General features: G+C 43.2%; 1 protein-coding gene across 1 annotated transcript; it reads right to left on the reverse strand.

The window, feature by feature from the left end:
• Positions 1 to 2,305: 2,305 nt before the first annotated feature.
• LOC310646929 (amine sulfotransferase-like) lies at positions 2,306 to 34,608 on the reverse strand (the record flags this gene model as incomplete). Its single annotated transcript, XM_083373760.1, is given in 7 exon segments — positions 2,306 to 2,331; positions 2,334 to 2,465; positions 11,945 to 12,125; positions 13,004 to 13,098; positions 14,236 to 14,362; positions 33,734 to 33,942; positions 34,467 to 34,608. Coding segments are annotated over 7 exon segments (912 nt in total).
• Between the last annotated feature and the right edge of the window lie 25,452 nt (positions 34,609 to 60,060).

Below are 60,060 nucleotides of genomic sequence, written 5' to 3' on the forward strand. Positions count from 1 at the left end.
AAATACAAACTGTCATAGACAAATAAAACCTTGCAAGACTCAGCTATAATAATGAAAATGGAAAACACACTTTACCCCCTAGGTCTGCAAAATACACTTGAGGACAAGAAAGAAGATTTTAAAAAATGGACTATAGAGATGTTAGGGGAAATGTCAAAAATGGGGAGACAAAAAATGAGAAGCTGAGGGAGAAGAGAAGTGGGAGGAATTCCTCCTCAAAAATATCTTAGATAAATTGTCTTCCTCATTCCAAGCAATTCTCAGAAAAATAGAGGAAAAATTCTTTGGCGATTTAATTGCCTTGGCCTGGAAAGCTACTTGGCAAAGGAAGAAAGCTAGAGTTACACTTAAAAATAGAAGATTTGACCTACCAGAGGGGACATTATATGATTAAATATTTGTTTGAATATGATTAAAAGAATGGATAACCCTTAGATCTAATTAGACTTTTATAATAAGAAAGATATGATTTATAATTAGAATAGCACTTTTTTGATAAGGGAAATATAAAAATATGAGGATGGCATCTTTCAATGAAACTCTTAGCTACCTAAATGTAACTAATCTTGAGAAAACCATAATTGACAAAGATATTCTGAATGTTGATGGGAAATTAAACTTAAATAACATGAAAAACAGGATATTGATTTAATAAGGAGATTTTAATTGCAAATACATTTGAAATATAAATTGGTTAGAAAAGAGGTTATAAACTGATATTATTGTTATTTGTATAACTAGAAAATATGCTGAGGATGTTTATATTCAATTTTGTATGTATTAATAGTAGCAAGAATGTTATTTGTATAGTGTTGGGAAAATGTAAACAATTTGGGAAGAAAGGAGGATCAGGGAAAAAAAACTGGATTGTGCAGTATTGAACAGATTTATATTGAAGAAGTTAATGTTAAAAATGTGAACCCAGACAACACGTTGTTTACTAAGCACTAAAGATTGTAATTGTTAAAAATCAATAAAATATTTAAAAAAAAAGAAATAGGTCGTGGTCATGGGCAGAGGGCCTGTCTGCAATTATGAGTTGTACGCCAGTTGCACCCTTTCCTGGACCAACATGCCCTCTTCACAGTCCCCATGCCATAGATGTATCCAGTTTGGAGTACTCTTACACATTGTACATGGGGCTTCTGGAATCTTATCCAGCAGATTCAATTAGTTCAAAATGCAGGACTTGCATAGTTCCGCACAAATTGAAATCTGTTGTGATTGAAGGCAAAAGGAGAAGGGGACAGCAGGGAATGAGATGGTTAGATAGTGTCATCAGTGTAATGGGTATGAATTTGGGCAGACTCAAGGAGACAGTGGATGCCAGGAAGCTATGGCTATGGTCCATGGGTCACAAAGAGTCAGACATGACCTAGCAACTGAACAACACCATCTCTTCTGGGAGCTGCATTGATTACTGATCTGCTTCTGGAGGCAGTTCAAAATGCCGGCTATCATCTTTAAACCTCTACATGGCTTGATACCAGGATGTTTGAAAGGCCGCCTGCCCTAACCCACCAGAGCGTGAAGACAAGGTATGTTACAGATCCCATCTGTTATGGAGGTACACCTTGTGGGACTGAGGGAAAGGGCCTTCTCTGTGGTGACTCCCTCCCTTTGGAATAATATTCCCTGGAGATAAGATTGGCCTCACCTTGTTACCTTTCTAGAAGGTCCTGAAGACATGATTTTGTCAATGAGTGGGGACTCCCAACTGATGAGCCAATCATGGTGTAACTGTATGGTCACTGTTGCTGGGGTGGGTAGAGGAGCTATGGGTTTTTACACTGATATTTTAATGTTATAAGCCGCCTATAGACAATGTATATGAGTTAGGTGGTTATATGAACTTGTTTAAATAAGAAATAATATCATTGGATGAGACCCAGGAGATACGCCTTTTCTGTTTCAGTGGCTTCCCCACCCTATCCACAGAGTGCCAAGATTTGTAGGGCCGTGTGGGTCTGTTCGCCTTCAAAAAGAAAAAAGAAAAAAAGCTTTAAAAATGTGAGTTTTCCCTTAGGAGTTGGGCTAAGATGATATATAAGCAACATATATCTTCAGGGAGGCGGAAAGTATAATAAATGGGTCTGGCTGTTGTGGCTATAACGGGTTTGGATTTTTTTGTTGTCAGGCAGTAATGGAAATCTAAATCAGTAAGAAAATGCCGTGCAATATTTAATAATGACATAGAATTTGATGTTGCTCTGTTCTATGATCTCTGCAGAATTAAACATTGCAAGGTTACAGAAAGACAGTTCTTGGAAGGTCATCTCTGATTCCAGCCATTTGAAGTTGTGCATCACACATTATTTTCCTCCACTGAGTGGAAATAGGCTCAGGATCCCCCTGAATATCCCAGCAGAACCTGAAGGGCAGCTTTTCCATCCTCTCCTTAAAGACACGGTCAAACTTTTCACTCTGGGCAACAGTCATGATGTTCTTCCAGTCCCCAACAGTGCCTGGGAAACAGTGGTTTAAAAAATGTCAACAGTTTTTGTATTCAATTAAACTAGAGGCTATTTATGTCATCCTGTCACCAAAATGTTCATTCTTACATTTTCTTGACTAAATTTGTGTATGAATCAGTCATGTGAAAAAGAAAGTACATCCTGTTTAAGTTCTATGGTTTTATGTATGAGGACATAGTAAAAATCTGTTTCTTAGCTGTTCTTAAAAGTAAGTAAATACAACCTTAGAAGAACAACATGACATTACACCATGTCATCATTTATTTTATACAAAGAAAGCCAAAGTGGAGAAGCCGTGTGTGAAAAATTTATGATTTAATAGCTTGTAGAACCACCTTTAGCTGCAATAACTTGAAGTAATCGTTTTCTGTGTCACTTAATCAGTCTCTCACATTGCTGTGGAGGAATTTTGGCTCATTCTTCTTTACAATTTTGCTTCAATTGACTGAAGTTTGTGAGCATTTGTTTATGTACAGCTTTCTTGAAGTCCCACCACACCATTTCAATCAGGTTGAGGTCTGGACTTTGGGCCATTGCAACACCTTGAGTCTTTTCTTTTTCAGCCATTCTGTTGTAGATTTGCTGGTGTGTTTGGGATCATTGTCCTGTTGCATAGCCCAATGTTGGCCAACCTTTCACTGCCAGACAGATGGCCTCACATGTAATTCTAGAATACTTTGGTATACAGAGGAGTTCATGGTCAACTCAATGGCTGCAAGATGCCCAGATCCTGTAGCTGCAAAACAAGCCCAAATCATCAATCTTCCACTACTGTGCTTGATGGTTCGTATGAGATGTTTGTGTTGACATGCGGTGTTTAGTTTTTGCCAAATGTGGTACTGTGTATTGTGGCCAAACATTTCTACTTTGGTCTCATCTGTCCAAAGATATCTGTTCCAGAAGACTTGTGATTTGTTCAAATACAACTTTGCAAATCAAAGCTGTGCTGCAATGTTCTTTTCAGAGAGAAGAGGGGTTTTTTTCCTTCTGGCAACATTTCCAAACAACCATACTTGTTCAGTTTTTTCCTAATTGTACTGTCATGAAGTTTAACGTAACATGCTAATAGAGGCCAGTAAGGTTTGAGATGTGATTCTTGGATTTTTTGCAATTTCTCTGAGCATTGCATGGTCTGACCTTGGGGTGAATTTGCTGGGACGTCCACTCTTAGGAGGATTGGCCACTGTCTTGATTGTTTTCCACTTGTGAATGATCTTCTTCACCATAAAATGATGTATTTTAAATTGTTTGCAAATAACCATTCCCAGACTGATAGGCAACAACAATGGGTTATCTAAGATTATTACTGATGTCCTTCCTCAATGTTGGAGACCAGCAAACTCCTAAAACTTCAGGTTTTATAGACCACTGGATTAAGGGCATTTGATTAGCAGCACTGATCATTGAAAACATCAGATTATATCCATGCCCAAAATTTGTCGGTGAAAAGAAGAACACTACTTCAACATTGGCACAGCTAAGAAAGGCTTATGGTTGCCTCAAATGCAGGCTACTGATGAGACAAAGACAACATCATGGCGAGACAGCAGAAAGAGAGGTTGTTGGGACATGTCCATACCACTTTAGAAAGTGCCTTTCAGGTGAAGGTAGTAATCCTGGTTTCATGGTTCCTATAGATGAGACCAGAAAAAAGAACTCCAAGGCAAAAAAAAGATTTCCTTAAAAGAACATATTTATTTCGCTACATAGTATCGGCACGATCAAAAGTGAAACCAAAACTGAAGCTTTCCCCCCACAGGTTACACTGTTACAAAGTTGAACTTCCCACCTCAATGGTGTGTCATAAATCACATTCCCCAATTAACTACTTGCACGGGCTTTCTAACGGAAGCCTTAGCCCACCAAAATGCAATCAGCAATGACCTTGGTTCCTATAGAACAATTTATTGTTTTGACTAAGCTAGAAAATACTCATCCTTCCTCCCAAATCTGTGGCAACTGAAAATGAAAATGGCTTCAGCCAAATTCGTTCGTAGTGTTCACAGATAACCTAAAAGAAAGAGAAATTCTGCAAATGAAGAAGAGTTAAAATTTAGGAATCTCCTCGGGTTTTTTTTGGATGTCTGTTAAAAAAAAATCTACATATCAATCTTTCAGCTTTTACATCAGTATTTTTCACCCAGGTGGCCTCTGATAAAGGGTACCCTTTCCACTGTACTAAATACTGTAAATTGTCTTTATATAATTGAGAATCAAGAATTTGTTTTATTTCATAATGAGTCTCTCCCTCTACCACCAGAGAACCAGGTGCTTGATTGCTGGTAATCCACATAGCATCTAAATGTATTATTCCACCATTGCATTCACTTTTTCAACTGCTCCATTCATAGACAGATGAAAAGCTGACGATAGTCCTTGTGTGGATCCAATCAGTTTTAGGAAGTCCCTCCAAAATCTAGCAGTAAACTGAACCTTCCTTGTCCAAAATAATCCATTTTGGAGCTCTGTGGATCCAGTAGATATGTTTGAGAAACATTTTGGCTAACTTCTGGGCAGAGGGGACACCAGAACAGGCTATGAAATGAGCTTGCTTCAAGAAAAGGTCAATCATAGTCCATATTACTGTATTACCCCTACTTTCTGGTAATTCCACAATAAAGTCCATGACAATCTCTTCCCAGGGTTGGGAAGGGTGCAACTTGTTGCAATAGTCCAGGGGGGTTTCCAGGGTGTTTCTTCATTGTTGCACATGTTGCACAGCTTTTCACATAGCTTTCAACATCTTTTTTCAAACCTGGCCAACAAAACTGCCTCTGGACTAAATGTAAAGTCTCTATATATCCAAAGTAGCCAGCTTGTTTGATATCGTGGCAACGCTAGAGTGCTTGGACTCTTAAGTGATTCAGGAAAATATAGTTTAGACCCCTTCCAAGCTAACTCATCTTGATAGGTCAGTATGGTCTGATTTTATTTATTTATTTATTTATTTTATTATATTTATATACCGCCCTTTCCCGAAGGACTCAGGGCGGTTTACAAGGTGATTAAAATGAAAAATACAAAAGTTAAAAACAATTTAAAAAATTATATCAATCCCTGAACAAATAAAAACCCCAGTTAAAATTAAAATTAAAATTCTCAGCCTGGGCCAGAGAGCTCGAAGAGCCAGGTCTTCAGGTCCCAGCGGAATGAACGGAGGTCGGGGGCAGTCCTAAGCTCCACTGGCAGCTGGTTCCAAAGGGCAGGTGCACCCACTGAGAAGGCCCTCCCCCTGGGTGTTATCCGCCGGCAATCTTTTACCGGTGGCACCCTGAGAAGACCCTCCCTGTGGGAGCGCACTGCACGAAGGGAGCTTGATGCCGGCAGCAGGTGTTCCCTCAGATATCCCGGACCCTCGCCATTTAGGGCTTTATAGGTCTTTCTTTGAACCATGAATCAGTTTTCAATTCCTCTTTTAGTTTTTTTCATTAACAAGCTATTGGGATCAGGTGATTTTGCTTGCTGTTGTCCCCCTGGGGTTATTTGAAAGATTGTCTGTGGTAGCGAGATGATGGAGTTCACAATCTCTTCATGATGGTTTTTATACTGGGGCAACCTAGAGAAGGCATCTGCCAAGAGGTTTTTCCCCCTGGGATGTATTTCAGTGTGAAGTTCAAATGGTTAAAATACTGTGCCCACTGAACTTGATTTGGGGAGAGTTTATGGGGTGTTTTCAGTGCCTCTAAATTTTTGTGATCAGTCCATACTTCGAAAGGCACCTTGCTCCCCTTGAGGAAATGGCGCCAAGTAAGGGCCCATCTCACCGCAAAGGCTTCCTTCTCCCATACAGTTCACCTTCGGTCAGCATCTGTTAGTTTTTTTAGAAGTGTAGGCACAGGGTTGCAAGTCTCCCTTTTGGTTTCTTTGCAGGAGAACTGCCCCAACAGCTACATCACTAGTGTCAGCTTGGATTATGAACTATTCTTCAGGGTTAGGGTGTTTGAGAACAGGTTCGGCAGCAAACATTCTCTTTAAATTCTCAAATGCTGTTTGGCTTTCCATAGACCATGGCAGGGGCTGACAAGATCATGGCTTACCTCCATTTCCCCCCATCTTTAATAATTCAGTAATTGGCAAAGCAATCTCAGCAAAAGAGGGGATAAATTGCCAATAGAAATGGGCAAATCCCAAAAAACTTTGGAGTTGTTTACAGGTACGTGGGGGCTTCCATTTGATCACCACTTTAACCTTGGCTGGGTCCATTTCAATGTCTTCATTGGAAATCCTGTACCCAAGGTAGTCTATGTATGTTTGATGAAATTCACATTTGGAGAGTTTTGCATAAAGTTTAGCATTCAGCAGTTTTTTGAGTACCGGTACTTCACACACTAGTTTAGTATGTTCTGCCATGATTTCTGTATAAATGAGGATATCATCAAGATAGACTAAGACCCCCTTGTATAGGCGATCATGTAGCACTTGATGGATCAATTGCATAAACACTGCAGGGGCTCCCTGCATCCCAAAAGGCATAACATTGAACTGAAAGCTTCCCAGGGGGCTGTTAAACGCTGTTTTCCACTTGCCTCCTTTTTAAACTCTCACTCGATAGTATGCTCTCTTAGATCTAGCTTGGTAAAAAAGCTTTCCTTTTGCCAAATGGGCTAACATATCCTTCATTAAGGGGAGGGGATACATATTTTCCATGATGACCCTGTTTAACCCTTTAAAATCCACACACAGTCTCAGCGATCCAACTTTTTTCTCTTTAAAAAGTACAGGGGCAGCTACTCGGGAATTTGCTGCTAAATGAACCCTCTAGCCAAGTACTTGTCAATGTATTCCCTGAGTTCTTTCAACTCATGGGGGGAGGGGTGGGGGAGGGGTCATTGAATACATCTTCGGCTTGGGCAGTTTGCCTCCCAGCAAAATCTCAATAGCACAATCAGTTGCTCTGTGGGGAGGCAGGATGTCACACACTGTTTCGCTGAATACCTCAGCTAAGTCTCAGTATTTGCTTGGGACGAGCAGTATTCCAGGAGGGGAGTTTACAGCCGTTCTCAGGGTTTCAAGAGATTGTCTCTGGGCTTCACCTGTGTCGCTGGTGGGGTTAGGGGGGTGAAGGTCCTGTGGCTAGCCTTAAGGTCCTCATTCTGTTGCCCACCAGGTCATGGGCTGCCATTTATCCAGCCAGGCTAATCCCAAAATTTCTCAGTCATTTTTGGCACCATCACAAAACAGATAAACTCCCAATGCTCCCCTAGCTCTAGGTATACTGGTTCAGACAAGTGAGTGGCTGGAGCTTTGCCTTTCAGGGATCTGTCTGCCTGTTCAAACCTCATAGGTGTGGGCAATAATTTGGCACAAATGCCTAGTTTGAGCACCATGGGGAGGTTGATCAGACACCAGAGTCAATTAAAACATGTAAATCCATTTGCGCTCCTGAATAGGGACCAAGAGCCTCGCAGAGAAGGCAAAAGGTGGGACAGGCTGACTCACCATCAGGTCATCTTCTCCTTCATCGTCAGAGCAGGCGGAGGCAAATTATCAGTTGGGGTCTTGGGTTTCCCTTGGGGAGGACTTGTGTGACTTCTCTTGGCTGGCCCAATTCAATTTCTCAAGTATTCGTTGGGATCCTCTCTTAGGTTTTGCAGAGGCAGCAGGTGCGCGGAAAGGGGACTGAACAATTGGCTGCTTGGTGCCCTGGTTGACCGCATCTGAAGCATTTGATCAGAGGTCCCGCAGGCACTCTAGTGATTTTGGTGGTCATGGCAGTTGAGGGATGTTGAGGAGCTTGACATCTCACTTGGTCTTGCTTTGGTCTGGATCCTGGTGCAGAAGGTTTTTGGTAACAGTTCAGCTCAATGTCTAAGTTTATTGCTAGACGGTACCATTCATGCAGCTGTTTGGGTATTCCCTTGTAGGTGCAAGGCTGGAACAAATCATGATCCAACCCGGATTTAAAATGGTGAACCAGTGACCATTCAGGCCACTGCCTGATCCAGCCAGCTACCTCTTTCATGTACTCTTTCACCGACCGGCCCATATGCTTCAATTCGTGGATATCTTTCTTGGCCTGCAGAGATTGGGATTCATCTTCAAACCAGGTTCTCAGTCCACGTATCAACAGATTGAAATCCCACAGCTCTGGTGATTGCTCATCCTGCAGGCAATTCATTGATTCCACTGCCTTCCCTTCTAGGTTTGCTGCTACCACATCAACCATACTGGCAGGGTCTGGGTAAGTGCAGGCATTATGATTCATGTGGATGAATACCTGGTTCAGGCAGAAAGATAGTTTTTCAGGATCTCCGTCAAAGGTGGGCTTGATGGGAGGGGGGTCGACTGGGCGCTGATCCAAGATGGCTTGTATTAGGCCAGGTGGCTGACCTAATACAAGCCATTGGTAAATCTTAGGCTGGGTTTGGTACTGGCAGGATGTTGGTAATGGTCTGGCCTGGTGTTGGTTACTACTGGCACTGGTAATGATCAGGTCTGGCAAGGAGCTGGTAACAAGCAGGACTGTTCCGACGTTGGTATCGGTAAGGACTGGCCTGGCATTGCAAGCCATCAGGGCTGGCATGGTGTCTGTGGTGGTCAGGGCTGACAGGACGTTGGCTGTGCTCAGGACTGGCATATTGCTGTTTATGGTCAGGGCTGGTACAACATCGATGATGGCCAGGACACTGCTGACACACTGGGCTCAAAGTTAAAGCTGGTCTAGTCAGCGGGGAGGCAGTCCGAGCCATCAATAAGGGACTAGGGCTTCACTGTGGTGGTGGACAGTCATGAGGATGTCTGTCCTCTCACTCAGTGGAGAGCATCTGACAGGTGATTGGCTCCCTTTCTCACATCTCCAGACCCTCAAACTTCTCTCTTAAATGTTCCACGGAATGACTGTGGATGGTGGTCAGGTACTTCCAATCCCCTGTTTCATTCCAGGCGGCTAACTGCTTTGCCCTCCTCCGTTCTAGCGAGTGGGATCCATGGGATGAGATCAATCGGAACTCAACTTTGGCAGCTTTCACGGTGCTTTTTCTTGGCTGAGCCGCTTCTGAATGCCAAGTCCACCTGATGGGTATGGTTCCCTCTTGTTGCACCAATGACTCCAATTGGGTCTTCCGGGCTTTTGGCCTTGCTCCAGCCACCAGAGCTGCACTTTCCACTTGGATAGTAGCCTGCACTCTGTCTACTGGTGTAGCACTGAGGCTCATGGCTGATTCTCCTTTTTTTCCATCTTGGTGTCTTCCCTGAGTCTTCACTGTCCTCCCAAAGGTTCTGGGTAGGCAACTGGGGCTCAGGGCCCCATGTTTTAAACTAAAAATGATTCTTGGTTTAATGTCATGGTTTCCGATAGATGAGACCAGTAAAAAGAACTCCAAGGCAAAAAAGATTTCCTTAAAGAACATATTTATTTGGCTACATACAGTAGTGGCCAAAAATGTGGAAACCTTTTGGGAAAAGTGTACATTTGAGGTTTGATGGCTAATAACACCACTTTTTTTGGAGTAGTACAACAAAATTATATATTAATGGAAAGATAATTTAATCAAGATTGTAATGCAATAACTTTTATGAAGGATTTGCTATTAGAATAGCAGTTATAAAGAAGAAAAGTAAAACATGTAGAAAAAACAAGATATACAAAAATTATCACCATGTCAGTTAGTTGGGTAACCTTTAGCATGAATTATGGCCTTACAACATCTTCCCATGGAGTGAACCAAGTCCTTTAGTTCTGCAGCTGTTATAATGTGAAACCAAGATTGAATGATTGCTTCTATTAACTGGGTTTTATTGCTGGGTCACTTCTGACTAACAAGTTTCTTTAGTTGGCTCCATAGATTTTCAATTGTGTTAAGGTCTGGGCTATTCCCAGGCTATTCCAGCAGTGGAATATGATTATCTTGAAAACAGTTTTTGTACACAGCAGCAACATGACATGGAGCTGAATCCTGTTGAAATATAAATGCTTCATTGTCTTGGAAAAGATCATGTGCGGAAGGCTTCAGTTTGGGCTCAAGTACTGTATTTCATTAATGTATTTTTGGCCATTTATATTCTCATTAATCACACAAATTCTGCCTGCACCTTTTGATGTCATACAACCCCAGATCATAACACTGACTGGGTGTTTCACGATACAAGTAATGCAATCAGGATGCAAATCTTCTCTGATTCTTCTCCTTATGTATTTTATGCCATCACTACCAAACAGGGAGATCTTGGTCTCATCACTCTAAATAACACTGTCCCATTGTTCCTCTGTCCAGGTAACATGGGTTTTAGCCCAGTTTAGTCTTTTCAACCTTTGTTCGAGAGATAAAAGTGGCTTTTTCATGGAATTCTAGATTTTAGGCCAAATTTCTGCAGTCAGCACCGAACAGTCCTTGCACTCAACTTCACATTGCATTGTGCCATTTCATCTTGTATACATCCAGATGGTTTTCTTCTGTCACATAGGCACAGTCTCTTAATTCTTCTATCATCACCTACTGTTGTGCACCTTTTCCTACCTTTACCAGTGTGGTTTTGTAGTGACTGAGTCTCCTTATACCTCTTCAAAAACTTAGAAATGCCAACTTTGGTTAAGTTTCCACCAATTTTTCTTCTAATTTCTTTATAACTGTAGCCTTGTTCACTTAATAATACTATTTTACATTACTTTCTGGGCGACCAGTCAACTCTTTGCACATTACTTTAATTTTATTATGTTTTACAAGCTCACTAAATGAAAGAACACAAAACCCCCAACCAACTTGATAGTGATCACATAACACACTGACAAATGTCCTCTCAGCTTCAATACATGACATCAGTAACTGAATCCTACTGTGATCTGATTGGCTCATTGCCAAAACAAGATGACACCTGATTGGCTCTCTAAGCACTCATGCTCATTGGCTACAGTCAGATGAAGGAAAGCTGCCTGATATCAACCTAAGCAAGTTGTGCTTCCTTTTTCTGGCTATTTGGTTATAATTTTTCATAGAATACAGATAATTAAACAAACTTTGGTGTATTACATTCTTGGTTAAATTATCTTTCCATTGATATAATTTTATGGTATTATTCCAAAATAAAGTGGTGTTATTAGTCATCAGACCTCAAATGTACACTTTTTTCCCAAAAGGTTTCCACAATTTTGGCCACTACTGTAGTATTAGCATGATCAAAAGTGAAACCAAGACTGAAGCTTCCCCCCCCGACAGATTACAATGTTACAAAGTTGAACTTCCCAATCCAATAAAGTGTCATTAATCACATTTCCTGATTAACTACTTGCGCAGGGTTCCTAACAGAAGCCTTAGCCCGCCAAAATGCAATCAGCAATGGCCTTGGTTCCCATAGAACAATTTCTTGTTTTGACTAAGCTAGAAAGTACTCCTCCCTCCTCCCAAATCCGTGGCAACTGAAAACAAAGGGAAAATGGCTTCAGCCAAATTTGTTTGTAGTGTTGATACATGGTTTCAAATGGAGCTGGACATTCCTAAAGCATAGTCCCAGAATATTAATTATTACTGATCTACCTTTGCGAAGAAAGTTTCCTTTGCTGAAATCGAAGATATCAGAAGGCAGGAATGTGTAGTTTGCTCTAGAATCCACTTTCATGTTATCAAATGTAGCTTTATTCACCACATCATCCACCTCCTTTTCAGTTAGTTTTTTTCCTAGGAAGTTGCATATTTTCAGGACAGACCTTCTCAGATCCTGCAATTTGATCGAGCTTTATATTAGGTCATCCAGAACAATGGAGAAAAGGTGGAAAGGTTTGTTGAGAACTCACATATCATTGCTATCACTCATTCCCCCTATCTTTAATTCTTTCTTTTCTTACTGAAAAAATTACCCTGATTAAATCACTTGTGTTTATTCTTTTTAATGAAAACTATACATAGATCTAGGAAGCAATATCAATGAATTAAACAAATAAATGCTGCTTTAGGACTTCCGGTAAATGTTTACAAAGGTACGTTTGGAGAAATGTTTTTAGTTCACAATATATTGATGGGACATAATTTCCCTAAGATTCAGAGTCTTAAGTTCTTAGCAATCTTGGCTGCATCAGAGGCTGGCCAGTTCCCAGGCCAGGCTAAAAAAAAAAGGCTTTTCTTAAAAATGCAGTTGATTTGAGTCAATCTCTTCTGAGCCAAAACAGGAAAATATTATGATAAGCTTTTGCTAATTACAGATACTTTGTGTTAATTGGATTTCCCTTATCTACTAAGTAAGTCTATCAAAAATTAGATCAACTTTGTTTTGCCAGACTTGTTTACAACACATGCACCCTGTGAATTCTAGCATGACAAGCCAATTGCTCAAAAACCCATCTTTTATTAACCTTTTTTGATATCAAGGTGACAGCACTCTAGTTTCCCAGATCGTCTTCCTTTTGAAGAGACAGAAACTTACTTTTCTTCAGAAACCTCACCACTCCTACAGGAGTTCATAGAAATAACCTAGAGTGGTTCTGTGATCACCTCTGTTACTCCCTATTGGAATAGGTTATTCACACTTCACATCATTTCTAAAGCTTTCTGTGTTTAATGGTTGTTCATATTGCACTTCACAACACAAACACATCTTACCTTTTTCATTTCTTCATAAGAAAGGAAGAGAATATTGAAATCATCCTTATGAGCATACCAGCCTTCTACATGGTCTAGCCACGAACTACAAAACACTGGTAGGAGAGAAATGGATTTAGGATAAATATGAGGGCAGTCTTGAAATCACTGACTTTAGTTGTTCAGCTCAGTGCTGCAATGATCCAGCTGACCATCTGTCTCATGATACATTCTTAACGCTTGTATTTCCTCCATTTATCCTTATGATCCTATGGGCCTACAGATCAAAGCATGATAACTCAAGTAGGGGCTATCCTAATATCACCGAATGTGGAGAGGAGAGAGAAGACCCATAACTATGGGACCCATAACTAATACGGTTGTGTACTCCAAGTTGTTAAGGGTGTTTTTTTTTGTCAACGTGCTGCTATATTGTTTCATTTCTTTGCTTCTTCTTATTTGAAACTTTGGGGCAATCTGCTTTAATTTTTGTTATACTTCTTCAAATATCAGTCTTACTCCGGTTAGCTATTTTTGTTTCCAACCCTTAAAACACTTTCTATGTGATTTCATGTGAGTATTTGGTTCTTTAACTCAGAGTTACCTAAGTTTTCTGGCTTTGCCAAGTGGCAGGGGAGGAGAAGAGATACTTCCGTGTGAGCAACCAGCAAGCACTAGTGTGCGTGCAGCTCCATTTGCACAAGCGGTGTGCATGCGTGCCAGCTGCTTGCACAAGTGGGGATGCGCACACGTGTGTGCTTGCCTGCCATTTCCACGCCCCGGTTGCAAACAATTCATGGCTAGTGGGGCACGGCCTAGAGGTTGGGGTCCTCTGCTTTAATTAATTTATATTGATTTAAAAACAAAACTTTAGATTTTCTCCATCCATTCTAACCCATTCACATCCTGATTTTAAACCACCAAATAATTTCCTTCCATTTTCTCCTCCATATTAAATATATCTTAGTTTTGCTCTTCCCTCTCCTGTAATAAGCTCCCCTCGCTTGCCTCTTCTACCCACTTTTACATCATGAGTTGTCCTAGGCATCCTGCATTCTTGTTCTCTCATCCATCGCATTATAAACTGTTTTCTTAGAGTTTACACAAATTACTGCATGAGTAATTATTTGCTACTTATGTTAGGAAAGTGGGTGGATTGTTTGTTCTTTGTGGGAAGCAGATGGAAATATATTCATAATCTCTTATCCAAAACAAAAACTGACATTCCGTTTTCACGATCAAGGTCTTCTTACCTTTGCCAGCCAAAAACTTTTCAAAGAAAGTACTGAAGTCTTTTGGGGTTTCTATTTTGACTGATAATTTGTGAAAATGATAGTTAGAAACCATGACGTCCTTTGGATTTCTAAGCACATAAATAATCTGTAAGAGAAAGATGATAATAACTTGGGGAGAATGATATTCTCTTTTTAAAATAATATTTTATTAATTATCCAATTTTAAGTATTTAAAAAGCAATGTGGTGACTAGGTTAATCAATAATTTGATAACAAAATCTTTACTACAAATCTCAAATTACAACATCAAATATTTCTTCTCTCTTTCCCTTAACATTTACTGTCTCATATTCAAGCTAGTATAGTTCTTATTATGTCAACTCAGTAAAACATCATTATTACATTTATCAATACATTTTAGCTTATACGTAATTACATTCAAACTTCATAAACAATCCATATCCTGTTATTAATTTTTACCCAATTTTTAGTTTCTCATCAATATTCCAATTTAATCTTTGATATTTATAATTTTCAGGCTTTAGGTAACCAAGATTTCCCTTGTCTCAATTCATAACAAATCTAATATCCAAAATACACATTTTATCTATTTGAATATAATCTTGTACTATTTCCTAACAGTTTTCTATTTCCCACCATATTACATCATCTACTTAATAATACAATATCTCCTCTAATAAATCAAAACCATTACATATATTACCTGGGTTAATCAATAAATCAAACATATTCATAATAATTAATTTTCTTTTTCCTTTTAGGTCTAATTTTTAGATACTTTATTTTCAACTAATTTCCAAGTATTTTAAATCTAATGACCAGAATTCCCCTTATCTCAACTTCTCTCTTTAACCCTCTAATTAATAATATGAAGTCCCCTCTAATAGGTTGAGACCCCAATTGTCTTCAACCTTATTCTGGCTTTCTTCCTTTGCCAACTAGGCTTCCATATTAGTGCTTTTAAATCATCAAATAGATTTTCCTCAATTATTATATATGTTATTTGAAATAAAGAAGACCATTTGATTGCCATTTTGGGGGGAGGACTAGCCCATTTGTATTCATTAAGTTGTCTCCCTCTTATTCCAATTCCCCATGCTGATGTTTGTCTTCCATTCAATCTGTTCTTCCTTCTCAAATTTCTTCTGGATTAATATAAAAAGTCATTTTCATTTTCAGTGTTGTCACTTTGTTTTCTGGATTTTCCATCAGCTGCATTTGTTGGTCAGTGGAGTCCTCTGTCTTAATATTGAATTGTCCCACTTATCTTCTGCATTGTTGGTTCTTTGGTTGTAATCGAAGTTTGGGTTTGTGTATCTCTAAGCTGGCGTCTTGCTCTTTTATGTTAGGTCTTATTTTATCACAAGCTGAAAGAATGGTGTCATATATTGCTTTCAACATGGAAAGGATCTTTTCTGGTCTTCATCCATCTCTTTCACGTATTTATAAATAGACTTTCCAGTAGAAGTCATTTGTCAAGCAAGATTTTATAGTCAAAGGTATTTCAACATCTCATATAGTGACCAATATTCCTCAAATAAAGAGATAGGAAAGCAATTTGCCACATATAACTCTGAGACTCAGTAAAGGTTTACAGTTATGCCACCCAGTGGTTCTCTTACAGCTAAGTCTCTCACACATAGTGCCAAGGTCAAAAAAGTCTTATCTAAGGTCTGGGCTTCAAGCCAAGTCTCTTTTAGGAAATACTTTGTAATACCAAACTTCGCCACAAGATGTCACCAATGCCATTTAAGGTTTTTTAAGTCCAAAATTTTTATAATCCTTTTTCCAATTTTATTTATTTTTTGTAGATAAAAACAAGAGTCTCCAATAAAAATAGGAAAAAAATTGGTCCCCAAGTTTCAGGAACATATAAATCCAATTAGATTAAAGTTGTTCTTTTAATGCTTTAATTCCCCTAGGTAGTCAGACGCCGCGATTCTTAGAGTGTGGGATAGAAATTCCCTTCCCTCTCTCCTCACAGGGGAAAAAAATACTTCAAGCAGCTTTTACAGGAAGAGAAAGTACTTAGGGTAAAGAGAAGATCAGATCTCACCCAGTCTCATCCGGGTTTCTTTCAAAGTGCTTGGTAGTTAGTTTGACTTCGGCTGTCTGCAGCCTAATGACAGGCCATATTACTATTATAATGCCACTTGGGGGGGGACGAAAGCTCTAATAAGCAGGCATATACATAGAATGAAAGCTATTGCTAAGCACATTGATTTGTGCTTTAGATTGTAAGCCACCCTGAGTCTTTGGAGAAGAGCGGGATATAAATGGGATTAAAAAAAATTACTATGGCTGGTCTTTTGTCCACCGGTTTGGAGGGCTGCCCCAGATCAAGTGGGAAGGTAGCAGTGGGGGTCCCCTCCTTGCTTGGTGCCCCTACAGGGCAACTTTCGACCCTTTCCAGGGTCCCCCAGTGGAGCAAAATTGGACAAAGAAGACAGAGCTCACCTTCCAACGTTTGCGGCGGCTGTGATGGCAAACTGGAAGTTGGGAGAATGATTTTCCACATGGCAGAGACCACAGAATAAAAGCCTTTCCTCCTAAATCCTGTCTGACAAATCTCCCTAGCTGTTGGGACCCCAACATGCCTTTCCTTTTGGACTTGATGGGATGTGTAGCTGCAACTAGGGAGGGAAGGTCCTTCAAACAACATGTTCCCAACTCATAATGGGGTTTAAAGGTCATCACCAGCATCTTGAATCCTGAACCAAACTGGTAGTCACTGCAGTTTCCAAAGCAGAAGTGTAATGTATGACGTTATTAGAGATCACAGAAGTGCTCATGCTGCTGCATTTTGCATCAGCTGAAACGTCTGGTGACTAGAGCGTGAGTGACTGAGAGTAGGGATTGTGGGAAGGGATTTGAGGGCTAGAGATAGCAACCCTCAACTTGACATCGTTCAGATATGTTAAGATAGCAAATGGCCATGGAACACAAAGTGTTGCAATCCATCTGGAAATGTTATGTCCAGAATGACGAGCGTGGACAGCGAGGTTGAACAAGAGAACGTTTATTGAATTCACATGGGTCAACTCCTTGCAGCCGTTGAACCCTTCCTTATATACTAAGGTGCCTTTAAACATAACCAATCACCGGCCCAGAATCTCCCGCCGGAATTGCAACACCCAATAACTGCACCAGGGTTTCCCGCCGAAGGAAAACCACTCCCATAACTATGGACACAACACCCCTTCCCCCCCAGATAAGGTTATTTATTTGACATAGTCTTTCAGGTAACTAGGAGGCTTGTGATTCCTAGTTGGGTATCTGTTAGCCATACTAGCTACTGGGGTGTCTCTAGTTCCGCTATTAGTTACTGCCTCGGGCCCTGTTGTGTGTGGCCCTATCTCAGGCAATACCTCACTTGTGTGTTGTTGTTGTTGGTGGTGTTCACTGGACTGACTAAAGGACTCTGGTGGGCTGCCAGGGGAAGCTGGTTCAATTTCTGCCGTGCTGTTCTGGGGACTTGCCTCAACTGCCCTGAGTTGTACTCCCCTCCCTTCACCCCCTGGTGCTGTGCCAGACTGGGCATAAGTGGAGACAGTGTCAGATATCGTGATTCCCCTCTCCTTGTTAGCTAGTACGCATTCAGGGGCCCTTTTCCTTAACTGATCGATGTGTCTCCTGATCAGCTGATTCCCTTCTCCCTCAATTAAATATGATAAAGGTCCAGTTTTGTCAATGACTACCCCTTGTGACCACTTGTCCCCCTGTCCGTAGTTCCTCGCCCAGACTGAGTCACCTATGTTCAGAGACCGGGTCGGAATGTCCAGTTCAGGTTCCACAGGTAGCCTATCAGGGTGAAGTCTGTCCAATTTGGTTATTAAACGTCTGCCCCACCTCATTTCAGCTGGGCTTTTCCCTGTAGCCGTGCACTGTGTCGTATGTTGGGCCAACAGGAACTGAGCCAGTCTCTGATGCCAGTTGCCGTGGATGATTCTTCTTAGGGCATCTTTAGTTGTCCTGACGTTTCGTTCTGCCAATCCGTTGGAGGAGGGGTGGAAGGGTGCCGATGTCGCGTGCCTAATCCAGTTGGCCTTGAGGAAGTCCTGAAATTCATTGGATGTGAATTGGGGCCCATTGTCAGAAACAATTACGTCAGGTAACCCATGAGTGGCAAAGAGTCCCCACAAGACCTGTATGGTTTTGGCAGAAGTCATGGACTTAACAGGCACAACCTCCAACCACCGGGAGTAGCTATCCACAACAACTAGGAATGTGAGGCCCTGGAATGGGCCAGCAAAATCTATATGAATTCGAGACCAAGGGTTCCTTGCCACTTCCCACTTATGTACAGGTGTGTGTGCTTGCTCTGGTCTGGATCGCTGACACTGGTAGCACCCTGCTACTCTGTCCTCGATTGCTGTGTCTAACCCCGGCCCCCATAAGTGACTCCTTGCTAGGGCTTTCATACGAACAATCCCAGGGTGCCCTTCGTGTAGTTCCCCCATCACTGCGTTCCTATGACCCTCTGGAATGACAACCCTGCTTCCCCACAGGATACATCCCATGTGTGATGACAATTCATCCTTCCTTCTAAAGTAGGGCGAGAATTTGGGGTCAGGATTTTTGCTAGGCCACCCCCCTTGTACCCACGCTGCTATTCTGCTAAGGATATGGTCCTTTTTGGTGGCTGTTGCAATATCCTTGGCTGTCAGAGGCCACTCAGAGAGTTCCTGTAGAGACAAGATTTGTCCCGCAGGTGCTGGGTCCGTGCCAGTATCAGCTAGGGGTAATCTGCTAAGGGCATCAGCATGCCCCATCTCTTTGCCAGGTCTGTGTTTGATGGAGAATGTGTATGCAGAAAGGAAAATAGACCATCTCAGCATCCTAGGGGACATGATTTGGGGTGTCTGCTTGTCAGTAGTGAATAACCCTAGCAGGGGTTTATGGTCAGTGTAAATTGTAAAGTCCCTACCGTACAAGTAATCGTGGAACTTTTTTATGCCAGCCACGATGGCCAACGCTTCCCGGTCAATTTGTGCATAATTCCGTTCTGCCTTAGTTAAGGTCCTGGAATAATATGCTATAGGCCTCTGTTGACCCTGATCATCCATGTGGCTTATGACTGCTCCTACTCCATAAGGGGAGGCGTCACATGCTACGAAGATTGGTTTGTCTTCGATGAAGTGAGTGACTGTGGAGTTACTGGACAAGATGTCCTTTAGTGTTTGAAAACTGACTTTGTGTTTTTCCTGCCACTGCCAAGGGGTCTTCCTATCTAAGAGCCTATGTAAGGGCTCAGCAATAGCTGCTTTGTGAGGCAGAAAAGTGTGATAGAAATTAATTAAACCTAGAAAGGCTTGTAGTTCCACCTTGCTAGTTTAATTGCCCTAATTTTTCCTTCTGTAGGATGAATGCCTTGTGCATCAATTCTAAATCCTAAAAATTCAGTTGATTTTATACCTATGCAGCACTTGTCCTTTTTTAATTTAAGCCCTGCATCCCTGAATTTCCCCAATACCTATTCCAGCCTGTCTGCTAAGATGTCCTCAGTTTTTCCAGCGATTAGGACATCATCGAAGTAAGGGCATACACCTGGAATGCCCTTCAAGGTCCTCTCCATCACCTCCTGGAAGATGCCTGGAGCTGCTGCTATACCGAACTGAAGTCTGTGAACGCGGAACGCCCCCTTGTGGGTAACTATCGTTTGAGCCTCGGTGGCTTCCTTAGACACTGTAAGTTGCAAGTACGCCTGCGCCAAGTCGAGCTTGGCGAAAATGGCACCGTCCTGGATCGTCGCGAGGACCTGCTTCACCGTCGGGACCGGGTAAGCATGTTTTTTCATCGCTAAGTTCAGGGTGGCCTTATAGTCGGCACAAATCCTCACATCCCCATTCGGTTTAAGGGGTGTGATGATTGGTGTCTCCCAAAGGCCTCCCTCTACTGGTTCTAAGACGCCCTGGCCTACTAGCTTATCTAGTTCGGCCTCGATTTTTTGTTTAAGGGCGAAAGGCACCCTCCGGGCCTTAAGCCTAATGGGCCTAATAGCGGGGTCTAGATTAAAGGTAATGGGGGGTCCCTTGTACCTTCCTAATGACCCATCGAACACATCTGCGAAGTTATCGCAGACAGCCTTCAGGGTCTTACTTTGTATTGTGTTAATTCCCCCTACCCAGATTCCCAGGGCCGAGAACCAATTGAGGCCTACAAGGCTGGGTCTCTGGCCCTCAGTAACTAAGACGGTTAAAAATCCGCTAAACCCCTTGTATTTTACTTTAATGGTAGCCTCGCCTTCTAATTCTATAGGTGTTTTTTGGAAATCGGCTAACTGTAGTTTAGTGGGTTTTAGGGGAATTCTATGGCCGCTTTTGTTCTCTATGTACCTAAGGGTGTCCCTGGAAATTATAGATACTGAGGCCCCCGAGTCCACTTCCATCTTGCAGGGAATGCCCTGTAGTTGGACTTCTATTTTTAATTTAGGCCTCAGAATGTGGTTGATTCTAGGGGTGCGATTTAATCTAGGGGTCTCCACGTGGTTGACCCCCACCCCCACCCCATGGTTGGAAGTGCGTGCCTTAGGTCTAGGGGTCTCTCCGCCACTCCGTTCGGGGGTTACCTCACCTGAGGCCCATGCGTCAAGCTCGTGGAGATGGTTGTCGCGCGGTTGGTTTCGGCAGATGGCCTGGATGTGGCCCGTTTTTCTGCACCCTTGGCATTTCGCGTTTCTGAATCTGCACGTTGCTCGGGGATGGTTTCCGCTGCAGCTGCCGCACTTCGCTTCTGGGTCACGAGGCCTGGTTGTGTTGTCCCTCCGGGGTCGTTGGAGCGCAGGAGGTTGTTGTCTTCTCCCTTGGTCTGATCCATCGGAGCGTGGGGGTCGCGCCGCCAATTTTCAGAACCTCCGGGCAATTTCTGCAACGTCGGCTTCCCACTGGTAGTCCACCTCCCCACGGTCCACATGGCTCTCGAGGTTGACTTCAGCTGAGGCAGCCATGCTGTTGTAAAGGGGGTCGCGTCTACCTGTAGACTCGTACGTGAGTAGCTCGTCTAAGACATCTTGCAGTGTCCCCGTAGGCTTTGCGATTATCCGATTCTGTAAGTGTTCGTCTCGCAGGCCCAAAACTACTCGGTCCCTTATTCGGATTTCGAGGTTGTCGTATTTGCAATGCAAAGCCACTTCTCTGACTGCCGCCACAAACTGAGTGATTGATTCGCCTGGTCGTTGGTTTCGTTTCTCGAATATCCTCCGCCAGAACAGTTCAGACCGTTTTGGGGTGAAATGGACCTTTAGCTTGGCCAACAGGTCAGCGTATGACACGCTGGAGACCGGCAATGGCTGGCACAGGCCGACGGCCACCCGGTAAACCAGCGTGCCACTGATGGTTAGGAGAGCCGCCGCTTTCTTCCGGTCCTCCGTTATCCCGTTGACCAGCATGAACCCCTCAACTTGTCCAACATACTCCTCCCAGTCTTCAGGGTAGTTCGGGTCGAACTCCTTCAGGGATCCGACTTGCGCCATCCTGTGAGTTCGGTTTTTTGATAGCTGGTCGGTTGACTGTGATTCAAATTTCCCGCTTTTCGCTCCACTGGCTACCGCGGCACCTTCGCTGTTCCGCCGTCGATCCCATCCTCGTCGCCACTGTTATGTCCGGAATGACGAGCGTGGACAGCGAGGTTGAACAAGAGAACATTTATTGAATTCACATGGGTCAACTCCTTGCAGCCATTGAACCCTTCCTTATATACTAAGGTGCCTTTAAACATAACCAATCACTGGCCCAGAATCTCCCGCCGGAATTGCAACACCCAATAACTGCACCAGGGTTTCCCACTGAAGGAAAACCACTCCCATAACTATGGACACAACAGGAAATATAAGCTTAAGCTGGTCGATATTCAATTCGGTTCTTAGCTATTTATCCTGGACATGATGTTCTGACATTAACATGGTTTTGTTTGTCACTGCACGTTTTTTTTTGTTCGTCAGAAAGTTCATTTCTAACTCTACATTTCCCCTGCTCTCTGCACCTGTTCTGATAACTTATCTGGTAACCATAGTGAATCCCATATGACTAGTTATGTTATGTTTTCAGTCTGTTTAGTGCGCATGTCTAGAAAAAGTTCTCACAGTGTTTTCTTTATTGTTTTTTCACTTTGCTGTTACTGTCTGTTACGTTAAGATGTAGTGAGCTAGCTCTCTTTATAATATATCTTTAGTTTTTATATTTTTGTAAGTAAATGGTATTTAGTAAGATTATGTGTCGTGTTTTTATTGCCTTCCTGCATGCACATCATGCATTCTCTGAAGCACGGTCCTTCGCCCTCTACAAAGGTGATTTTTACCTTGACATTTTGGTATCGAGGATGGTTTGATTTATGTTTTGGAGATGCATGTTTCTGCGGCTGTTATCAGTTAGTGCTAGCGAGGCAGCGGTGATTAACTGCTGAAACATGTCAGGAAGGAAGCCATGGCTGAAAAGGAGTCTGTCTGTTGGGCATCTCCCTTCAACTTTAAGAACTCCGATAGCTTCAGCCACACGCCTTGGAGAAGACGCACCTGCTCCTGTTGCCGATGCAAGGTCAGTCACTCCTTTTTTCTACTTATCCAAGCTCCCTGGCAGCTGCTTTTTTTTTATTGAAAAGTTTTAACATACAATTTTTCTTTAAGAATCCCCCCTCCCCCTCCCTCCTCCCTCCCCCCCTACCCCTCCCCCCTCCCCCCCTCCCCCCGACTTCCCAGAGCTAAATACAAGGTATATATAAAAAAAACAATCATAAACAACCATATACTAACAACCATAAACTCTAAAATCCATCACTCTCTAGCTTATATAGGATAAGACAAACCTTAGTAATATTAAATATATATAGAAAAACTAAAATAGAAAAAGAAAAAAAGAAAGAAGACTCATTCAAATGCTACATGAAACTTCTTAACCCTATACTTGTTCTGGATAAACTCAATCCATTTTCTCCATTCCATAATATAACGTTCTTGCGAGTGATCTTTCAAATAGGCCGAAATCTTCGCCATCTCTGCCAGGTCGGAGACCTTTAAAGTCCACTCTTCTATGGTCGGCAGTTCCTCTTTCTTCCAATACTGACCTATCAAAAGTCTTGCTGCCGTAATTAAATTTAACATCAACTTAGTGTCCACAACCTTAGCATCCGTAATTATTCCCAACCAAAAAAGTTGCGGACAAAACTTTATCCTTTGCTTAAAAATCTTCTGCATATTCCACCAAATTTTTATCCAAAAAACCTTGATCTTTTTACAAGTCCACCATACATGAAAATATGTTGCATCTTCATCTCCACATCTCCAGCATTTTGGCTGATAATTCGGATACATACTTGCAAGCTTTTTAGGATCTAAATGCCATCTATAAAACATTTTATAAAAGTTCTCTCTTAAGTTTTGAGCTTGTGTAAATTTTACGTTCCTCACCCAAATCTTTTCCCACGTGTCCATTGTGATAACTTCCTGGATGTTTTGGGCCCATTTTATCATACAATACTTAACAAGTTCTGTTTCTGAATCAATCTCTATCAATGCAAGGTATATCCGTTTAATATGTGCTGGTCCCTGATTTCTAATTTGCTTCATCAGATTTTCATCAGTCATTGTAAAACCATTTTTCTGATCTTCTTTCCACCTGGCCCGTAGCTGAGTATATTGAAACCAATTTTGAACAATCTTCTCGTCTAGCAAGACACTATATGGCTTCAAAAACCAAACATTTCTTTCCAAACTTAAAATCTCCTTGTACGTAGTCACATCATGTTTGAAACCAGCATGTATATTTTCTATTGCGTGTTTTGGAATTGCCCACAATGGTATCTTACAATCTAACTTATGTCTGTACTTCTTCAAAACTCTCAGCAAAGCCTGTCTTAAAATATGCACTCTAAACACATTATCTACCTTCTTGTCATACAACAAATATGCATGCCAGCCAAACAACAAGTCGTGGCCCTCAAGATTTAATAATCTCTCTTGTGTCAAATTAATCCAATCACTTATACCTGCTAACGCAGCAGCTTCATAATATAATTTAGGCATTTTAAGACCACCTCTTTCACGAGTATCCTGCATAATCTTAAGTTTAACTTGTGGCCTTTTCCCTGCCCAAACAAATTTATTGATACCTCGCTGCCATTCCTCCAGATTAGAATCTTTCTTAAGAATCGGTATCATTTGAAATAAAAATAGGAATTTAGGCAGGACGTTCATTTTCACTGCTGTGATCCGTCCCAACAAGGACAATTGCAATTTTCCCCAACTCTCCAATTCTTTTTGAATTTTCCCTCATAGTTTTTCATAATTATTTTTATATAACTTTGTATTAGAGGGCGACAAAAGCACCCCCAAATATTTAACCCTTTTAACAATCTCAAATCCAGTTAATCCTTCTAAGAGAGCCTTTTGCGAAACTGTCATATTTTTGGCCAGAATTTTGGTTTTCTGTATATTAACTTTAAATCCAGAAACCCTCCCGTATTGTGTTATTATCTCCATCAGGTCCACAACAGAGTTCTCTGGCTGGGTCACTGTAACAACCAGATCATCTGCGAATGCTCTCAATCTATAATCCTGATCTCTAATTTGTATACCCTTAATTTTTTCCGAATTCCGTATTTTAACCAATAATATCTCTAATGTTAACACATATAACAAGGGCGATAACGGACACCCTTGCCTTGTGCCCTTCTCAATATTACATGCTTCTGTCAGACTATTATTAACTATAATTCGGGCAGTTTGTTTTTGATATAATGCCCTAATCGGTTGTAAAAAATTTTCCCAAAAATCCATTTTGTCTAAAACTTTCATCAAAAATTGCCAATTCAATTGATCAAAAGCTTTTTCAGCATCTAGAAAGATTAGCGCCGCAGGGATCTGGTTGTTCCTTTCCAAAAACTCTAACACATCAACTATATGCCTCACATTATTTTTCATTTGCCTACCACTAATAAACCCCGTTTGGTCCCCATGAATCACCTGTTGCAGAACCCTCATCAGTCTATTAGCCAACACCTTAGCAAATATCTTGTAATCTGTATTTAAAAGCGATATCGGTCTGTAATTTTTAACTTGAGTAGCATCTTGGTCTTCCTTCGGAATCAAGGAAATAAAAGCTGTTCTCCAAGACGGTGGCACCTTTCCCCCCCTCTGGATTGTCTGGAACAGTTCCTTTAATGGTTTCATCATCTCTAATTGTAAATTTTTATAATAAGCCGCAGACAAACCATCCGTACCTGGTGCTTTATCCATCTTCAATTCCTTAATTGCTGTAAAAATTTCTTCTTCTGTAATTAATTGATTAATCCCTTCTTTTTGTGCTTGCGTAAGAACCGGGATGCTAGCATTCTCCAAATATATATCAATGTCTTTTTCATTAATCTTCTCCTTAGCATATAATTTAGAATAAAAATCCACAAAAGCATCCTTAATAAGGTCCTGTTGAAACACAACCCTTCCTTTGTGCTCAATTTTGTCTATATTAGAAGCCCTTTGCTTTTTCCTCAATCTATAAGCTAACCATCTACCTGGTTTGTTGGCGTTGCAAAAGGTATTATGCCTGGCAAACCGCAAATTGGTTGCCACTTGGTCAGCCATTAATTTATCAAATTGTCCTCTTAACAGTTTAATAGCCTCCTTAATCTTCACATCCTCCGAATTCAAAATCAAAGCCTTTTCTTTTTCCTTTATTTCATTCTCCAGTTCTTTCCTCCTAGCTTCCACAGCACGTCTATGTTTATTATTCATATATATCAACACCCCTCTCATATAGGCCTTACTAGCATCCCAAACCATGTCCATAGAGGTGCCCTTATTCATATTAATTTCAAAAAAAATCCTTCATCCGCTGTTTGCATTCTTCCACATTTCTCTGATTTCTAAACAAATTCTCATTTACGCGCCACGAGCGCCTATCTCTATTCTCCTTATCAATCTCTAGCCAAACTAGGCTGTGATCAGAAATAGTTCTTGCACAAATCTTCACCTTCTTAGTCCTTAAAAAAATCATTAGTCAACAAAATAAAATCGATCCTGGAAAAAGATTGATGTCTGTCAGAAAAAAAAGTATAATCCTTTTCCTGCAAATGTCTCTCACGCCAAATATCTCGCAATTCCAAGTCATCCTTCATTTCAAAAAAGGATTTAGGCAGTCTAGCATGACTTGGGACGCGCTTAAAAGCTCCAGCCTTGTCCATCTGTACATCCAAAACACCATTCCAATCCCCCATAAAAATAAAAGATTTATAATCCAACTGGGTAAGCTTTGTATGAAGTAAACTAAAAAAGTCAGCTTGTTGTTGATTAGGAGCATATAATCCAACTAAAAGCGTCTTTTTACCTTCTAACAGCAGCTCTATCATAACGTATCTTCCATGCTTATCTGTTTCAATTAAGTCTGCTGTTAAAGCACTTTTAACATAAACAACCACTCCATTTTTCTTATTCATTGCAGAAGCAACAAATTGCGTACCCAACCCTGAGTTCGATAAATACTTTTGATCCACAACCCTAATATGCGTTTCTTGCAAACATATAACATCTATCTTGAATTGTTTTAAATATTGAAAAACTTTCTTCCTCTTCTGTGGTGAATTTAGTCCATTAACGTTCCAAGTTAAAAATTTAGTTGCCATGCATATCATCCCAAAGCTCTTGGAGCACTGCTTTGATAGGACTATCTTTTTTAGGCCGTGCTCCTCCCACTGCTTGGCTGTAAGTACGTTGTGGAAGTTCCATAGACTTCTGCTGGTCTTGTTCTTTTATTTTTTTTTATCGTTTTAAAGCAGCACGCGTCACCCTCTGCTCTCTAGGATCATCCAAAGAAGTTGTAGCTTGATCTCCTCCAGCACCGTTCTCCTCTGTCTGTCCATCTTCAGCCTCTTGATGTTCTCCTTCTCCAGATCCCTTTGCAGCTTCCAGAAGTGATAATGGGGTTGCTTTTAAAACGTTATTGTAAAAATCACGCGCCTGCATCACAGTAACCAGACGGTACCTTTTACCTTCATGCATCACCATCAACCCAACTGGAATCTCCCATCTGAACCTTATATCTCGTTGCTTGAGCTCTTGCACAAGAAATGTAAAGTCCTTCCTTCTCCTTAAAATCTTTGGAGGAATTTCTTTTAGAACCAAAACTTCTTTTTTTTTATTTAAAAAGTTTTACAATACATTTTGACTTTAATCCCCCCCTCCCCCACCCCTATCCCTCTCCCCCACTCCCTCCTCCCCCCCCGACTTCCCAGAGCTAAATACAGGGCATAAAATCAAAAAACAAACATAAACACCCCTATATTATCAACAATAAGAACCAAAACTTCTTGATCAGCAATCACAACTTTAGAATCATAGGCAGCTTGTATAACTTCATCTCTAATTTCCCTCTTAGCAAAATAAACCACCACATCTCTAGGCAGCTTTCTCTGTCTAGCAATCCATGAATTCACACGAAACACTTTATCCATGCCTCCCTTTATTTCAGATGCTGGCTGATTCAATACCACTTCCAGAGCCTCAGAAATCAGCTGCTTTAGATCTTCCTTAATATTCTCTTTTAAGCCTCTGATTCTAACAGCAAACTGCATCTGGTAATATTGAGCAAGACTCAATTCTCTGTCCATTTTGTCTCTTAAATCTTCATTCTCCAATACTTTTGCTTCTAATATGGCATTCTTTTGAGTCAAATCTTCCACTTTTTCATCCAGATCTTCCACACATTCAGCCACTTTATGCACTGAAGACAAAATGTCTACCTTCATCACACTGAACTTCTGTTCCATCCTCTCTTCCATTCTCTCCTCCAATTTCTCCAATTTCTCCTCCATCTGTGCAAATTTATCACCCATTGATTCCAGAATTACCTGGGCATGTTTTTCAAGAGCATCTTGTAAATCCTTCGGTGTCAATACATCAGGAGGATGCAACGCCTGCAATGATGATTGTTGCACCGGAGAAGTTCCAGCACTCTGAAGAGTTTTTGGGGGAGGTTTAGCCGCCATCTTTTACTTTCACTTATGACACACTTTCACTTTAAGTTTAGAAAGTCCATCAAGCTCGAGAGTAAAATATAATAATCCTCTTCACCTTTTCCTCTTGTACCGCTCTGCCTGCTCCTTTTATTCCATAGTCCTTCCTTCAGGCAGGGGTGGTCGCAAACGCCTGGCTCTGCTACAAGCTCAGGCGGCCCCGGAGAACTCGACCCCTACCTGGGGCCTCACCCCCTCCTCTTCTCCCGAGGAGGGGGCTTCGAATTCACCCGAACAGCTGATCGGCGCTGTTTCGGGTGAAAATTACTCAGCTGAGCCGCGGGCAGCCCGGGAAGGCTGTCTCCGGCGCCGCGCAGCCACCGGAAGTCCCTGGCAGCTGCTTTTGAAAATGTTCACACTCCAGGGGCTCAAGATGAATTTCAAAGGCTTGGAGCGAAACCTAAAGTTCAGCCAAAGAAAGTTTCTTCTGCTCCTTCAAGCCCCAAGCAAACTATGCGAGATAGGGCTATGCAAGGCTACTGTGAACAAATTGGGGGTTTTGAAAAGCGTTTGCAGCAGGCAAAGGAATATGTGTCAATGGTTCAGCAATATGAGAGGTGTTATGAGCATGAACCGGCCATATTGCCACACCCACAAGGAGAAGCCATATTGCCTCCTTCTTCCCCAAAGCCAAAGTCACGCCCATCATTGAGTGTCATGCAAGACGAATGGGAACCGGAGGCTCCTATGTCACATGATTATGGGCTGTCCCAAAAGCCATACAGAGCCACAGTGATGCCTGAAGCAAATGTTATAGCATCATCTACCGGTGAAGCTGCATTAAGACATGAATTGGAGCTCTCACTCTCGCAACTGTCCATGGAGGAGTTTTTGCTCAGAGATACAAGATTTCTGCCGTTATCTGAGGCTCCAGCCCCTGATGGTGCTAGGATTCCTGTTACTATTGCTTCTCCTGTTAGTATTGCTTCTATGCAAGTCCCTCTACCTGGCAGAACACAGCCATATTTAACCCACATGCAATTGCCACCGGGTTCTTATATGTGAACGCCAGTGTCATCTGCAGGTTATGCTACTGCACCAGCCCCAGCGCCAGCACCTCCTGCTGGCCAGGGTAGAATAGCAGCTCAAAGACAGTCACAGCCAGCACCAATACTACCGGCAGCTTCAATGCAACTGCCGCATGTCCAGGCACAGATGCCACTGGTGCCCCCTGCAGGTTATGGTCGGATTGCACAACCTGCACAGCCAGTACCTCAACTGTATATTCCTCATCAAACACCTTCCATTGTACCACTGGCTGGTGACTCAAAATTAAAGAAGTCAGGACAGAATTACAGGGTTATAGGTCAGTGAGGTTGGACTTTTGCTACGCAGAGAAGGTACTCACATGATGGTGTTTAATCCTCCTGCCCAGCCATGGACTCCTGACATATGGGACTTGGATAATAGAGCATGCACAACATTATTGATGTCAATGGACACTGAATTGCAGTTCACGTTTTCAAAAGATGCAACTGCCCAACAAATTTGGACTCAGTTAGAGACATGTTATCGGCCTACATCAATTGAGTCTACATGTTTACTTTTGTCTAAGTTCCATGGTTCCAGATTAAAACCTGGTGAACATATTGGAGCACATTTGACTAAAATGAAAGGTATTAGAAAAGAACTGGGTGAAAAAGGCTATCCTATTGATGATTTTCAAATGATCAGCATTATCATCAATTCTTTGAATCATGAGTGGAAAGATGCTATTTCCAAGATCAATCAAGTGCCTATTGCTCAACGCACAGTGGATCATGTATGCAGGATTTTAGCCGAAGAAGAGGCACTTATGCAAGCTGTGCCACATTTAAGGGAACCACCTGCATCAAGAGCTTCAGCGAGGCGTGCCTTCCGTGGAAGGACCTACGTTCCAAGGATGCCAAGATGCTACATCTGCAATCGTGTGGGACACGCCACCCGGGATTGTCCCCAACGAGTTCCAGCGCCCGTCACGTACCAGCCCAGAGGAACAGATTCCAGAGGAGGCAGAGGTAGAGGTGGACGACAAGGTCGTGGTCGTGGTTCCAAGCGTGATCCACAAGCTCCACTTGTCACATTGGTTGTGGCCAACGATCCACAGCCTCAACCAGAGTACGACAGATGACTTCTTTGGACTTTGGACAGCGGAGCAACATTACATGTTACCTACAGAAAAGAGCTTTACACAGAGATGCACGAGCCTGAACCTGAACTTTGTGAACTTTACTCTTTTTCCAATCATCCTGTTCAGGTCATGGGAAAAGGAACTGTTTATATTGAAGAGCTCGGTGCTCTCATTCCAAATGTTTACTATGTTCCGTCTGCCAGTAGTAATTTGCTTAGTCAGAGTCATTTGTCTAGGTTTTCTCATTTTCAGGTCCACCATCTTGAAAAAGCAAGTTATATAGTCAAAGATGGAGATATTGTTGCTGAAACCATGTTGATTGGTGGTGTTTATTACTTAAAACCAAAGCCTAAGCAGCAAGAGCAGGCAAGTATACACGTTCCAAAAAGCACAGGCCCAGAGAGAGATCCTGTTGCTACTCCAAAGGTTCCTAATAAAAATGCTAATGTTGAGAATTCACTAACAGGTAAACCTTTGCATTCCAGGTGTATCCATAAGTGGCACAGAAGATTGGGTCATGCCAGTTTCCGTGTTCTGAAGAAGATGCCAGAGTTCGCAAGAGGTTTGGATCTAAAGGGGTGTAAGGTGTTCTTGGACTGTGCTGTCTGCAAGAAAGCCAAATCCAAGGCAGCAGCAATTCCAAAACGCGCTACACGCCTGTCAACACGCATTTTTGATTTGGTACACACTGACATAGTTGGTCCTTTTGCACCAACACTTGGTGGTAAAAGATATTTCTTGACAATCGTTGATAATTATTCTAGATATGGATATGTATATCCTATGAAAGAAAAATCTGAGACCTTTCAGATCTTTAAAGACTTTGCTAGTCTTGTCTATACCCAATTCAATGTCAACATTGCCAGAATCCAGAGTGATCGTGGTGCTGAATTCATGTCTCAGCGTTTCCAGGACTGGATGCGTGAGAATGGGATAGTACATCAGACATCTGCTCCTTATACTCCAGCTGAAAATGGAGTGGCAGAATGCAGAAATGGAGTTTTGCAAACCATGATGCGTTGCCTTCTTGAAGATGCTAACCTCAGTCTTCCATACTGGGGTGAAGCTATCAAATATGCTAACCATATCATCAACCGTACTTGGAGTAGTGTGATAAATCAGACCCCTTATTTCATGTTGTATGGACACAAGCCTGATCTCTCACATCTCCATGTTTTTGGTTCATATGCTATGGTGAATATTCCTTTAGCCCAAAGAAAGAAAGGGGGTCCTGCAGCAAAAAGGATGAGATTTATGGGTATTGACGATAATTCAAAATGGAGCAAATACATTGACTCTCATCATGTTATTGTGGTTTCACAATCTGCTACTTTTGAGGAAGATGCTGACTGGTCCAGGATTCATTCTAACGATCCTGGAGTTTATTTTCCTAGAGATGATGTTGCTGATGCCACACAACCTGATGATCAAGATTCACAGGATAATGTTCCTTCCACGAGTTCTTCTCAACCTACTGTTCCGTCTTCGCAAGCCGCCGATGTTGCTGCTGGCGACAATGATGAAGACGAGGACGACACGGAAGAAGAATGGACGGTTGGCCCGAGACGTTCCAAGAGGTCCACAAAGGGAATCCCTCCAAAACGTTATTCGTGGCAAGTAACAAAAACACCTGTACCTTTGATTTGTAATGTTACACTTCCACCTGAGAAGTTCACACAGATCAAACATCTTCCTGAATCAGAACAAGATAAATGGTTTGAGGCAATGCAGGCTGAAATGGACAGTCTAAAGAAACTCCAAGTGTTTACGCCTGCAAGCCCTCCAGCAAACAAGAAAGTTATTGGTACTCGATGGGTCTACAGGATCAAAAAGAAGCCGAATGGTGAGTCGTTGTACAAGGCCAGACTCGTACCCCAGGGTTTCGCTCAACGTTATCCTGAGGACTATACAAATACATACTCACCTACAGTGCGGACTGAAAGTGTGAAAATTGCTTTAGCCACTGCAACTATCCTTGGCCTGGAAGTTTTCCAGTTCGACGTTGAAACGGCTTATCTACACGCTGATCTTGACGAGGACATCTACGTGAAAGGTCCTCCAGGTTTCAGACAGCAAGAAGGGGATACCTGGTTTCTACACAAAAGTCTTTATGGTCTGAAACAGTCTCCTTTCATGTGGTACTTATGTCTTTCTGAGAAACTAAATTCAATGGGCTTTATTAAGTCCGAAACAGATGAATGCGTGTTTACTAAAAGATCCGGTAATAGGTATGAGATAATTCTTGTTTATGTCGATGATATTGTTTATATTGGTCCAAATAAGCAGATGAGTGAGGTTTTTGCTAAAGCTTTACAAAAGTTTTTCACATTGAAGTCTTTAGGATGTATTAACACTTATTTAGGTGTTGCCAAAACTCAGAAGGGGTTCAGTCTTACACAAGAAGAGAAGATTGAACAACTGTTACATCACTGTAACATGGAGGACGCTAAGCCTAAGCTGAGTATGCTTGTGTGTCTGATGCATGCAATTCTTTAACCTGGTTTGATGCTTTAGTCACAGATATCTGGACACATCCGATTCGACCGATCACAGTGATGGAAGATAATGAATCTGTGGTTTATATTTCTGAAACATGTTTTACAGGTTCAAGGTCCAGACACATTGACATCCGATATAAAAACATAAGGCAACTGGTTAAACAAGGTTTTGTGACATTACAGTATGTGCCTACACGTGATCAAATTGCTGATATGCTGAACAAACCACTTCCTACAGCCCAGCATGAGTATCTGCGTGAGAAGATGTGCCTTACTTGAGTATTCACTTTGCTGACGAAAGAAGGGGAATGTCACTGCATGTTTTTTTTTTGTTCGTCAGAAAGTTCATTTCTAACTGTACATTTCCCCTGCTCTCTGCACCTGTTCTGATAACTTATCTGGTAACCATAGTGAATCCCATATGACTAGTAATGTTATGGTTTCAGTCTGTTTAATGCGCATGTCTAGAAAAGGTTCACACAGTGTTTATCTTTATTGTTTTATTCACTTTACTGTTACTGTCTGTTACGTTAGGATGTAGTGAGCTAGCTCTCTTTATAATATATCTTTAGTTTTTATATTTTTGTAAGTAAATGGTATTTAGTAAGATTATGCGTCGTGTTTTTATTGCCTTCATGCATGCACATCATGCATTCTCTGAAGCACGGTCCTTCGCCCTCTACAAAGGTGATTTTTACCTTGACATTGTTTGTGTTTATTTTCCTCATCGTTCAAAACTTTTAGTGTCCACCAAACATATTGGAACAATGTAATATGTGTTTGTGTGCTCTTTGCCTAATTAATAATAAAACATTCAGGGACAGAGCTAATAGAACAGAAGACAGACAGTTCCCCACACCACCTCACAAGTTAGCAAAATATGTCTTACTTTCGCTCTTCTACTTCGTAATCCTTTGGGTACCAAATAGTAGGGCAGATGGGAAGTAAAGAGACGAGGCGATGGGCGACTGGGAAAATCCACATGCAAAATATTATACTCCAGCCATGGTGCTCTGTCATTCAGGGTAATATTTTCAGTTTCATCTCGATGACCTTCATGAAGAATCAGGCTCACTATATTCTGAGTCCATATTGAGCCTGCAAATAAGGAATAATTAATTAATTCATCCATTATCATTTGGGGAACTTTGAACTTATGCAAAGCCAACCTTCCTATCAGGAGAAATAGTAAACATTTCAGAGATGTCTGAACACAATGAAGTCTTCTAAAATTGATAGATTAAACTGATGGATGGATGAGAAAAAACTAGCTATTTGCACATTTATTTCTATCCTGCTTTTATTAGTTTTAGAATTAACTCAAGGTGGCAAGCATACCTAATAATCCTTCCTCATCCTATTTTCCTCACAACTCTCCTGGGTGAGCTGAGGCAGTGTGACTGGCCAACGTCACCCATCCAGCAATGTATGGGTAAAATAAAAATGACGAAAGTACAGGTTTAGCAGCTTTATTTCCCCTACATTTCCAGTTTCTTATAAAATGATAAATTTTAAAATCTGGTTATAGCAAGACACAGTTACTGCAACCAAAATACTGAGGAACTGAATAACAGCATTGGATACAAGATTATCTCTTTCTTGGAAGACATCTTTGAACTTACCAGATTTAGGATATGAGATTATGAATATATCATCATCTCGGGTTTCAAAACTGTCCAGTGAATCTATACATTCGGGTGAAGACAAGGCAGTTATGAAATAGAATCCTTTGTATTTATACAGGAAATCTTCCTCCAGCTCCATTACTTCGGCTGTTGATATAATAATTTAGCAATTAACAATACTTCCTACATTGATGGTCAGTATTAATTTCCTTCTTTAAAAATCATGAATCCTGCTAACATAAAGAAAAACAATGTATATATTATTAAATTACTTTCTCTAATTAATTAGTTTCATGAACTCAATTTTCATCCACAAAAGTTTCCATTACAAACAATAAATTTGGTGTTCTTCTTGGAGTTCTGTGTAGAAGAGAAAGTTTTAATTACATTATTATTATTTTTTTTATTGAAAAGTTTTACAATACATTTTATCTTTAACAATCCCTCCCCCCTCCCTCCACCCAACCCCTCTTAACCCTCCCTAACCCTCCCCCCACCCCTTCCCCCCTCCCTAACTTCCCAGAGCTAAATACAAGGTATAAAGATAAAAACAATCATAAACAACCATATGTTAACAACAATAAACTATTAAGTCTATCGCACTCTAGCTCATATAAAATGACTACAAGCAGTACTAATATCACATAAAAAACTTATACAAATGCTAAATGAAACTTTTTAGTCCCATATTTGTTCTGGATATAATCAATCCACTTTTTCCACTCCATAATATAACGTTGTTGCGAATGGTCTTTCAAATAAGCCGAAATCTTTGCCATTTCCGCCAGGTCAGAAACTTTTAAAGTCCATTCTTCTATAGTCGGCAGTTCCTCCTTTTTCCAATATTGACCTACTAAAAGTCTTGCTGCCATAATTAAGTTCAACATCAACTTAGTGTCCACAACAGTAGTATCCGTAATTATGCCCAATAAAAACAATTGCGGACAAAACTTTATCCTTTGTTTAAATATCTTCTGCATATTCCCCCATATTTTAATCCAAAAAGCTTTAACCTTTTTACAGGTCCACCATATATGAAAATACGTTGCGTCTTCGCCACCACATCTCCAGCATTTAGGTTGATAGTTCGGATACATACTTGCAAGCTTTTTAGGATCTAAATGCCACCTATAAAACATTTTGTAAAAGTTCTCTCTTAAGTTTTGAGCTTGCGTAAATTTTACGTTCCTCACCCAAATCTTTTCCCACGTGTCCATTGTGATAACTTCTTGAATATTCTGAGCCCACTTTATCATACAATCTTTAACAAGTTCTGTTTCTGAGTCAATTTCTATCAATGCAAGATATATCCGTTTGATATGTGCTGGACCCTGATTTCTAATTTGCTTTACCAGATTTTCATCAGTCATTGAGAAACCAATTTTCTGGTCTTCTTTCCACCTGGCCCGTAATTGACCATATTGAAACCAGGTTTGAACAATCTTCTCTTCTCGTAAAAAATTGTACGGCTTCAAACTCCATACGTTCCTCTCCAAACTTAGGATTTCCTTGTATGTAATCACATCATGTTTGAAGCCAACATTTATGTTTTCTATTGCATGTTTCTATTGCATGTTTCGGTATTGTAGTTTAGCTTATGTCTATACTTTTTCCAAACTCTCAACAATGCCTGTCTTAAAATATGCACTTTAAACACATTATCTACCTTCTTATCATACAATAAATATGCATGCCAGCCAAATAACAAGTCGTGGCCTTCGACATTTAATAATCTCCCTTGTGTTAAATTAATCCAATCACTTATCGCTGACAACGCAGCAGCTTCATAATATAATTTAAAGTTGGGCATTTTAAGACCAACTCTTTCACGCGTATCCTGCATAATCTTAAATTTAACTCGTGGCCTTTTCCCTGCCCATACAAATTTATTGATACCCTTTTGCCATTCCTCCAAATTGGAGTCTTTTTTAAGAATAGGTATCATTTGAAATAAAAATAGAAATTTAGGCAAAACATTCATTTTCACTGCTGCAATTCTTCCCAGTAGAGACAATTGCAATTTTTTCCAACTCTCCAATTCTTTTTGAATTTTTCCCCATAACTTTTCATAATTATTTTTATATAACTTTGCATTTAAGGGTGACAAATACACCCCCAGATATTTGACCCTTTTAACAATCTCAAATCCAGTTAACCCTTCTAGAAGGGCCTTTTGCGATACTGTCATATTTTTGGCTAATATTTTAGTTTTTTGTATATTAACCTTAAATCCAGAAACCTTTCCATATTGCATTATTGTCTCCATCAGGTCCACAACAGAATTTTTTGGCTGGGTCACCGTAACAACCAGATCGTCTGCGAACGCCCTCAGTCTATAATCCTGATCTCTAATTTAATTCCCTTAATTTTTTCCGAATTCCGTATTTTAATCAATAATATCTCCAATGTTAAAATAAATAATAAAGGTGATAATGGACACCCTTGTCTTGTGCCCTTTTCAATATTACATACTTCAGTCAAACTATTATTTACTATTATTCGAGCTGTTTGTTTTTGATATAATGCCCTAATTAGTTGTAAGAATTTATCCCCAAAATTCATTTTATCTAAAACTTTCATCAAAAATTGCCAATCCAGTTGATCAAAGGCTTTTTCGGTGTCTATAAAGATCAGCGCCGCAGGGATCTGGTTGTTCCGTTCCAAAAATTCCAACAAGTCTACTATATGCCTCACATTATTTTTCATTTGTCTACCACTAATAAACCCAGTTTGGTCCCCATGAATTATCTGTTGCAAAACCCTCATCAATCTGTTAGCTAAAACCTTAGCAAATATCTTGTAGTCCGTATTCAAAAGTGATATTGGTCTGTAATTTCTTACTTGAGTGATGTCCTGATTTTCCTTCGGAATCAGAGAAATAAAGGCAGTTCTCCAAGATGGAGGCACCCTTCCTCCCCTTTGAATTGTCTGAAACAATTCCTTTAGTGGCTTTATCATCTCCAATTGTAGGTTTTTGTACTACACCGCAGTCAGTCCATCCGTACCTGGCGCTTTATCCACCTTCAGTTGCTGAATTGCTAAAAGAATTTCTTCTGTTATCAATTGATTAATCTCTTCCTTTTGTTCTTGTGCATGTATTTATTTCTTTACATTCTTCCACGTTTCTCTGATTTCTAAACAAGTTCTCATTTAAGCGCCAAGAGCGCCTATCTCTATTATCCTTGTCAATCTCTAACCAAACTGGACTATGGTCAGACATAGTTCTTGGACAAATCTTTATCTTCTTGATCCTGGAATAATAATAATAATAATAATTAATTACATTATTAACAACATACTAGCTGCAATTTTTTTCTTACTTTACCTAGTCTCTGACCGTCACTCATGTCTTGTCCTTTAGCCAACTTATTTGTAATGATTTCTCAATGTACTTATACTCCTTATAAGTACTCCTCCAATGTACTTATAAGCTCAAATATTTAAGAAGGCTGATCTTTAGTTAATCATAATGTAAGCAGTGCTTCTGTATGCCAAAAATGAGCATGAGAGGACATAGAACACGATTGAGTAATAACCTAATTAACAAGAGAAAGACTATCTTCTCCCAGGCAACTTTATCAAAACATGTCTAACCATGCAATCCAATATAGCACAATCAACAGAAGCTGTGGTAAAGCTAACACTGCCATACTTCAAAAATACCTCAGAAACCAGACTACTATATTACAAACACATGTCCTCATAGTAGATAGATAGATAACCTTTATTGTCATTTTTTACTGTGGGCACAATGGCACGCATTAAAAATGAAATTTAGTTGTTTGCTCTCAAAGTGTATACATACATAACAAACATATAAACATACTATATACAACATATGTATAGAGCTGCACCCTTACATATAAGTAACATAAATATTAATCACTGTCCATCTTTAATAAATAACAGAAGGAGGAAGGTTGAGAGTTCACAAGGTTAATAATGTATGGAACAAAACTGTGACTGAATCTGGATATTCTGCTTCAGATACCATGAAGCCTCCTCCCAGAAGGTAAAAAGGAAAACAGGTCGTGAAGAGAATGTATAGTGTCCCAGACAATCTTGCGGACTCTCCTCAAGCAACATGTATGTGCTATGTCCTGGACGGAAGGGAGGGAACTGCCAATAATCTTTTCTGCCATACTCACCACTCTGCACCACCTTCCTTTCTGAAGCAGTAATGCTTCCAAACCAGACTGTGATGTTGTATATAGCATACAAACTATCTAAACTCTAAAATGATACATTTTTATTCCACAAAATAATGGGTATTGATAAAATAGACATTAGTTATTTGCAAGAATTTTGGAGTGAAGAATTGAAATTCTTATACTCTTCCTGAGACCATGGAGTAAAAGGGTGGAGGGTTCATGGCTCCTATCTCAGAGGCCTTCTGGCTCTTCTCACCCTGGCCTCACGTCCTGCTTTGAGATAGCAGTGTAAGGGTCAACATCTACCCAAAGAACTTGAGGTTCCAGGAGGGCACATCACAAGACTCAAGCAGAGGCTTCCAAGGTAAACAGCACTTTAATTAATTAATTAATTAATTAATTAATTAATTAATCAAGTGAAGTTGCTGGGTGGGACACTGTCTGAAACACTGGCAGCTGTGTTCAGAAGTGCCACACCTTGGTCAGTCAGGCATTTCCTTATTTAGGCAGTAACAGCCAATCAAAGAGTTACATATGTCAGTAGACATAGTATCAGCCAATCACATTTTATTCTTTTCCCGCTCTTTTCCTTATCTCTGGGTCTGTGTACGTGTTCTTCCTGCCTTCATAAAATGGCATCCCTAAGCAGTTTACAGAAGCAAAATGATGGTAGTTAGGCTAACAACAAGAATATGTTTTTACCCTTTTGTATGAACCCTATAGCAGCTTGGTGGTTTGCACCACCCACTTCTTTCTTCTAAGACAGGGGTTCCCAACCAGGGGTGCGATACGATATTCCAAGGAGTGTGAAAACTTGGGTTTTCAAAATTATAATGTATAAGCATAATTTGTTGCTGTCATTTTGAACTTTTGTAAGGGGTGCATGAATATATCAGAAGCATTCTTGGGGTATGGAGTATAGAAAAGGTTGGGAGCTGCTGTTCTAAGAGATTCTGTGCCTGTCTTTCTTTCTTATTCAACCAATGGACTGAAAAAGGCTCTTGCACCCTTCTGCTTGTGTGGATATAAAGTGAAAAAGTGAAAGAATTTGTATAGTACCACCTTCAGATTGTATAACATTGAGGCATGTGACAGGAGGAATCAATTTTAATTTCATCCCACCCCACCCTGGGAACAAGAGCAATCTCTCAAGAGACAATGAAGTAAAATTTCATAAGAAAGAAAGAAAGAAAGAAAGAAAGAAAGAAAGAAAGAAAGAAAGAAAGAAAGAAAGAAAGAGCTAAAAACTTATATTATATTAGCATGCAAACCCATTCAGTGGTGAAGGAAATAAATACAGCCTGATTTTTTTTCAAAAAGCATTTTCAGCAGTTTGATTTATTGGTGAGATTTATCCTTGGCTCAGCCTTGGTGGGGCAGTGGGCTGATGCCTCCTTAAGTAACACCAGCTGCCTGCAATTAGTGCAGGTTCGAGTCCCACCAGGCTCAAGGTTGACTCAGCCTTCCATCCTTCCGAGGTAGGTAAAATGAGGACCCAGATTGTTGGGGGCAATTAAGCTGACTTTGTAATAATGCCGCTTGGGGTGTGTGTGAAAGCCCTAATAAGCAGGCATATACATAGAATGAAGGCTACTGCTAAGCTTGTAAGCCGCCCTGAGTCTTCGGAGAAGGGCGGGATATAAATGGGAATAAAAAAAAAAGACTCTAGGTCAGGGGTAGGCAACCTCGGCTCTTTTATGACTCATAGACTTCAGCTCCCAGAATTCCTGACTCAGCATAGCTGACTCAGGAATTCTGGGAGTTGAAGTCCATGAGTCATAAAAGAGCCAAGGTTGCCTACCCCTGCTCTAGGTCATTTGCAGATATTAATGCTTAATAAATAATGAATAAACATAAAGCATACTAAATAAAGCAATACTAAATAAGAACAAATTACCATTGAAGGTGATATTGGGGTTAATGAAGCCACTCAGCCTCCTAAGCTTTCTGAAAGAGATACTGAGAGTTCCTGCCTCTAAGCTGTTGCGAATATCTGCACTTTTCTTGCAAGCAGGAAACCTACATTCACAGCTGTATTTCCAAACTTCATCATCTTTAAGATGTGTTGATGCAGAGATTTCGATTCCCAGAATGCCTAGCCAGCATGGCTATTGCTACTAATTCTAGGAGTTGAACGCCATGCAACTCAAAACTGCCAAGTTTCTTTCTTTGTTTAATTTCCATAGCCACCTATCTCAGTCAATGACTCTGAGAAGCTTACAATTAAAAAAAATACGATTAACCCTAAAAAATTTTAAAACAATCCAAATACTGAAAAACTAAAAAAAATCCAGATTAAATATACATATGAACAAGTTACGTGGCCAGTTATGAAATCCTAATTAATAGCAATGTTCCATGTTAACAAATCAATGGTTAGGGATTTTAAAGAATATTGGAATGTTTAGGATCTTGATATTTAATATTAAGAAAATGTATTTTTATTGAACATATCAGAAAAAGGATTGTCTGTCAACTTGTTTAGGAAATGTAAAACAAATAAAGGGGTACTTTCTTAGCTGATGTAGAAGACTTCTATCACTCTTGTCTCATTTTCTGTCCATAAACTTATTCAAGTGTTGCTATAAAAATCAGTATGTTTTAAAGATACAAGTATACTTCTGATTTACATGCCAAGTATTTGGAACATATCATTATATGAAGGATTACGATTTACCAATAGGAAATGCAGCAAGAACAATGTTATTGCATTGTTATTGTTCAAACCTGGTGTCAGGACCCACCTCAATCCACATCTTAGGAAATAAGAACTCTTGGATGCAAGTTTAGTCCAAAAGGAAAATGTTTACTAGGATGGAATCGATTGTGGCAATACAAGACGGAATCTAACAAAGTTACATTTCAATCCTATATAAAGCATTCCCATTTCAGCCCCTCCCCTCATCCATTTGGTCAGGCTCTCATCATTTACTTAGGTGTCAGGCCCTTTCCTGGGAAAGAGAACTCTCCTAGGTTTTATTGTTATTGCTCTTCCTTTTTCAGTTGTAAATGAAGATGTGATCCAGACCTGTTTCTCCCCCTCCTTCTCCCCAGAACAAACATTTCTCTGTTGTTTGAAGATCGCCTGTTTCAGTCTAAGTAACCATCCTCTCCCCCCCCCCGGAGAGATGGCAGAATCCCCAGAATAGGCCAAATGTTCTACCTATACATTTATGAAATGTGATATAAATGGATTCTGACATTCGGCTCTCCTTTCAGAAAAAATATGAGTCCATCTGTGGGGGAAAGAAAACATATAAATGTTAGCCTGGTTTGTTCGGATATTCTGTATGAAACCTCTTAAGCAACTTAGGTGCTTTAACATGGAGTTTGTTAACCCACTCAATTTCTGAGGAGGGGAGGTGTTTCCATGCCACTAAATATTGTATCGTTCCATGGTGTTTTCTGGAATCTAAGATTTCTTTCACTTCAAAATGTTGTTCTCCTTCCACCATGATGGGGGGCGGTGGTGGTGGGATTTTTGCTCGTAGTGGTGATTGCTGTTCTCTCTTTAATAGACTGCAGAGAAAGGTTGGGTGTATTCGTCTAAGAATTTTGGGTAGTTCTAATTCAACTGTTACTGGGTTTATGATTCTTTTAATTGGAAAGGGTCCAATATATTTTGGTCCTAGTTTTTTACAGGGTTGGAGTGATTTCAGGTATTTTGTGGATAAATATACCATCTCTCCTACCCTAAATGGTGTGGGATCGGTTCTTTTTTTGTCTGCCTGTGTCTTGTATGCTTTTCTGGCATCTTCCAATGCTTTCCTAATGATTTGCCATGTATTTTGTAATTGAGCAATCCATTCCTTCAGATCAGGGATGACCGGTTCTTTTGGGGTTAGTTCTGGTATTGGGTTGAAACTCTGGCCTGTAGCTACTTGAAAAGGGGTGTAACCTGTGCTTGAGTGGACTGCATTATTATATGCTACTTCTGCAAAAGGCAGTAGGTCCGTCCAGTCAGTCTGCTGAAAATTAATATAGCATCTCAGATATTGTTCAAGTATATTATTAAGTCGTTCAGAAGCTCCGTCTGTCTGAGGATGGTGACTAGATGACAGTCCTTGGGTGGTTCCTAAGAGGGATAAAAATTCTTGCCAAAATGCCGACGTAAATTGCACCCCTCTGTCAGATATGATGCGTTGTGGTACCCCGTGCAATCTGTAAATATGCTGTACAAAAAGTTTTGCTAATGCTTTTGCGGTTGGGATTTTTTGGCAAGGTATGAAATGTACTTGCTTAGAGAACAGATCTGTGACAGTCCAGACTACGGTGTTTCCATTACTTTCTGGCAGTTCTACGATAAAATCCATGGCTATTTCTTTCCATGGAGCTGAGGGGTTTGCCACTGGTTGTAACAGACCTGGCGGTTTCCCTTGCAGTCTTTTGGCCATCGAACAAATTTGACAGCTACCCACATAGCTTTCTATGTCCTTTTTCATAGATGGCCACCAAAATTGCCTTTTAGTTAGGTGTAAGGTTTTTACAAAACCAAAGTGTCCTGCTGATTTTGTATCATGGCACAGTTGCATGAAATTGATTCTCTGTGTGGCAGGTATATATAGCTTCTCCCCCACCCATGGCAGTCCATCTTTAATTGTGCACACATGATTATTTTTCTGGAACCATTCATCACTTTCCAAAGACTTCCTGAATTCTATTCCAGTTTGGCTATCTACCTTCGGCTTCATTTTTTCTTGTGCCCTGGTGGTGACTGGTGCTGCCAGTTGTTGTTCCGGTACAAGTGGTTTAAAGTCAGTAACTCTTGTGCTGTTATATTGGGGCATGCGGGATAACGTTGTTCTGTTTCTGTGAGTTTTCTGGATGTGTATGCACATGGTTGCAATGTCCCCCCATCATTTTCTTGTAATAGTACGGCTCCTACCGCTACATCACTCGCATCATACCAGAAAGGTCTTAGCTGAAAAGTCAGCCTAAACCTGTTCCATAAAAATCCATTCAATATGGTGAGAATACATAATTGTATTCCCCTGATGGGGGAACGTTAGGGTTTTAATGGGTTTTATATTGTGATTGTTTTAATTGGGCAATTATTTAATCCTTTTTTAACTTTTGTATTTCTATTTATATGCCCTGTTCACCGCCCTGAGTCCTCCGGGAGAAGGGCGGTATATAAATTTAATAAATAATAATAATAATAATAATAATAATAATAATAATAATAATAATAATAATAATAATAATAATAATAATAATAATAATTAGAATTTCACACTGGATCAACTGTTGGCCATATTAACGAGTGTCGCATTGGATGTCATGGCTTCTGAGTATTCACTGAAATATGTACCATACAGCTCAGCTCCCTCTCTAGACTACCTGGACATGGAGCTGATGGGCTAGTGGAAGGCAACTGAAAGGAAAGAATTTGGCCAAAGGAAGAAAGGAGAATTTTATATATGCATAGAACATGAAAGCTGTAGAGTTCTGAGGGGCCTAGTGTTGTTATTTTATCATCTGTATGGGACAACATGTGCTTCAGGCAATGAAAGGAATAATTTCATTGTGCAGTGTTACAGTATTTGACTGAACTGCATGTTCTTGATTTGTGTAGACAGTGATGACAGCTTGTTTTCTGCAGATATAGCCAAGTTCAATACATTGGGTTAATAATTGTAATACAAGTTGCTCATCCTAATTTTATGTAAAGGTAGAGTAAAGCTAAAGGTTCCCCCGCACATGTGTGCTAGTCGTTTCCGACTCTAGGGGCCGGTGCTCATCTCCGTTTCAAAGCCGAAGAGCCAGCGCTTGTCCGAGGATGTCTCTGTGGTCATGTGGCCGGCATGACTAGATGCCAAAGGCGCACGGAACACTGTTACCTTCCCACCGTAGTGGTCCCTATTTTTCTACTTGCATTTTTACGTGCTTTCGAACTGCTAGGTTGGCAGAAGCTGGGACAAGTAACAGGCGCTCACTCTGTTATGCGGCACTCGGGATTTGACCCGCCAAACTGCTGACCTTCTGATCGACAAGCTCAGCGTCCTAACCCACTGAGCCACCGCATCCCTTAATTTTATGTAACTGCTCATTTATTCAAACACATGCTGGCAAATATTTAACTGAGACTTTAAACTTTGTCAGTTCAGATAAAATGGTTGCACAAACATTCTGATAACAGTAGTCAATAAGGGATCAGAAGGTCATAACAAATCACTTCTATACTGTATTATTGTTAGCTCATGGATATTTCCATGAGCAACTTGAAGGGGTCTACCCCATTGTGTGTGAGTGTGTAGGTGGTTGGGTAGGTTGGTGTATGAGTTTTCAGTATAAAAGGTTTGATCAATAGCTCTCATACAATCCAGGGGATGTCTTGGCATGCTTTTCCCAAAGCATTTTACAGCATTAAGAGTCTTGGTGGCTCAGTGGTTAGAATGCTAATTCTGCTGACTGTCAGCAGTTTGATTCTCATTGGCTGAAGGTTGACTCAGCCTTCCATCCTTCCAAGATCAGTAAAATGAGGACCCAGATTGTTAGGGGCAATATGCTGAGTCTGTACTGTAAACTGCTTAGAGGGGGTTGTAAAGCACTGTGGAGTGGTATATATGTCTAAGTGCTATTGCTAATGCTACTACCCACTGGAAGAGCAAATGAGGATGTAGTGTATGCTGTTTAAGCACACACGGAAATGTCAGCACAGCAGGGGGCTGGACAGCTCCAGGCTATAACCGCTTTGGCGGGAAAGCCTGAATAGAGCGAGTCGTTGACAGCCCCAGGGCATGGTCAGCTCTGGCAGGAAGCCAGGGTTTAAATCCATTGGCCACCTGCACTGGCGGGAAGCCCAGGTTCAAATCTATTGGTCACCATTCACCTGGGCAGGTATAAGAGACACCAGGTAAACCCCTTTGCCCCAGCTTCATTCCTGATCCAAATAAAGAAGTACTACCCAGCTCAAGTGTCCATCTCTCTGTGCAACCACGTGACATTGCACTGGTGACGAAGGTGGGATCCTGCACCAGATAACGCTAGCCGCGGACGGAATCCAATCGGCAGCCCCAGATCAAGACACAGGACGACCGAGACGGCGAAATGGCACAACTGGGTCAGTATCCCCTTTTCAATAGCAACCGCCCAGAGGAGTGGGAAGCCTTCGTGGGGCAGCTCGAGTGCTACCTACAGGTGAACGGGGTGAAAGATGACCGGCAGAGAGCGGCGGCGCTACTCTGCAGCTGTGGCATGGAAATGTACCAGCTGGTGGTTGGTCTCTGTGCTCCCGATGACATCCACTCCGTCGGGTACAACGAGTTGCTGGCTAAACTGACCGAGCACTTCAATCCCGAGACGTCCAAGATCGCCTGGCGGTATCGGTTTGAGAAGTGGGACCAGCGGCCGGGTGAGTCTGCCAAACAATACATGGCAGCCCTGAGGCAGGCAGCTCGCCTCTGTAATTTTGAGAACTTAGAAATCCGGCTGCGGGATCGGATTGTCTGTGGGTTGAGGGACAGGAAGCTGCACCAGAAAATTTTTGCCAAACAGAAGCTGACCCTGAGGGATGTCCAAGAGGAATTCCTAGCCTGGGACGCAGCCGAGGAGTCCGACGTGAGGGAAGGCGGATCCATCCACCAGCTGAGAGGGTGCAGCGATGCAGACGGGGCAGAGCTGGAAGTGGATACCATCCACCGACAACAACGACCCATCACCCCCAACCGAGACAACGCAAGGGAGCTGAGACCAGCCGCGGCAGACGCGAGAGGCCAGGAGTGGAGGTGCGGAGCGAACGGCCCCCGGTCTACCCAGCTCCACAGCCACAGCGCGAATCAGCCCCGGTCTACCCAGCATTGCGGTTGCGGGCCCTGGTCTACCCAGCACAGCGGCTGCGGACAACCCCGGTCTACCCAGTGTTCCGGCTGCGGCACGAACAGCTCCCAGTCTACCCGTTGTTCAAGCTGCGGAGGACAGCATCCCTGATCTACCTGCTGTTTCAAGTCGGCAAAGTGTCGGTCATGTGGGGAAATGGGGCACATCGCGGCGGTCTGCAGGAGCAAGCAGCGGGACACTCTGCACGAGGTGGAAGCTGAGTTCCAGTGTGCTACAGGTACTGGGAAGCAGTTGCCAGGAATGACTGTTAGCCACACAGTGGGACGGCCGGGCGTTTTTCTAACAGGGGCTCCTGCGGCACTAACCCCAAAAATAAAACTGAGGGTGAGGCTGCAAGGGGTCCCCTGCACGATGGAGTTGGACTCAGGGTCAGCCATGTCCATCATCTCCACCAGAACGTTTAAGGAAATTTGCAAGCGGAGCGGCCAACGGGTTCCCTTGAGGCCATCCAGACTGACCCTCTCTGACTTTCAAAATTCACCCATTAACGTCCGGGGGAGGCGTTGGTGAGGGTTCAGTACAAGGGGTTCGAGGGCAAATTAAGTGTACTGGTTGTCGAGGGCCAGCGGAGCAGCCTCGTGGGGTTAGGATGGTTCAACGCGCTGGGCATCAGAATCACGGGGATTCACCAGACGCAGAGCTGCTTTTCCCTCGAAGCTGTCTGCAAGGATTTTGCGGACGTGTTTGACGGGCAGCTGGGAAGGTACACGGGTCCCCCAATCTCATTTAAGTTAGACCCCCAGGTGCAACCCATAAGAATGAAGGCTAGGAGAGTTCCGTTCGCGCTAAAGCATAAGATAGAGCGGGAATTGTATAAGCTGGTAGACCAGGGGCTGCTAACACCAGTCGATGGAGCAGAATGGGAAACTCCCATCATAACACCGCTCAAGGCAAACGGCGAAATTAGAATCTGTGCCGACTATAAGGGGACCATTAACCAAGCTTTGAGTGCCCATTCCTACCCGGTCCCCACGGTCAGAAGCATCTTGGCGTCCCTGCAAGGCGGGTCGGTGTTCGCTAAGTTGGATCTTGCCCAAGCTTATTAGCAACTGCCGGTAGACCCAGGGGCTGTTGTGATTCAGGGTCAACCTGTGGGTTCGGCAGTTGGGTCGGATGACTCAGAGGAGGAGGGGGGTGTTGAAGAGCTTGCTGAGGGGGTTGAAGATCTTGCTGATGATAGCCCTCAGCCAGGCCCCTCCCACTTGGTCACCACGGAGACCCAGCTGTGTGAGCCTGACAGTGTGGATGAAGATGACCCACAGCTGGCCCTGTTCAAGGACGCCCGACGCAGGAGGCAGTCAATTAGGAGTAAACAGAGGAAGGCAATGGGGCTTCTCGGAAGGAGGCAGAGAGAAGCCACGCCCTGAACTCTATATAAGGGGAATGTGTGGGGAGGGCTGGTTTGCTGAAGGCAACCGCTCAATAGTGTTTCTTAAAGCTCCTGTTTCTTGGTTCGTATCTTGTTTGTTTTTGTAGTAATAAATTTGGCAGGCGTAATTCCAGCCTCTTGCCATTTGTAAAGGGGTTGCCTTTTCTGCAGGGCCAGTAGCAGGCTGGTACAGAACAGTTTGCCTTCAGCCTCCCACCCCTTACTAATATTATGGTGCAGCTACGTGCTGAGAATGCCCAGCTCACCCAGCAACTCACTTTGCTGGCAGCTCAGGTGGCTCAACTGCAAGCTCAGGTTCATGCTGCACCCCCACCATCACCCCCACCCAGGAGAAAATGCCAAGTTGCAATGCCGGATAAATTTACTGGCAATCCAGAACTGTTTCCTGCTTTCCTGGGACAATGCCAGCTCTTTATCAGCGCGAGAGCAGCTGATTTCCCCACTGAGGTGGGGTTTGTGTTAAGCCTTCTTTCGTGTTAAGCCTTTTTTCGGGTGATGCAGCTCGTTGGGGCACGCCTCTGCTGGCTCAACCTAGCCCATTGTTGGACAACTTTGTGGGTTTTTGTGATCATATGCATCTGATGTATGAGGACCCTATTAAGACGCAGACTGCTACTCGATGCCTGAAAGCTGAGGCAGGATCAACGCCCCCTACAGTGCTATATCAGCGATTTTCAGCTGCTTAGCCAGGATTCCGCCTGGAATGAGGCTGCGCTCGTGGATGCCTTCCAGGATGGATTGTCGGAGGAGATGTTGGATGAGCTGGCCCGTGTGGATATTCCCTCAGACCTGAATGGGCTGATCCATCTCTGCCTGCGGATCGATGCTCGGTTGCAGCAGCGAAGGAGTTGCCGTGCCACCCCATAGACCCCTGCAACCCCTGTTGTGCGTGAGCCCCCAGTTCAAAGGGAGGAGCCAATGGAGCTGGGTGCCACCAGGTCTCGTCTATCGGTGACTGAAATGAACAGACGACGATCGGGGGGGTTGTGTTTTTACTGTGGGGACCCTGGGCATTTGGCTGCTTTTTGCCCAAAGAAGCGACAGCGGGCATCAGTGACCGAGTCTGCCCTGAGAAAGTCCCCTACTTTTCTGTCGGGAAACGCCCCGAGCCCGATCTAGACGGTGTGATAGATCGGGCGTCCCACAACAACACTGAGCGACGTCTTTCCGATGCTGCCTGTGGACCTCCACGGCATCTGATTTTGGAGGCACGTCTGATCCCTCCTGGCAAGCCAGAGGGGATTCCAGTCCATGCCTTAATTGAGTCTGGGGCCACCACAAATTTTATGGACTCAGCATTTGAGGCCAAATGGGCTGTTCCCCAGTGCCTGGTGGATCTGCCCATGTTAGTGGAGACTATCGATGGTCGAGTGCTCCTGTCTGGGCCAATTACGGCCGCCATGCAACCATTATGTATGGCCATCAGTTCCCATGTGGAGGCCATCCAGTTCTATATCACCTCAGATCTGCACTTCCCCGTGGTCTTGGGACTGGCGTGGCTCCGGGCGCATGACCCACAGATCTATTGGTCACAGAACTTGGTCACTTTCCCAAGCTTGCAGTGCGTGGACCACTCCTGCCATATCTGTGCCACCAAGTTGGATGGGTCCCCAGGGGTTTCCTTGCCTCTCGAACTGTCCGACTTTGCTGATGTGTTCAGTGAGACAGAGGCGGATCAATTACCCCCGCACAGGCCCTATGACTGCCCCATTGATTTAGTCCCTGATGCGCCTCTCCCAGTGGGGCATTTTTACTCCATGTCGGACCCCGAGTTGGCTGCATTGCGGGACTTTCTGGAGAAGAATTTGGCTCGCGGTTTCATCCGGCCCTCGTCCTCGCCAGTGTCTGCACCCGTGCTCTTCGTCAAAAAGAAGTCGGGCGAATTGCGGCTCTGCTGCGATTATAGGAAACTCAACGCCATCACGGTGCGCAATCGTTACCCGCTGCCCCTCATCCCCGAACTCTTGGACCAACTCTGGGAGGCTAAGATCTTCACGAAACTGGACCTGCGTGGAGCTTACAACCTCGTCAGGGTTCGGCTGGGTGATGAGTGGAAGACGGCGTTTGGTACTCGCTATGGACATTTTGAGTACACGGTGATGCCATTTGGCCTGACCAATGCCCCCGCTGTGTTTCAGCATTTCATGAATGACATTTTCCAGGATTTGTTGGATCAGTTTGTCGTGATCTACATGGATGACATCCTGATCTACACCCCGTCGCATGAGGTGCACCATCAGCATCTCCATCAGGTCCTGCAGCGACTCCGAGAACATCGGCTGTTTGCCAAGTTGGAGAAGTGCCAGTTCTACCGGGTGACCATCGATTTCCTGGGTCACCGCATTTCTCCTGAGGGCATCGCCATGGAGCCAGGTAAGGTTGAGTCTTTGCAGAGTTGGCAACCCCCGCGTCGCGTGAAGGATGTTCAGCGACTTCTTGGGTTCGCCAACTATTACTGAACTTTCATCCCTGGGTTTGCTGCCTTGACAGCCCCCCTCACCCGGCTCCTGCAGAAGAAGACTCGGTTCCAGTGGAACGCTCCAGAACAACGGGCTTTCCAGACTTTGAAGGAAGCCTTCATGAAGGAGCCCATCTTGAAGCATCCTGACCCGCAACGGCCGTTTGTTGTGGAGGCGGACGCCTCTGACATTGCCATTGGGGCGGTGTTACTCCAAGCAACGACGCCCAGCGGTACCCTCTTCCCTTGCACGTACCATTCACGAAAACTGAACCTTTTGGAGCGCAATTATACAATCTGGGAGAAGAAGCTGCTGGCCATCAAAGCGGCGTTCGAGGCCTGGAGGCATCATCTGGAGGGAGCGTGGCATCAAATCGAGGTCCGGACGGATCATAAGAATTTGGAAAGCCTGCAGACCGCTCGGAATTTGAACCAATGCCAGATCCGGTGGTCTCTTTTCTTTGCGAGGTTTGACTTCCGGGTTCGGTACATACCTAGTGGGCACAATCAAAGAGCAGATGCTCTGTCCAGGAAGCCTGAATATTCCCAAGTGGAAGACAAGCTTCTGCCCAGGACAGTGATCCCCGTCGAGTCTTTTGCTGCGGTGCAGGAGCCGGTTGATATACGGGCTCGGATCCGGGAGGCACAGAAGCAGGAGGTGTGGGTGGCTCAGCGGAAGGAGGAGGTGGGGCCAGATTCTCCTTGGACGGTCACAGATGGACTCTTGTATTATCGTGACCGGCTCTACGTTCCGGGAGGGCCACTCAGGGGACTCATCCTCAGCCAGTTTCACGATAACCCTGCGGCTGGGCATTTTGGCCTGTTCAAGACCCTGAACCTGGTCTCCCGTACCTTCTGGTGGCCCCGAGTCCAACACAACATCCAGTCCTATGTTACCTCCTGCATCCCATGCAGGCAGGCCAAGTCAGCAACAGGGGCCTCGCCTGTATTACTGCAGCCTTTGCCGACACCCAAAAGACCCTGGGGGGCTGTGTCCATGGACTTTCTGATGGATTTACCCCCATCCTCTGGTTTTACGACAGTGTATGTGGTGGTGGACATGCTGACCAAGATGGCGCACTTCATCCCCTGTCGCGGCTTACCGTCAGCCCGCGCTACTAGTTGTATGTTCATTCAGCAGGTGTTTTGGCTTCACGGCCTCCCTGATAGAGTCATCTCTGATAGGGGGCCCCAGTTTACAGCCCACTTCTGGCAGGAGTTGATGCATGCGTTGGATATCAAGATTTGCCTCTCGTCCACGCATCATCCTCAAACTGACAGGGGAACCGAGAAGGTCATCGGTATCCTGGAACAATATCTGCGCTGCTACGTCAATCTGCAGCAAAACAATTGGGTGGACTATCTGGCCATAGCTGAGTTTGCATTTAACAATTCACAGCACACCTCCACACAGATGACACCGTTCTTGGCCAATGTGGGATATCACCCCCGGTTTTTCCCCCTTTCTCCCGTGGACTCACCGGAGCCGGCAGCGAACGACTTCATGGCAGAGTTACAGGCGATCCATCGATTGGTGTGACGTCAGTTAGAGAAGGCCAAGGCCGATTACAAAAGGTTTGCTGATCGGTCAAGACGGGATACGCCTCCACTATTGGTGGGAGATCGGGTCTGGTTGTCCACCAGGAACCTACCGTCAAATGCCCGGTGAGAAAGTTAGATCACCGATATTTAGGACCGTTCTCAGTCGAGGCTGTCATCAATCGGGTCGCCTATCGCTTAACTCTGCCACGTTCCCTGCGCGTGCACCCAATCTTTCATCGGTCTCTGTTGGTCCCCGAGCAACCGGCCTGTCCACTCTGCCGAGCGGAACCTCCCCCATCAGGACCTCGTGATGGAGGCAGCACCCCCGAGTACGAGGTCGCCAGCATCAGGGATTCCCGTTGGCTGAAAGGCCGTTTCCAGTACCTGATTGAATGGAAAGGTTACGGACCAGAGGACTTCACGTGGGAAGACGCGACTGCCGTTCATGCCCTGCATTGGTGACCGCTTTTCATGAACAATTTCCATCCTGACCGCATCCGGATCGGCAGATCCGGGGGAAGGGTCCTGCGGTGCGGGATAGTGTTGTGATTCAGGGTCAGCCTGTGGGTTCGGCAGTTGGGTCGGACGACTCAGAGGAGGAGGGGGGTGTTGAAGACTTTGCTGAGGGGGTTGAAGATCTTGCTGATGATAGCCCTCAGCCAGGCCCCTCCCACTTGGTCACCACGGAGACCCAGCTGTGTGAGCCTGACAGTGTGGATGAAGATGACCCACAGCTGGCCCTGTTCAAGGACGCCCGACGCAGGAGGCAGTCAATTAGGAGTAAACAGAGGAAGGCAATGGGGCTTCTCGGAAGGAGGCAGAGAGAAGCCACGCCCTGAACTCTATATAAGGGGAATGTGTGGGGAGGGCTGGTTTGCTGAAGGCAACCGCTCAATAGTGTTTCTTAAAGCTCCTGTTTCTTGGTTCGTGTCTTGTTTGTTTTTGTAGTAATAAATTTGGCAGGCGTAATTCCAGCCTCTTGCCGTTTGTAAAGGGGTTGCCTTTTCTGCAGGGCCAGTAGCAGGCTGGTACAGAACAGGGGCCGCTAGAGCACAAACAATCATCACTCACAACGGGGCGTTCCGGGTAGACCAGTTGCAGTTCAGGGTCAGCGTGGCTCCTGGAATATTCCAGGAGGTGATGGAAAGGACCCTCAAGGGAATACCAGGGGTTTGCCCTTACTTTGATGATGTCCTGATCGCAGCTAGCTCCAAGGACGTACTGGCAGCCCGATTGAAGGCAGTCCTTGAGAGGTTCAGGGGAGCAGGGTTGAAGCTCAAAAGGGAGAAATGCAAGATTGGGGTAACTGAGACAGAGTTCCTGGGGTTCAGGATTGATGCTCAAGGCATCCACCCATCTGCATCCAAAGTCAGGGCAATCAAAGAAGCCCCTGCTCCCAAAAACAAGTCTGAGTTGCAGGCATTCTTGGGTCTCCTCAACTTTTACCACGCATTCCTGCCACACAAGGCTACAATTGCAGAACCCCTACACAGGTTGCTTGACAAGCAAGCATCCTGGGACTGGACTGACAAACACGCCAATGCATTCCAAACACTAAAAAACCTGTTAGCAGGCAATGCCACAGTTACCCATTTCAGGGAGGACCAGCCAATCTGCCTTGCTTGTGATGCATCCCCTTATGGGATTGGGGCAGTTCTCAGCCATCTAAGGGAGGATGGAACGCAGGCCCCCATCGCCTACTACTCCAGGACCCTGTCAGCTGCAGAGCGGAATTATGCCCAGATAGACAAAGAGGCACTGGCAGTGGTTGCTGGAGTAAAGAAATTTCATGACTACCTGTATGGTAGGGAATTTCTAATTTACACTGACCATAAACCATTATTAGGATTATTTACAACAGAGAAGCAGACACCACAGATCCTGTCACCTAGGATGTTACGGTGGTCCATATTTCTCTCTGCATATTCTTGCAAACTGGTACACAGGCCGGGGAAAGAGATGGGGCATGCTGATGGCCTCAGCAGACTTCCTCTGAAGGACACTGAGCCAGACTCAGCACCGGCTGCTCAAATACTGGCAATTCAGGAGCTGCCAGAATGCCCCCTCAACGCAAGGGATATAGCCACAGAGACCCCCAAGGACAAGGTTCTGAGCAGGGTACAATCATGGGTGAGCAGTGGGTGGCAGGACAAATCACCAGGGCAAGAGTTCATTGCTTACTTTTCCAGAAGGCATGAACTGTCCACACACAAGGGATGCCTCTTGTGGGGAAATAGAGTCATCATTCCCACGAGGCTCAGAGAAAGAGTTCTCCAGTCATTACACGAAGGACACCCAGGAATAGTAAGAATGAAGGCTCTGGCAAGGAGCTACCTGTGGTGGCCAGGGTTGGACAAGGAGATAGAAGCACTGGTAGCGGGGTGTTATACATGCCAGAGGACACGGCCAGAACAACCACTTGCACCAGTCCACAAGTTGGAGGAAACACACTCACCATAGTCCAGGGTACATATAGACTATGCAGGCCCCTTCCAAGGTCACACATTTCTGGTAGCTGTAGACAGCCATTCCAAATGGCTGGAGGTGGTGCCCGTGGGCAACATGACCTCAGCAGGAACTATTCAAGCATTGAGGGGGATGTTTGCTACACATGGGTTGCCTGATGTAATCGTGTCAGATAATGGAACACAATTTACCTCCTCGGATTTCCAGGTGTTCCTGAGGACCTTGGGACCTTCCATCTCTTTCTATGGGGGGTGAACTATTACCCCCCCGTAGATAGGGCTCGCAACTTGGGAGTCCTCCTAGATTCACAGCTCACCTTGGAAGATCACATAGTGGCTGTGACTAGGGGGGCTTTCGCCCAGGTTCACCTGGTGCGCCAGTTGCGGCCCTATCTAGGCCGGGATGATTTATGCACGGTCACTCACGCGCTCGTGACCTCTCATCTAGACTACTGCAACGCTCTCTACATGGGGCTGCCCTTGAGGACCACCCGGAGGCTCCAACTGGTACAGAATGCAGCTGCGAGAGTTGTGTTGGGAGTCTCCCATGTTACACTCCCATGTTACACCTCTGCTCCATGAGCTGCATTGGTTACCAGTTGTCTTCCGGGTGAGATTCAAGGTACTAGTAATGGTGTTTAAAGCCCTACATGGCAGGGGTCCGGAGTACCTTAGGGAATACCTGCTGCCGGCATCAACTTCCCTTCGCCCTGTGCGTTCCCACAGAGAGGACCTCCTCAGGGTGCCACCGATCAGAGAATGTCGATTGGTGGCCCCCAGGGGGAGATTCTTCTCTGTGGGCACTCCGGAGCTATGGAATCAGCTACTGGTTGAGCTCCGGATGGCGCCCGATCTTTGCTCCTTTCGCCGCAATCTCAAAACATACTTGTTCGAACAAGCCGGCCTGGCCTGATGGGGGATTGGGGGGGTTTTTTACTGTCATTTTATTGGGTTTTTTAATACAGTATGTATTGATTGTTTTTTTAGTGGTCTTGTATTTAATCATTTTTTAACTTTTGTAATTCTGTATTTTTATTCTTGCCCTGTTCACCGCCCTGAGTCCTTCGGGAGAAAGGTGGTATAGAAATATTATTAAATTAAATTAAATTAAAATTAGGCACGCCACCTCGGCCCCCTTCCACCCTGCCAGTAACGGATTGGCAGAACGATTTGTGCGGACAACAAAGGATGCTCTCAAGCGCATAGTACATTGGAAGCAATGACTAGCCACATTCCTCCTACACCAACATGCAACACCCTGAACCGCCACAGGCAAAAGTCCAGCGGAACTCAGATGGGGGAGACGCCTCATAACAACATTAGACAGGCTTCACCTAGACAGGGTAGCAGCAGACGCCGGGACCCCCAACATCAAAACAAGTTTCAACACAGGAGAACCCATCTGGGGAAGGAACTACAGCACAGGTCACCCATGGGTGCCAGGGGAGATATTAGAACAGACAGGACCCCTTTCCTACAGAGTAAGGGTGGAGGGGGGACTCCTTTGGAAGAGGCACCTGGACCAGCTGAGGAAAAGGGCTCCTGAAAGGGTGATAGAGGACACACTGGGGGCTGAGGAGGAAGAGCCAACACAAACACAAACACCCAGGAGGGTTACCAGAGGGGCTCAGTGGCAACCCCACCCCAGGCAGGAGACTGACAGAGAAACCAGGCAGTCACCAGAACCCAGCAAAACACACACAGAGACACACAACAACCCACCACAACAGGAGCAACAAGGAAGACAACCTAGACACAACACCACACCACCAGGAGAACTAGTCCCAAGAAGATCAAGCAGGCCGCACAAGGCTCCAAGCTACCTCGCAGACTATGTGTGTTCTTAGGGGGGTGGAGAAACAACCAAGGATTGACAATTGTAACCCTGTGTATGTAAATATTGTACAGTGTAAATAAGTGTATATTGTTATGGAGACAGAATGACAGAGGGAAGTCCTCACTATGGGGGAAGGGGTGTAGTGTATGCTGTTTAAGCACGCATGGAAATATCAGCACAGAAGGGGGCTGGACAGCTCCAGGCTATAACCGCTTTGGCTGGAAAGCCTGAATAGAGCGAGTTGTTGACAGCCCCAGGGCATGGTCAGCTCTGGCGGGAAGCCAGGGTTTAAATCCATTGGCCACCTGCACTAGCGGGAAGCCCAGGTTCAAATCTATTGGTCACCATTCACCTGGGTAGGTATAAGAGACGCCAGGTAAACCCCTTTGCCCCAGCTTCATTCCTGATCCAAATAAAGAAGTACTACCCAGCTCAAGTGTCCGTCTCTCTGTGCGACCATGCGACATTGCAGAGGACAACACTGGAAAGCATTTGCGAACTATTGTCCTATTGCACATATATTATTATATATCTTTCTTGATCAGGATACCTGAAAAGTTTGTAGTAAACAGTTTCCCGCTCAATGCAACTTTAAGACACGTGGACTTCATCTCCTAGAATTCCACAGCCAACATTCTGAAAATGATGGCGTTGCCATAGGCCATATTACTTAAGGCTGCTCCACGAAGTAGAGAGTACTACTAAGAACAAAAGTGCATGCCATATACACAAGTATATATTCACAGAAATGCAGGCGGATATTGTAACAGCTTCAATCTCACATATGATATCATACACACAATGATATCATACATTTCTGCTCGGTTTCCTCTTGGAGAAATTCTGCCAGATTCTCACACAGGAAGGTTGCATTTCTTTTATTATCCCAATAGAAATAAGACCAAAAAATATATCTTTGTTTAAAACAGTTTACCTCAGCATCTTAACTAAATCTACTTCCCACTTTTTTGATACATTCAAATTCACTTTCAATAATACTTTGCAAACTGTACGAACTACTCAAGCATTATATACAAAAAGAAAGAAAAGCAGAAAAGTGACCCATTTTCAAACCTACTTTATTTGCACAAAACAATGCATTGAAACTTGCTTTAATTACACATGTCAAACCAATAGAAAATGAACAGAACGGAAATGTTAGTTGAACACCGGAATAGCTATGGATTACATAGAGCTGCCTCAGATGCATATTGGGGACAAGAAGAGGACACTATTATGACAACACAAGAGAAAAAGAAGTGGTTTTTGGAGTGTTTTTCTTCATGGTTAGATGCAAGAGAGGAAAAGACCAAAGTTTGATTTTGTTCTATCAGTATTATCTTTGTGTAGATGCTTCACATTTATTCGTCCCATAAATTCTTCATATGTTTTCAAATGGTTAGTCCTGGGATCAGCATTCATCTTCTTGAAAGTAGACATCTCCACAACTCAAAGTCAAGCGATGACCCTTCTCTTTATTCTGTAAGAAGCCTATCAATCATTTTGAGCGGAAGGAGGGAGCACTCGGCTGGGTGACAAAAGAGGCTTTCACAAATTACATTTAGTGTCTTGGTGAGAGGCACCTCAAGCGACTGCCAAAAGTCATTTGCAACCTTTCCAGCTGGCTTTTCTTGAGCAGAGTCGATGGGGGAAGCTAGGTTCACTTAGCAACCGCAGCAGAAAAGGTTGTAACATTGGAGAGGTAACTCATTTAACAACCACTTCGTTTAGCGATGGAAGTTCCATCCCAATTGTGGTTGTAAGTTGAGAACTACCTGTAGCCATAATTATGTCTCCCCTTTCAATTGTAATGACAGGAGCAAGCAATCCCTGCTAAGATTTCCTTTTTCATGCACGGGTTCCGCGAAATCTTTTCTCTTGCTCCATTCTGAAGTTTACATTTTCCCAGTGAACATTGTTAAGCTTATCTTCGGCCCCTCAGTTTAAATCTGAGTGGAAGGAGAGGGTGATACCCATGTCTTAGTGCAATAGCTTTATTGGGCCAACTAATAATGGAGTAGTCCAAAATGTAATCAGCCATATAGCTCAGGATTAAGATATAAATAAGTGCTTTGCCATTTTTTTAAGCAAGTACAACTGAAGCCTCCTTACTGTGCTTTATTTTATTTTTCGTCAAGCTGGAAATGTACTCAGCTCATCATGAATATCACAGCAAAATATGAAGGGTGGTTTTGTATTCCTTAAAAAGATTTCACTCAAGACGACCATCAGGTTGCATTTCTCAGTTCCCAAGTAGTATTTGTTACAGGGAGCAAAGAGAAAGTGCAGGTAGCAATGAGCAAAAGGACATTTCTTATTTATTTCAGAAAGGACTGGGGCAGCAAGAGATGAAGTGTGCATCATGACATCACAATGCAAATTGTGTGATTTAGATCCTCGGGTTCCAAATGCAAAGATGTGATGACAATGTTCACATCATCACTACAGGTAGTCCTCATTTAGCAACTGCAATTGGGACCCACAACTTGGGGCTTAAGCGAAGCATCACAATGCCACAATCTTACTTCAGTTTTCCTTTGCTTTACAAAGGACATAAATGTGAGGATTGGTTGCAAACTTACTTTTTCAGCACTGTGGTAACTGTCTACGGTCACTAGACAAGGCAGTCGCTAAACAAGGCCTACCTATAGTGCACAAGTGTCTATTTTCTATTAATGGGATTATTTCCAGATAGGTTATTCGGTGTCCACTTTGAACAGAGCTGTTTTTCTCATAACAGTCTTAATGGGGAGATGACTTTCAGGAAATTCAGCAGCAGCGTGGTGATTATGTTTGTAGTCTTTTCGGCAGGCTTTTTTTTCCACATTCAGCCTTTACAGGGTAATTGCTCTTAGCAGTGGAATTTTTCTGTGGGTCCAACCATCTGCCATTGCCTAAACTTCTTTTTCTGCACTACTGATAATATTAACTTTGTTCCCAAGACACTTGCACCAAAGTTTTGAAACCATGAAATTATCACTAAACACAATTGTAGCATCTTCTGGCAATCTTTTTCTTGTTCTGCATCGCTTCATCTTATTCTTTTGTTTTCCAGTTTTAACATTAACATTTAACATGGGTTTGGGGCTCCTTGGTTCTCAGAAAATTTCCATTGTTGGTCATGGATGGGGTTGCACTGCGTCAGACAGATTCAGTGCGTGATCTGGGGATTCTTCTGGATTTGCAACTCCTGCTCAAGAAGCCGATCGTGGTCATGGCCAGAGGGCCTGTCTGCAATTATGAGTTGTACATCAGTTGCACCCTTTCCCGGACCAACATGCCCTCTTCACAGTCCCCATGCCATAGATGTATCCAGTTTGGAGTACTCTTAGGCATTGTACATGGGGCTTCTGGAATCTTATCCAGCAGATTTAATTAGTTCAAAATGCAGGACTTGCATAGTTCTGCACAAATTGAAATTAGTGCATGTGTCACCTGTTGTGATTGAAGGCAAAAGGAGAAGGGGACAGCAGGGGATGAGATGGTTAGATAGTGTCAGCAGTGTAATGGGTATGAATTTGGGCAGACTCAGGGAGACAGTGGATGCCAGGAAGCCTGGCATGCTATGGTCCATGGGTCACAAAGAGTCAGACATGACTTAGCAACAACACCTTTTGTGGGAGCTGCATTGATTACTGATCTGTTTCTGGAGGCAGTTCAAAATGCTGGTTATCATCTTTAAACTTCTACATGACCTGGTGCCAGGATGTTTGAAAGGCCACCTTCCCTTTGTTACTCTAACCTACCAGAGCAGGAAGACAAGGTATTGGAGGTATATCTTGTGGGACTGAGGAAAAGGGCCTTGTCTGTGGTGACTCCCTCCCTTTGGAATAGGATTCCCTGGAGATAAGATTGGCTCCACCTTGTTATCTTTCTGGAAGGTCCTGAAGACATGTTTTTGTCAGTGAG

The sequence above is a fragment of the Vipera ursinii genome (assembly GCF_947247035.1).
Source record: "Vipera ursinii genome assembly, chromosome: 1".
Classification (NCBI taxonomy): domain Eukaryota; kingdom Metazoa; phylum Chordata; class Lepidosauria; order Squamata; family Viperidae; genus Vipera; species Vipera ursinii.